General features: G+C 45.9%; 1 protein-coding gene across 1 annotated transcript; it reads right to left on the reverse strand.

The window, feature by feature from the left end:
- Nucleotides 1-29,833: 29,833 nt before the first annotated feature.
- Nucleotides 29,834-32,808, reverse strand: LOC123134945 (pollen-specific leucine-rich repeat extensin-like protein 2). The gene is made up of 4 exons (XM_044554092.1): nucleotides 32,276-32,808; nucleotides 31,290-31,371; nucleotides 30,333-30,531; nucleotides 29,834-30,224 (listed from the first exon to the last, which is right to left on the reverse strand). Exons 1-4 carry the CDS (start codon nucleotides 32,743-32,745, stop codon nucleotides 30,088-30,090), a joined length of 888 nt encoding a protein of 295 aa, XP_044410027.1. The 5' UTR covers nucleotides 32,746-32,808; the 3' UTR covers nucleotides 29,834-30,087.
- Between the last annotated feature and the right edge of the window lie 23,560 nt (nucleotides 32,809-56,368).

Below are 56,368 nucleotides of genomic sequence, written 5' to 3' on the forward strand. Positions count from 1 at the left end.
GCGAGTCAGACAGCCGAGGCTCTGGTCCGTGACAAGGAGTTCGATTCTTTGAAAGGAGCGCGCAGGACTTGGGTCCTTTGAAACATTGAGCGCGAGCAAAACACCCACTGGGCCGGCTGGCAGCAATCCGGCGAAGCCGGTTGGCGAGCAGCCGGCTGTGCGGCTGTTCATTTGATGAATGGCGGGCCGGGTTGATCGACCCGGCAGCCTTTGACTTAGTGTATGAAGCATAAAGGAGTTTTGGCCCATTGTGCTTGCCAGCCGACAACCAAAGTTGGATCTGTGGCTTTAGGGCAAAGTGGGGGGCCGCGGCATCCTAACTTTCTCAAGAATCACCAAGTAAGGCGGCGGGGTGGCGACAGAGCCGGCCAGCCCCCGAGCCTCCGGGTCGAGCGAGTCGGACAGGTGGCCGGGTTCAGTGGTATAGTGATGCAGAAAAATTAATAGGGACACAATAAATTGGTCGACAAAAGGCAGCCCCCGAGTCTCGTTCGGGGACCCCATAGTTTCATGCGTTTACAAAAGGCGACGATACATACACTCGTGCGACTAACTGTAAAACGGGCGGAGGAGTTCTGCGTTCCACGGTCGGGTCGTTTCTTCACCGACAGTGTCCTTCTTGCGCTTCTTTGACTTGCGTGCATCAATGAGGTAGTAGGCGTTGCGATTGCGCAAGGCCCTGCTCACAATGAATGGGCCCTCCCATGAGGGGGACAGCTTGTGCTGGCCTGCCTGCTCTTGGATGAGTCGGAGGACGAGGTTGCCCTCGTGGAATGCGAGTGGCTTGATCTTCTTGCTGTGGTAGTGCCTCGGGCCTTGCTAGTAGATGGCCGAGCTGCTGAGCGCCAGGAGGTGTGCTTCTTCGAGCAGGTCGACGCCATCTTCGCGGGCTTCTCTGGCTTCGGCTTCGGTGTACATCACGAAGCACGGTGAGTCGAACTCAATGTCGGTCGGGATGATGGCTTCGGCTCCGTAGACAAGGAAGAATGGGGTGAATCCGGTCGACCGATTCGGTGTGGTGCGAAGACTCCAGAGAACGGCCGGCAACTCGTCGAGCCAGCTGCCGGGTGAGCGGATGAGTGTCTCGACGAGTCGCGGCTTGATGCCGGACAGGATGAGCCCGTTGGCCCGCTCGACCTGCCCGTTGGACTGTGGATGCGCAACGGAGACCAGGTCGAGACGGATGCCGGAGACGGAGCAGTATTGCTCGAGCGTGCCCTTGGCGAAGTTGGTGCCGTTGTCAGTGATGATTCTGTTCGGCATGCCGTAGCGCACCGCTATGTCCTTGATGAACCGGACGGTTGTTGGCCCGTCCATTTTCTTGATTGGTCTTGCCTCGATCCACTTGGTGAATTTGTCCACTGCCACCAGTAGGTGCGTCATGCCGCCTCGAGTGGTTTTGAAGGGTCCCACCATGTCTAGTCCCCAGACCGCAATGGGCCAGGCGATCGGTATGGTGCAGAGTGCTGACGCCGGCTGGTGGCTACGTTTGCTGAAGCGCTGGCACCCTTCACACTTGAGAACGAGCGACTCGGCGTCTTCGAGGGTCGTGGGCTAGTAGAAACCATGGCAGAATGCCTTGGCCACCAGGGATCGCGATGCGGCATGGTGCCCGCACTCGCCCTGGTGGATGTCGAGGAGGATGTTGATGCCTTGTTCCTGCTCGACGCAGCGCTAGAACACGCCGGTGGAGCTACGCTTGACGAGCTCGCTGTTGATGATGTTGTAGGCGGACGCCCGGCGCTGCACTTGCCGAGCTTCGGTCTCGTCCATGGGGAGAACCCCGTTCTCCAGAAATTCTGATATTGGGAGGGCCCAAGATGGAGTTGTAACCACGGCGAAGATGGCCACTAGGGTGGGTTCCGAGTCGGCAGCCCCCGAGCCAGGTTGAGCAGCCCCTGGGTCAGGGATGGCGACGGCTGGGTCCGGGTCGATGGTGGTCGGGTTGAACTGAGCAGCCCCCGGGCCGGGTTCAGCGGTCCTCGGGCCGGCTTGAGGTGCGGCCGGGTCATCTGGAACATGAATGGACTCGGAGTCCGGCGATGGCTTGACGGACGGCTTGCACAGGTGCTCAAGGGAGACACCGGATGGGATGGCTTGCCGTGATGAGGCAATCTTGGCGAGCGTGTCGGCTGCTTTCTTCTCCGTGCACGGGACATGGAGGAACTCGCAGCCCTCGAAGGATCCGGACAGCTTCTGGACGAGGAATCGGTAGCTTGCCATGTTGGAGTCACGGGCGTCCCGTTCACCGGATCACTGCTGCACCACGAGGTCTAAGTCACCGTAGCACAGGATGCGCCGGATGCCGAACCTTGGAGGCGGAAAAGTGGATCTGGAGTGCATAGCGAAGCTGGTCGGCCTTCGGGGATGACAGTACGATGCCGGCCCCCAAGCCGAGTCGCATCTTGGATCCGTCGAAGTGCATGCGCCAATGCGTCGAGTCGGGAGGCGGCGGCAAGTACTGGGTCTCGGTCCAGTCGACGAGGAAGTCGGCCAGGGCTTGAGACTTGATCATGGTGCGGGGCTCGTAGAGGATGGTGTGGCCGGCTAGCTGGATCGCCCACTTGGTGACCAGGCCAGAGGCATCCCGGCACCCGATTATTTCTCCGATAGGCGCCGTGCTGACGACGGTGACGACGTACTCTTGGAAGTACTGCTTCAGGTTCTTGGCGGTGAGGTACATGCCGTAACATATCTTCTGGTAGTGCGGGTAGTTCTGCTTGGAGATGGAGAGCACCTCGCTCAGGTAGTAGACTGGACGCTGGATGGCCTGGATCTTGCCCTTCTCTGGTCGCTCGACCACCAGCACCGTGCTAACCGCCTGCGAGGTCGCGGCAATGTAGAGCAACAGCGGCTCCTTGTCGGTCGGCGCGGCCAGGACTGGTGCGGTGGAGAGCATGCGCTTGAGGTCTTGGAAGGTCTCGTCTGCCTTGCCGCCATTCGAACGGGCTTGTCTTCTTCATCAGCTGGTATAGGGGTAGCGCCCTCTCGCCCAGCCGGCTTAGAAACCGGCTGACCGAGGCCAAGCACCCGGTGAACTTCTGGACGTCGCACAGCCGAGCCGGCTTGCGCATGCGCTCGATGGCCTTGATTTTCTCCGGGTTCGCCTCAATGCCACGTTCTGAGACGAGGAAGCCGAGTAGCTTTCCAGCCGGGACGCCGAAGACGCATTTTTCCGCGTTAAGCTTGACCTTGTATTCGCGGAGGTTGGAGAATCTTTCCTTCAAATGTTGAGGAGATTGAGGTGCTGCTTGGTCTTCACCATGATGTCGTCCACGTACACGTGGATATTGCAGCCGAGTTGCGGCAGCAGGCATTTTTGCATGAAGCGTTGGAAGGTGGCACCGGCGTTCTTCAAGCCGAACGACATGGTGATGTAGCAATATGCCCCAAAGGGCGTGATGAAGGACGTCTTCAGGGCATCGGCCGGGTCCAGCTTGATCTGGTGGTAGCCGGAGTAAGCGTCCATGAAGGACAGGAGCTCGCACCCGGAGGTCGAGTCGATGACTTGGTCGATCCGTGGGAGAGCGAACGGATCCTTGGGACAGGCCTTGTTGAGGTTGTTGTAATCGATACACATGCGTTAGGTCTTGTTTTTCTTCAGGACGAGGACCGGATTGGCCAGCCAATCAGGGTGAAACACTTCCATCATGAAGCCGGCCGCCAAAAGCTTGGCGACCTCTTCACCAATGGTTCTTCTCTTCTCTTCGGAAAATCGCCATAGGGGTTGACGGACAGGCTTGGCGTCCTTGTGAACATGAATTTTGTGCTCGTCGTACTTCCTCGGGATACCCGGCATGTCCTTGGGGGTCCATGCGAAGATATCCCGATTCTCACAGAGGAAGTCGACGAGCTCGCCTTCCTATTTGTTGTCGAGGCGGGTGCCTATGACAACGTACTTGCTGCAGCTGGGGTCTTCTGGGTTGAGCTTCACTTTCTTGGTCTCCTAGCTCATGATGCCACTGTTGGGGAATGTTGCAGAAAATAAAAAAATTCTACGCTTCACCAAGATCAATCTATGGAGTCATCTAGCAACGAGAGAGAAGATAGCATCTACATACCCTTGTAGATTGCGAGCGGAAGCGTTCAAGAGAACGGGGTTGAGGGAGTCGTACTCGTCGTGATCCAAATCACCGATGATCCTAGTGCCGAACGGACAGCACCTCCGCATTCAACACACGTACGATTGGGGAAGACGTCTCCTCCTTCTTGATCCAGCAAGGGGGAGGGAGAGGTTGATGGAGATCCAGTAGCACAACGGCATGGTGGTGGAAGCAGCGGTGATCTCGGCACGGCTTCGCCAAGCTTCTGCGAGAGGGAGAGGTGGTACGGGGGGAGAGGGAGGCGCCAGGAACTCGGGTGCGGCTGCCCTCCCTCCCCCCTCTTTATATAGGGGACCTCGGGGGGTGGCCGGCCCCCTAGAGATTGGATCTCAAGGGGGGGGGGGGGCAGCGGCCAAGGGGGTGGCTTGCCCCCCAAGCCAAGTGGGGCGCCCCCACCCCTAGGGTTCCCAACCCTAGGCGCAGGGGGAGGCCCAAGGGGGGCGCACCAGCCCACCAGGGGCTGGTTCCCCTCCCACTTCAGCCCATGGGGACCCCCGGGATAGGTGGCCCCACCCGATGGACCCCCGGGACCCTTCCGATGGTCCCGGTACAATACCGGTGACCCCCAAACTTTCCCGATGGCCGAAACTGGACTTCCTATATATTATTCTTCACCTCCGGACCATTCCGGAACTCCTCGTGACCTCCGGGATCTCATCCGGGACTCCGAACAACTTTCGGGTTACCGCATACTAATATGTCTACAACCCTAGCGTCACCGAACCTTAAGTGTGTAGACCCTATGGGTTCGGGAGGCATGCATACATGACCGAGACGACTCTCCAGTCAATAACCAACAGCGGGATCTGGATACCCATGTTGGTTCCCACATGCTCCTCGATGATCTCATCGGATCAACCACGATGTCGAGGATTCAAGTAATCTCGTATACAATTCCCTTTGTCAATCGGTACGTTACTTGCCCGAGATTCAATCGTCGATATCCCAATACCTCGTTCAATCTCGTTACCGGCAAGTCACTTTACTCATACAGTAATGCATGATCCCGTGTCCAAAGACTTGGTCAGATTGAGCTCATTATGATGATGCATTATCGAGTGGGCCCAGAGATACCTCTTCGTCATACGGAGTGACAAATCCCAGTCTCGATCCGTGTCAACCCAACAGATACTTTTGGGGATACCCGTAGTATACCTTTATAGTCACCCAGTTACGTTGTGATGTTCGGTACACCCAAAGCACTCCTACGGCATCCGGGAGTTACACGATCTCATGGTCTAAGGAAATGATACTTGACACTGGAAAAGCTCTAGCAAACGAACTACACGACCTTGTGCTATGCTTAGGATTGGGTCTTGTCCATCACATCATTCTCCTAATGATGTGATCCCATTATCAATGACATCCAATGTCCATAGTCAGGAAACCATGACTATCTATTAATCAACGAGCTAGTCAACTAGAGGCTCACTAGGGACATGTTGTGGTCTATGTATTCACACGTGTATTACGATTTCCGGATAACACAATTATAGCATGAATAATATACAATTATCATGAACAAGGAAATATAATAATAAGCATTTTATTATTGCCTCTAGGGAATATTTCCAACAGTCTCCCACTTGCACTAGAGTCAATAATCTAGTTACATTGTGATGAATCGAACACCCATAGAGTTCTGGTGTTGATCATGTTTTGCTTGCGGAAGAGATTTAGTCAACGGATCTGCGACATTCAGATCCGTATGCACTTTGAAAATATCTACGTCTCCATCTTGAACATTTTCACGGATGGAGTTGAAGCGACGCTTGATGTGCCTGGTCTTCTTGTGAAACCTGGGCTCCTTGGCAAGGGCAATAGCTCCACTGTTGTCACAGAAGAGAGTGATCGGCCCCGACGCATTGGGTATGACTCCTAGGTCGGTGATGAACTCCTTCATCAAGATTGCTTCATGCGCTGCCTCCGAGGCTGCCATGTACTCCGCTTCACATGTAGATCCTGCCACGACGCTTTGCTTGCAACTTCACGAGATTACTGCCCCTCCATTCAAAATATACACATATCCGGTTTGTGACTTAGAGTCATCCAGATATGTGTCGAAGCTAGCATCGACGTAACCCTTTACGACGAGCTCTTCGTCACCTCCATATACGAGAAACATATCCTTAGTCCTTTTAAGGTACTTCAATATATTCTTGACCGCTGTCTAGTGTTCCATGACGGGATTACTTTGGTACCTTCCTATTAAACTTACGGCAAGGTTTACATCAGGTCTGGTACACAACATGGCATACATAATAGATCCTATGGCTGAAGCATAGGGGATGACACTCATCTCTTCTTTATCTTTTGCCGTGGTCGGGCATTGAGCTGAGCTCAATCTCACAAGAAGGGGTTCTTGCTTGTGTTGCAAGGTGTGAAATTGAGCTCAGCTCAATGCCCGACCACGGCAGAAGATAGAGAAAAGATGAGTGTCATCCCCTATGCCTCAGCTATAGGATCTATTATGTATGCCATGCTGTGTACCAGACCTGATGTAAACCTTGTCGTAAGTTTGGTAGGAAGATACCAAAGTAATCCCGGCAAGGAACACTGGACAGCGGTCAAGAATATCCTGAAGTACCTGAAAAGGACAAAGGACATGTTTCTCATTTATGAAGGTGACGAAGACCTCGCCGTAAAGGGTTACGTCGACGCTAGCTTCGACACAGATCTGGATGACTCTAAGTCACAAACTGGATACGTGTATATGTTGAATGGTGGAGCAGTAAGCAGGTACAGCTGGAAGCAGAGCGTCGTGGCGGGATCTACATGTGAAGCGGAGTACATGCCAGCCTCGGAGGCAGCGCATGAAGCAATCTAGATGAAGGAGTTCATCACCGACCTAGGAGTCATACCCAATGCGTCGGGGCCGATCACTCTCTTCTGTGACAACACTGGAGCTATTGCCCTTGCCAAGGAGCCCAGGTTTCACAAGAAGACCAGGCACAGCAAGCGTCGCTTCAACTCCATCCGTGAACATGTTCAAGATGGATACATAGATATTTGCAAAGTACATACAGATCTGAATGTCGCAGATCCGTTGACTAAACCTCTCTCGCGAGCAAAACATGATCAACACCAGAACTCTATGGGTGTTCGATTCATCACAATGTAACTAGATTATTGACTCTAGTGCAAGTGGGAGATTGTTGGAAATATGCCCTAGAGGCAATAATAAAAGGATTATTATTCCTTGTTCATGATAATTGTCTTTATTCATGCTATAATTGTATTATCCGGAAATCGTAATACACGTGTGAATACATAGACCATAATATGTCCCTAGTAAGCCTCTAGTTGACTAGCTCGTTGATCAACAGATAGTCATGGTTTCCTGACTATGGACATTGGATGTCGTTGATAACGGGATCACATCATTAGGAGAATGATGTGATGGACAAGACCCAATCCAAAGCATAGCACAAGATCGTGTAGTTCGTTTTGCTAGAGCTTTTCCAATGTCAAGTATCTCTTCCTTAGACCATGAGATCGTGTAACTCCCGGATACTGTAGGAGTGCTTTGGGTGTACAAAACGTCACAACGTAACTGGGTGACTATAAAGGTGCACTACAGGTATCTCCTAAAGTGTCTGTTGGGTTGACACGGATCGAGACTGGGATTTGTCACTCCATATGACGGAGAGGTATCTCTGGGCCCACTCGGTAATGCATCATCATAATGAGCTCAAAGTGACCAAGTGTTTGGTCACGGGATCATGCATTACGGTACGAGTAAATTGACTTGCCGGTAACGAGACTGAACGAGGTATTGGGATACCGACGATCAAGTCTCGGGCATGTAACGTACCGATTGACAAAGGGAATTGTATACGGGGTTGCTTGAATCCTCGACATCGTGGTTCATCCGATGAGATCATCGAGGAGTATGTGGGAGCCAACATGGGTATCCAGATCCCGCTGTTGGTTATTGACCGGAGAGCCGTCTCGGTCATGTCTACATGTCTCCCGAACCCGTAGGGTCTACACACTTAAGGTTCGGTGACGCTAGGGTTGTATGAATATGAGTATGCAGCAAACCGAATGTTGTTCGGAGTCCCAGATGAGATCCCGGACTTCACGGGGAGTTCCGGAATGGTCCGGAGGTAAAGAAAACTATATAGGAAGTGCTGTTTCGACCATCGGGAAAGTTTCGGGGTCACCCGGTATTGTACCGGGACCACCGGAAGGGTCCCGGGGGTCCACCGGGTGGGGCCACCTATCCCGGAGGGCCCCATGGGCTGAAGTGGGAGGGGAACCAGCCCCTGGTGGGCTGGTGCGCCCCCCCTTGGGCCCCCCTGCGCCTAGGGTTGGAAACCCTAGGTGGGGGGGTGCACCACTTGCCTTGGGGGGCACTCCACCCCCCCTGGCCGCCGCCCCCTTGGGAGATTGCATCTCCCAGGGCCGGCGCCCCCCCCCCCTGGGGGCCTATATATAGGAGGGCAGGGGGGAGGGTAGCCGCACCCTGTGTCTTGGCGCCTCCCTCCCCCTGCTACACCTTGTCCTCCTCTCGCAGCAGCTTGGCGAAGCCCTGCCGGAGTTCTGCTGCATCCACCACCACGCTGTTGTGCTGCTGGATCATCATCAACCTATCCTTCCCCCTTGCTGGATCAAGACAGAGGAGACGTCACGCTGACCGTACGTGTGTTGAACGCGGAGGTGCCGTTCGTTCGGCGCTAGGATCTCCGATGATAGGATCACGACGAGAACGACTACTTCAACCCTGTTCTTTTGAACGCTTCCGCTCGCGATCTACAAAGTGGTATGTAGATGCATCTCTCCTTTCACTCGTTGCTTAGATGAACTCATAGATGGATCTTGGTGAAACCATAGGAAATTTTTTATTTTCTGTAACGTTCCCCAACAGTGGCATCATGAGCTAGGTCTATGCGTAGTTCTCTATTGCACGAGTAGAACACAATTTTGTTGTGGGCGTAGATCTTGTCAACTGGCTTGCTGCTACTAGTCTTTTCTTGCTTCAGTGGTATTGTGGGATGAAGCGGCCGGGACCGACCTTACACGTACGCTTACATGAGACAGGTTCCACCGACTGACATGCACTAGTTGCATAAGGTGGCTAGCGGGTGTTTGTCTCTCCTACTTTAGTTGGAGCGGATTCGACGAAAAGGGTCCTTATGAAGGGTAAATAGAAGTTGACAAAATCACGTTGTGGTTATTCGTAGGTAAGAAAACGTTCTTGCTAGAACCGAATTGCAGCCACGTAAAAGATGCAACAACAATTAGAGGATGTCTAACTTGTTTTTGCAGCAATTGTCATGTGATGTGATATGGCCAGAAGTTGTGATGAATGATGAATGATATATTGTGATGTATGAGATCATGTTCTTGTAATAGGAATCACAACTTGCATGTCAATGAGTATGACAACCGGCAGGAGCCATAGGAGTTGTCTTTATTTTTGTATGACCTGCGTGTCATTGAAGAACGCCATGTAAATTACTTTACTTTATTGCTAAACGCGTTAGCCATAGAAGTAGAAGTAGTCGTTGGCGTGACAACTTCATGAAGACACAATGATGGAGATCATGATGATGGAGATCATGGTGTCATGCCAGTGACGAAGATGATCATGGAGCCCCGAAGATGGAGATCAAAGGAGCTATATGATATTGGCCATATCATGTCACTACTATATAATTGCATGTGATGTTTATTATGTTTATGCATCTTGTTTACTTAGAACGGCAGTAGTAAATAAGATGATCCCTTATAATAATTTCAAGAAAGTGTTCCCCCTAACTGTGCACCATTGCTAAAGTTCGTCGTTTCGAAGCACCACGTGATGATCGGGTGTGATAGATCCTTACGTTCACATACAACGGGTGTAAGACAGATTTACACATGCAGAACTCTTAGGGTTAACTTGACGAGCCTAGCATGTACAGACATGGCCTCGGAACACAAGAGACCGAAAGGTCGAACATGAGTCATATGGAAGATATGATCAACATGGAGATGTTCACCGATGATGACTAGTCCGTCTCACGTGATGATCGGACACGGCCTAGTCGACTCGGATCGTGTAACACTTAGATGACTAGAGGGATGTCAATCTGAGTGGGAGTTCATTAAATAATTTGATTAGATGAACTTAATTATCATGAAATTAGTCTAAAACTTTTGCAAAATATGCCTTGTAGATCAAATGGCCAACGCTCATGTCAACATGAACTTCAACGCGTTCCTAGAGAAAACCAAGCTGAAAGATGATGGCAGCAACTATTCGGACTGGGTCCGGAACCTGAGGATCATCCTCATAGCAGCCAAGAAAGCATATGTCCTAGATGAACCGCTAGGTGAAGCACCCATCCCAGAGAACCAAGACGTTATGAATGTTTGGCAGTCACGTGCTGATGATTACTCCCTCGTTCAGTGCGGCATGCTTTACAGCTTAGAACCGGGGCTCCAAAAGCGTTTTGAGAAACACGGAGCATATGAGATGTTCGAGGAGCTGAAAATGGTTTTCCAAGATCATGCCCGGGTCGAGAGACATGAAGTCTCCGACAAGTTCTATAGTTGTAAGATGGAGGAAAACAGTTCTGTCAGTGAGCACATACTCAAAATGTCTGGGTTGCACAACCGCCTGGAGATCAACCTCCCGGACGAGGCGGTCATTGACATAACCCTTCAGTCGCTCCCACCAAGCTACAAGAGCTTTGTGTTGAACTACAATATGCAGGGGATGGTGAAGACCATTCCTGAAGTATTTTCAATGTTGAAGTCAGCAGAGGTTGAAATCAAGAAAGAACATCAAGTGTTGATGGTCAATAAGACCACTAAGTTCAAGAAGGGCAAGGGTAAGAAGAACTTCAAGAAGGACGGCAAAGATGTTGCCGCGCCCGATAAGCCAGTTGCCGGGAAGAAGTCAAAGAATGGACCCAAGCCTGAGACTGAGTGCTTTTATTGCAAGGGGAAGGGTCACTGGAAGCGGAACTGCCCCAAATACTTAGCGGACAAGAAGGCCGGCAACACTAAAGGTATATTTTATATACATGTAATTGATGTGTACCTTACCAGTACTCGTAGTAACTCCTGGGTATTTGATACCGGTGTCGTTGCTCATATTTGTAACTCACAGCAGGAGCTGCGGAATAAGCGGAGACTGGCGAAGGACGAGGTGACGATGCGCGTCGGGAATGGTTCCAAGGTCGATGTGATCGCCGTCGGCACGCTACCTCTACATTTACCCACGGGATTAGTTATGAACCTCAATAACTGTTATTTAGTGCCAAGTTTGAGCATGAACATTGTATCTGGATCTCGTTTAATACAAGATGGCTACTCATTTAAATCCGAGAATAATGGTTGTTCTATTTATATGAGAGATATGTTTTATGGTCATGCCCCAATGGTCAATGGTTTATTCTTAACGAATCTCGAACGTAATGTTACACATATTTATAGCGTGAATACCAAAAGATGTAAAGTTGATAATGGTAGTCCCACATACTTGTGGCACTGCCGCCTTGGTCACATTGGTGTCAAGCGCATGAAGAAGCTCCATGCTGATGGACTTTTAGAGTCTCTCGATTATGAATCATTTGACACATGCGAACCATGCCTCATGGGCAAAATGACCAAGACTCCGTTCTCCGGAACAATGGAGCGAGCAACCAACTTATTGGAAATCATACATACCGATGTGTGCGGTCCAATGAGCGTTGAGGCTCGCGGAGGATATTGTTATGTTCTCACTTATGACTTGAGTAGATATGGGTATGTCTACTTAATGAAACACAAATCTGAAACCTTTGAAAAGTTCAAGGAATTTCAGAATGAGGTAGAGAATCAACGTGACCGAAAGATAAAGTTCCTACGATCAGATCGTGGAGGAGAATACTTAAGTCACGAATTTGGTACACACTTAAGGAAATGTGGAATCGTTTCACAACTCACGCCGCCTGGAACACCTCAGCGTAACGGTGTGTCCGAACATCGTAATCGCACTCTATTGGATATGGTGCGATCTATGATGTCTCTTACCGATTTACTGCTATCATTTTGGGGATACGCTCTAGAGACAGCTACATTCACTTTAAATAGGGCACCGTCTAAATCTGTTGAGACGACACCGTATGAATTATGGTTTGGGAAGAAACCTAAGCTGTCGTTTCTAAAAGTTTGGGGATGCGATGCTTATGTCAAGAAATTACAACCTGAAAAGCTCGAACCCAAGTCGGAAAAATGTGTCTTCATAGGATACCCTAAGTAAACCATTGGGTATACCTTCTACTTAAGATCTGAGGGCAAGACTTTTGTTGCCAAGAACGGATCCTTTCTGGAAAAAGAGTTTCTCTCGAAAGAAGTAAGTGGGAGGAAAGTAGAACTCGATGAAGTACTACCTCTTCAACCGGAAAGTAGTGCAGCTCAGGAAAATGTTCCTGTGGTGCCTACACCGACTAGAGAGGAAATTAATGATGATGATCAAGGTACTTCGGATCAAGTTACTACTGAACTTCGTAGGTCCACAAGGACACGTTCCACACCAGAATGGTATGGCAACCCTGTCCTGGAAATCATGTTGTTAGACAACGGTGAACCTTCGAACTATGAAGAAGCGATGGCGGGCCCAGATTCCAACAAATGGCTTGAAGCCATGCAATCCGAGATAGAATCCATGTATGAAAACAAAGTATGGACTTTGACTGACTTGCCCGATGATCGGCGAGCGATAGAAAACAAATGGATCTTTAAGAAGAAGACCGACGCGGATGGTAATGTCACCATCTAAGCTCGACTTGTCGCTAAGGGTTATCGGCAAGTTCAAGGGATTGACTACGATGAGACTTTCTCTCCCGTAGCAAAGCTTAAGTCTGTCCGAATCATGTTAGCAATTGCCGCATACTATGATTATGAGATATGGCAGATGGACGTCAAAACAGCTTTCCTTAACAGTTATCTTAAGGAAGAGCTGTATATGATGCAGCCGGAAGGTTTTGTCGATCCTAAGAATGCTAACAAAGTATGCAAGCTCCAGCGATCCATTTATGGGCTGGTGCAAGCATCTCGGAGTTGGAACATTCGTTTTGATGAGATGATCAAAGCATTTGGGTTTATGCAGACTTATGGAGAAGCCTGCGTTTACAAGAAAGTGAGTGGGAGCTCTGTAGCATTTCTCGTATTATATGTAGATGACATACTTTTGATGGGAAATGATATAGAACTTTTGGACAGCATTAAGGCCTACTTGAATAAGTGTTTTTCAATGAAGGACCTTGGAGAAGCTGCTTACATATTAGGCATCAAGATCTATAGGATAGATCGAGACGCCTCATAGGTCTTTCACAAAGCACATACCTTGATAAGATTTTGAAGAAGTTCAAAATGGATCAGTCTAAGAAAGGGTTCTTGCCTGTATTGCAAGGTGTGAGATTGAGCTCAGCTAAGTGCCCGACCACGGCAAAAGATAAAGAAGAGATGAGTGTCATCCCCTATGCTTCAGCCATAGGATCTATTATGTATGCCATGCTGTGTACCAGACCTGATGTAAACCTTGTCGTAAGTTTGGTAGGAAGATACCAAAGTAATCCCGGCAAGGAACACTGGACAGCAGTCAAGAATATCCTGAAGTACCTGAAAAGGACAAAGGACATGTTTCTCGTTTATGGAGGTGACGAAGAGCTCGCCATAAAGGGTTACATCGACGCTAGCTTCGACACAGATCTGGATGACTCTAAGTCACAAACCGGATACGTGTATATGTTGAATGGTGGAGCAGTAAGCTGGTGCAGCTGCAAGCAGAGCATCGTAGCGGGATCTACATGTGAAGCAGAGTACATGGCAGCCTCGGAGGCAGCGCATGAAGCAATCTGGGTGAAGGAGTTCATCACCGACCTAGGAGTCATACCCAATGCGTTGGGGCCGATCAAACTCTTCTGTGACAACACTGGAGCTATTGCCCTTGCCAAGGAGCCCAGGTTTCACAAGAAGACCAGGCACATCAAGCGTCGCTTCAACTCCATCCGTGAACATGTTCAAGATGGAGACATGGATATTTGCAAAGTACATACGGATCTGAATGTCGCAGATCCGTTGACTAAACCTCTCTCACGAGCAAAAAATGATAAACACCAGAACTCTATGGGTGTTCGATTCATCACAATGTAACTAGATTATTGACTCTAGTGCAAGTGGGAGATTGTTGGAAATATGCCCTAGAGGCAATAATAAAAGGATTATTATTCCTTGTTCATGATAATTGTCTTTATTCATGCTATAATTGTATTATCCGGAAAACGTAATACATGTGTGAATACATAGACCATAATATGTCCCTAGTAAGCCTCTAGTTGACTAGCTCGTTGATCAATAGATAGTCATGGTTTCCTGACTATGGACATTGGATGTCGTTGATAACGGGATCACATCATTAGGAGAATGATGTGATGGACAAGACCCAATCCTAAGCATAGCACAAGATCGTGTAGTTCGTTTTGCTAGAGCTTTTCCAATGTCAAGTATCTCTTCCTTAGACCATGAGATCGTGTAACTCCCGGATACCGTAGGAGTGCTTTGGGTGTACCAAACGTCACAACGTAACTGGGTGACTATAAAGGTGCACTACAGGTATCTCCGAAAGTGTCTGTTGGGTTGACATGGATCGAGACTGGGATTTGTCACTCCGTATGACGGAGAGGTATCTCTGGGCCCACTCGGTAATGCATCATCATAATGATATCAAAGACACCAAGTGTTTGGTCACCGGATCATGCATTATAGTACGAGTAAAGTGACTTGCGGGTAACGAGACTCAACGAGGTATTGGGATACCGACAATCGAGTCTCGGGCATGTAACGTACTGATTGACAAAGGGAATTGTATACGGGGTTGCTTGAATCCTCGACATCGTGGTTCATCCGATGAGATCATTGAGGAGTATGTGGGAGCCAACATGGGTATCCAGATCCCGCTGTTGGTTATTGACCGGAGAGCCGTCTCGGTCATGTCTACATGTCTCCCGAACCCGTAGGGTCTACACACTTAAGGTTCGGTGACGCTAGGGTTGTATGAATATGAGTATGCAGCAAACCGAATGTTGTTCGGAGTCCCGGATGAGATCCCGGACGTCACGAGGAGTTCCGGAATGGTCCGTGGGTAAAGAAAACTATATAGGAAGTGTTGTTTCGGCCATCGGGAAAGTTCCGGCGTCACCCGGTATTGTACCGGGACCACCGAAAGGGTCCCGGGGGTCCACCGGGTGGGGCCACCTATCCCGGAGGGCCCCGTGGGCTGAATTGGGAGGGGAACCAGCCCCTAGTGGGCTGGTGCGCCCCCCCCCTTGGGCCCCCCTGCGCCTAGGGTTGGAAACCCTAGGTGGGGGCGCACCACTTGCCTTGGGGGGCACTCCACCCCCCCCTGGCCGCCGCCCCCTTGGGAGATTGCATCTCCCAGGGCCGGCGCCCCCCTGGGGGCCTATATAATGGAGGGAAGGGGGGAGGGCAGCCGCACCCTGTGTCTTGGTGCCTCCCTCCCCCTGCTACACCTTGTCCTCCTCCCGCAGCAACTTGGCGAAGCCCTGCCGGAGTTCTGCTGCATCCACCACCACGCCATCGTGCTGCTGGATCATCATCAACCTCTCCTTCCCCCTTGCTGTATCAAGACGGAGGAGAGGTCACGCTGACCGTACGTGTGTTGAACGCGGAGGTGCCGTCCGTTCGGCGCTAGGATCTCCGGTGATAGGATCACGACGAGAACGACTACTTCAACCCCGTTCTTTTGAACGCTTCCGCTCGCGATCTACAAAGTGGTATGTAGATGCATCTCTCCTTTCACTCGTTGCTTAGATGAACTCATAGATGGATCTTGGTGAAACCGTAGGAAAATTTTTATTTTCTGCAACGTTCCCCAACACTTGATGCGTAATATGTAAGCAGCTTCTCCAATGTCCTTCATTGAAAAACACTTATTCAAGTAGGCCTTAATGTTGTCCAAAGTTCTATATCATTTCCCATCAAAAGTATGTCATCCACATATAATATGAGAAATGCTACAGATCTCCCACTCACTTTCTTGTAAACGCAGGCTTCTCCATAAGTCTGCATAAACCCAAACGCTTTGATCATCTCATCAAAGCGAATGTTCCAACTCCGAGATGCTTGCACCAGCCCATAAATGGATCGCTGGAGTTTGCATACCTTGTTAGCATTCTCAGGGTAGACAAAACCTTCCGGCTGCATCATATACAGTTCTTCCTTAAGATAACCATAAAGGAATGCCGCTTTGACGTCCATTTGCCATATCTCATAATCATAGTATGCGGCAATTGCTAACATGATTCAGACGGACTTCAGCTTTGCTACGGGAGAGAAAGTCTCATCGTAGTCAACCCCTTGAACTTGTCGATAACCCTTAGCGACAAGTCGAGCTTTATAGATGGTAACATTATCATTCGCGTCCGTCTTCTTCTTAAAGATCCATTTGTTTTCTATCGCTCGGCAATCATCGGGCAAGTCTGTCAAAGTCCATACTTTGTTTTCATACATGGATCGTATCTCGGATTGCATGGCTTCAAGCCATTTGTTGGAATCTGGGCCCACCATCCCTTCTTCATAGTTCGAAGGTTCTCCGTTGTCTAACAACATGATTTCCAGGACAGGGTTGCCATACCACTCTGGTGTGGAACGTGTCCTCGTGGACCTACGAAGTTCAGTAGTAACTTAATCCGAAGTTCCTTGATCATCATCATTTGTTTCCTCTCCAGTTGGTGCAGGCACCACAGGAACATCTTCCTGAGCTGCGCTACTTTCCGGTTCAAGAGGTAGAACTTCATCAAGTTCCACTTTCCTCCCACTTACTTCTTTCGAGAGAAACTCTTTCTCCAGAAAGGACCCGTTCTCGTGGAAGCTCATATGGAAGAACTGGGCGCCGCCAAGAGTGAAGTTTTTTCACTGGTTGGCCAGCCAAGACCGGTGCTGGATGGCCGACCGCTTGGCTTGACGCGGTCTCCAGCATCAGCCAAGATGCCCACTCTGTGGCCAGGCTCCCGAGACGATGCGCCACCTCCTCTTGGAGTGCCCCTTCGCCAGGCAGACTTGGCACGAAATCCTATCCTGGCTACGGATGACCACTGCAGGGCCAAGCCACGAAGATTCATTGATGGACTGGTGGCTACAGGCAAGGCAAAACACGCCAACACTGATGCGTAAGGGCCTAGCCTCCATTGCTCTGTTGACACCATGGATGATCTGGAAACAGCGCAACGAATGCATATTTGAGGGCGCCCAGCCCCTGGTTCAGGTCCTGGTCTCGAAGATCAAAGAGGAAGCCAAGCAGTGGGCAAGAGCGGGCGCCCATGGCCTACGCGTCATTCTGCCGCCCACCTGGGACGTGCACTAGTATCGCTGACCAAGGCTGTAAGCTGTAACTTGTAACTAACCTCCTAGGAGGATTGTATCAAAACTCCACCTTTTCAATGCAATGAAATGCAAAAGCCCTTTGCATTTTCTCGAAAAAAAGAAAGGACCCGTTCTTGGCAACAAAGATCTTGCCTTCGGATCTGAGGTAGAAGGTATACCCAATGGTTTCCTTAGGGTATCCTATGAAGACGCATTTTTCCGACTTGGGTTTGAGCTTTTCAGGTTGAAGTTTCTTGACATAAGCATCGCATCCCCAAACTTTTAGAAACGACAGCTTAGGTTTCTTCCCAAACCATAATTCATACAGTGTCATCTCAACGTATTTATACGGTGCCCTATTTAAAGTGAATGTAGCTATCTCTAGAGTGTATCCCCGAAATGATAGCAGTAAATCCGTAAGAGACATCATAGATCGCACCATATCCAATAAAGTGCGATTACGACGTTCGGACACACCGTTACACTAAGGTGTTCCAGGCGGCGTGAGTTGTGAAACGATTCCACATTCCCTTAAGTGCGTACCAAATTCGTGACTTAAAAATTCTCCTCCATGATCTGATCGTAAGAACTTTATCTTTTGGTCACGTTGATTCTCTACCTCATTCCGAAATTCCTTGAACATTTCAAAGGTCTCAGACTTGTGTTTCATCAAGTAGACATACCCATATCTACTCAAGTTGTCAGTGAGAGTGAGAACATAACGATATCCTCCGCGAGCCTCAACGCTCATTGGACCTCACACATCAGTATGTATGATTTCCAATAAGTTGGTTGCTCGCTCCATTGTTCCGGAGAACAGAGTCTTGGTCATTTTGCTCATGAGGCATGGTTCCCATGTGTCAAATGATTCATAATCGAGAGACTCTAAAAGTCCATCAGCATGGAGCTTCTTCATGCGCTTGACACCAATGTGACCAAGGCGGCAGTGCCACAAGTATGTGGGACTATCGTTATCAAATTTACATCTTTTGGTATTCACACTATGAATATGTGTAACATCACGTTCGAGATTCATTAAGAATAAACCATTGACCATCGGGGCATGACCATAAAACATATCTCTCATATAAATAGAACAACCATTATTCTCGGATTTAAATGAGTAGCCATATCATATTAAACGAGATCCAGATACAATGTTCATGCTCAAAGCTGGCACTAAAAAACAATTATTGAGGTTTAAAACTAATCCCGTAGGTAAATGTAGAGCTAGCGTGCCGACGGCGATCACATCGACCTTGGAACCATTCCCGACACGCATCGTCACCTCGTCCTTCGCCAGTCTCCACTTATTCTACAGCTCCTGCTTTGAGTTACAAATATGAGCAACCGCACCGGTATCAAATACCCAGGAGCTACTACGAGTACTGGTAAGGTACACATCAATTACATGTATATCACATATACCTTTAGTGTTGTCGGCCTTCTTGTCCGCTAAGTATTTGGGGCAGTTCCGCTTCCAGTGTCTGCTTCCCTTGCAATAAAAGCACTCAGTCTTAGGTTTGGGTCCATTCTTTGTCTTCTTCCCGGCAACTGGCTTACCAGGCGCGGCAACTCTCTTGCCGTCCTTCTTGAAGTTCTTCTTACCCTTGCCTTTCTTGAACTTACTGGTTTTATTGACCATCAACACTTGATGTTCCTTTTTGATTTCCACCTCCGCTGATTTCAGCATTGAAAATACTTCAGGAATAGTTTTCACCATCCCCTGCATATTGAAGTTCATCACAAAGCTCTTGTAGCTAGGTGGGAGCGACTGAAGGATTCTGTCAATGACCGCCTCGTCCAGGAGGTTAATGTCCAGCTGGGACAGGCGGCTGTGCAACCCACACATTTTGAGTATGTGCTCACTGACAGAACTATTTTCCTCCATCTTACAACTGTAGAACTTGTCGGAGACTTCATATCTCTCGACCCGGGCATGAGCTTGGAAAACCATTTTCAGCTCTTCGAACATCTCATATGCTCCGTGTTGCTCAAAACGCTTTTGGAGCCCCAGTTCTAAGTTGTAAAGCATGCCGCACTGAACGAGGGAGTAATCATCAGCACGTGACTGCCAAGCGTTCATAATGTCTTGGTTCTCTGGGATGGGTGCATCACCTAGCGGTGCTTCTAGGACATATGCTTTCTTGGCAGCTATAAGGATGATCCTCAGGTTCCGGACCCAGTCCGTATAGTTGCTGCCATCATCTTTCAGCTTGGTTTTCTCTAGGAACGCGTTGAAGTTGAGGTTGACATGAGCGTTGGCCATTTGATCTACAAGACATTTTGCAAAGGTTTTTAGACTAAGTTCATGATAATTAAGTTCATCTAATCAAATTATTTAATGAACTCTCACTCATATTAGACATCCCTCTAGTCATCTAAGTGATACATGATCCGACTCAACTAGACCGTGTCCGATCATCACGTGAGACGGACTAGTCATCATCAGTAAACATATCCATGTTGATCGTATCTTCCATACGACTCATGTTCGACCTTTCGGTCTCTTGTGTTCCGAGGCCATGTCTGTACATGCTAGGCTCGTCAAGTCAACCTAAGTGTTTTTGCGTGTGTAAATCTGTCTTACACTGTATGTGAACGTTAGGATCTATCACACCCGATCATCACATGATGCTTCGAAACAGCGAACTTTCGCAACGGCGCACAGTTAGGAGGAACACTTTCTTGAAATTATTATGAGGGATCATCTTATTTACTACCGTCGTTCTAAGCAAATAAGATGCAAAAACATGATAAACATCACATGCAATCAAATAGTGACATGATATGGCCATTATCATATTGCTCCTTTGATCTCCATCTTCGGGGCGCCATGATCATCTTCGTCACCGGAAAGACACCATGATCTCCATCATCATGATCTCCACCATCGTGTCTCCATGAAGTTGTTCGCCAACTATTACTTCTACTACTATGGCTAATGGTTTAGCAATAAAGTAAAGTAATTACATGGCGTTTATTCATTGACACGCAGGTCATACAATAATTAAGACAACTCCTATGGCTCCTGCCGGTTGTCATACTCATCGACATGCAAGTCGTGATTCCTATTACAAGAACATGATCTCATACATCACAGATATATCATTCATCACAACTTTTGGCCATATCACATCACAAAAGCATATGCTGAAAAACAAGTTAGACGTCCTCTAATTGTTGTTGCATGTTTTTACGTGGCTGCAATAGGGTTCTAGCAAGAACGTTTCTTACCTACCTAAAAGCCACAACGTGATATGCCAATTTCTATTTAGCCTTCATAAGGACCCTTTTCATCGAATCCGCTCCAACTAAAGTGGGAGAGACAGACACCCGCTAGCCACCTTATGCAACTAGTGCATGTCAGTCGGTGGAACCTGTCTCACGTAAGCGTACGTGTAAGGTCGGTCCGGGCCGCTTCATCCCACGATACCACCAAAGCAAGATAATACTAGTAGTGGAAAGAAAATTGACAACATCTACACCCACAACAAATTTGTGTTCTACTCGTGCAAAGAAAACTACACATAGATCTAGCTCATGATGCCACTGCTGGGGAACGTTGCAGAAAATAATAAAAATTCTACGCTTCACCAAGATCAATCTATGGAGTCATCTAGCAACGAGAGAGAAGATAGCATCTACATACCCTTGTAGATCGCGAGTGGAAGCGTTCAAGAGAACGGGGTTGGGGGAGTCGTACTCGTCGTGATCCAAATCACCGATGATCCTGGTGTCGAACGGACAGCACCTCCGCGTTCAACACACATACGGTTGGGGAAGACGTCTCCTCCTTCTTGATCCAGCAAGGGGGAGGGAGAGGTTGATGGAGATCCTGTAACACAACGGCGTGGTGGTGGAAGCAGCGATGATCTCGGCAAGGCTTCGCCAAGCTTCTGCGAGAGGGAGAGGTGGTACGGGGGAGAGGGAGGCGCCAGGGACTAGGGTGCGGCTGCCCTCCCTCCCCCCTCTTTATATAGGGGCCCTGGGGGCGTGGCCGTCCCCCTAGAGATTGGATCTCAAGGGGGGGCGGCAGCCAAGGGGGGTGGCTTGCCCCCCAAGCCAAGTGGGGCGCCCCCACCCCTAGGGTTCCCAACCCTAGGCGCAGGGGGAGGCCCAAGGGGGGTGCACCAGCCCACCAGGGGCTGGTTCCCCTCCCACTTCAGCCCATGGGGCCCTCCGGGATAGGTGGCCCCACCCGGTGGACCCCCGGGACCCTTCCGGTGGTCCCGGTACAATACCGGTGACCCCCGAAACTTTCCCGATGGCCGAAACTGGACTTCCTATATATTATTCTTCACCTCCGAACCATTCTGGAACTCCTCGTGATGTCCGGGATCTCATACGGGACTCCGAACAACTTTCGTGTTACCGCATACTAATATCTCTACAACCCTAGCGTCACCGAACCTTAAGTGTGTAGACCCTACGGGTTCGGGAGACATGCAGACATGACCGAGATGACTCTCCGGTCAATAACCAACAGCGGGATCTGGATACCCATGTTGGTTCCCACATGCTCCTCGATGATCTCATCGGATGAACCATGATGTCGAGGATTCAAGTAATCCCGTATACAATTCCCTTTGTCAATCGGTACATTACTTGCCCGAGATTCGATCGTCGGTATCCCAATACCTCATTCAATCTCGTTACCGGCAAGTCACTTTACTCATATCGTAATGCATGATCCTGTGTCCAAACACTTGGTCACATTGAGCTCATTATGATGATGCATTACCGAGTGAGCCCAGAGATACCTCTCCGTCATACGGAGTGACAAATCCCATTCTCGATCCGTGTCAACCCAACAGATACTTTCGGGGATACCGGTAGTATACCTTTATAGTCACCCAGTTACATTGTGACGTTCGGTACACCCAAAGCACTCCTACGGCATCCGGGAGTTACATGATCTGATGGTCTAAGGAAATGATACTTGACATTGGAAAAGCTCTAGCAAACGAACTACATGACCTTGTGCTATGCTTAGGATTGGGTCTTGTCCATCACATCATTCTCCTAATTATGTGATCCAGTTATCAATGACATCCAATGTCCATAGTCAGGAAACCATGACTATCTGTTGATCAACGAGCTAGTCAACTAGAGGCTCACTAGGGACATGTTGTGGTCTATGTATTCACACGTGTATTATGATTTCCGGATAACACAATTATAGCATGAATAACAGACAATTATCATGAACAAGGAAATATAATAATAATAATTTTATTATTGCCTCTAGGTCATATTTCCAACAACTGCTGTCGCCGAACAGGACATCGAGCCGGACCCGGCCAATGGGAGAGCAGGAGAGGCTGGGCACGATGCCGTGGAAGATCGTCCGGGTCAGCTCCAGGTCCTCGGCCTTGAGGCCGAGCTTGGTCATCGTGTCGCCGTAGAGGATGTTGATGTTGTTGCCGCCGTCGATGAGGACTCGGGAGAACTTGAATGTGTGTAGCGCGATGATGGTGGGGTTGAGGACGAGGGCATAACCACCCGGACTCGGCATGACTGCCGGGTGATCCTCCCGGGTCCAGGTGATCGGGCGGTCCGACCAGTGCATGAACTCCGGCTTGGCCGGGACGACGGTGTTCACCTCCTGCTGAAAGAGGCACTCGCTGCGCTTGTCGTTGCCGAGGCTGGTGAAGATGACATAGGTCGCATTCTGGTCCGGGTAGGCATCGTTCCGCATCGCGCCGCCAGCGGGAGGCGGCGGTGGAGGCGGAGGCAGTTGTCCCGTGCCTGGAGCTGGAGCCGGAGCCGGAGGAGGCGGGACGTCTCCCCTCATGATGCGCTTGGTGATGGCGCACTGCCGAAGCATGTGCGTGGAGGGTCTTGCACCGCTGTGGTGCTTGCATGGGGCGTCGAGCATCTCTTCGAAACTCATGGCGGGTTGCCACGCCATCTTGTCGGTCTGCCGGCGCTTCGCCACCGGGTCCACCGCGGGCTCGGCGGCCGCGATGAGCCGGTTGTCGTGACGCTGCGCCGGCTGGTTGTCCTTGCGCTTGTTGTTATGGTGATGCTGCTGCCGGCTGCTTTCGCCGGCCGGCTTCTAGGGAGGAACCGGCTTCACCTTGCCGGCTTCATCCAGCGCCACCTGGATCTTCATGGCGGAGTCGACGTTGGCGTACTTGTCCGCCGTCACCATGAGTGCGGCCATGGTGGCTAGCTCGGAGCGTAAGAGCTTGTGCTTGAGGAGGGAGTCATCTCGGCACCCGCTAACGAAGTACTAGATCGTCTGGACTTCATGGACGCCCTCGCAGCTATTTCGGAGCTCGGTCCAACGTGCGAGGTACTCGCGACCGGTCTCCGTTGGCCCCTGCACGCACATGGCAAGCTCGCTAGGGCGACCGGGTCGCTTGTAGGTCCCCGTGAAGTTGTGGACAAAGGCCTCCTCGAATTCGACCCACGCGTTGATGCTGCCCATCGGCAGACTGTTCAACCACGTGCGGGCCGACACCTGGAGCATGAGCGATGCGTAGCACACGGCGATACGACAATTGGCACCGGTGATGCCAATGGCCGTGGTATAGTGATACGTCCCCAACGTATCTATAATTTTTGATTGTTCCATGCTATTATATTACCCCTTTTGGATGTTTATGGGCTTTATTTTACACATTTATATCATTTTTGGGACTAACCTACTAACCGGAGGCCCAGCCCATATTGCTTTTTTTGCCTATTTCAGTATTTCGAAGAAAAGGAATATCAAACGGAGTCCAAACGGAATGAAACCTTCGGGAACGTTAATTTTGGAACAAATCTGATCCGGAGAGCTTGGAGTGCCAGTCAAGAAGCCTCCGAGGGCCCCACGAGATAGGAGCCCCCCCCCCTTGTAGGGCGCGCCCCCTATCTCGTGGGCCCCTCGGGCGGCCACCGACGTACTTCTTCCTCCTATATATACCTACGGACCCCGAAAACATCAAGGAGCACCACGAAACACAATTTCCACCGCCGTAACCTTCTATATCCGCGAGATCCCATCTTGGAGCCTTCGCCGGCACTCTGCCGGAGGGGGAATCGACCATGGAGGGTTTCTACATCAACACCATAGCCCCTCCGATGAGTTGTGAGTAGTTTACCATAGACCTACGGGTCCATAGTTATTAGCTAGATGGCTTCTTCTCTCTTTTTGGATCTCAATACAATGTTCTCCCCCTCTCTTGTGGAGATCTATTCGATGTAATCTCTTTTTGCAGTGTGTTTGTCGAGATCCGATGAATTGTGGGTTTATGATCAAGTTTATGTATGAATAATATTGGAATCTTCTCTGAATTCTTTTATGTATGATTGAGTTATCTTTGCAAGTCTCTTCGAATTATCAGTTTGGTTTGGCCTACTGGATTGATCTTTCCTGCCATGGGAGAAGTGCTTAGCTTTAGGTTCAATCTTGCGGTGTTCTTACCCAGTGACAGAAAGGGTTGCAAGACACGTATTGTATTGTTGCCATCGAGGATAACAAGATGGGGTTTATATCATATTGCATGTGTTTATCCCTCTACATCATGTCATCTTGCTTAAAGCGTTACTCTGTTCTTATGAACTTAATACTCTAGATGCAGGCAGGAGTCGGTCGATGTGTGGAGTAATAGTAGTAGATGCAAGCAGGAGTCGATCTACTTGTTATGGACGTGATGCCTATATACATGATCATGCCTAGATAATCTCATAACTATGCGCTTTTCTATCAATTGCTCGACAGTAATTTGTTCACCCACCGTAATATTTATGCTATCTCGAGAGAAGCCTCTAGTGAAACCTATGGCCCCCGGGTCTATCTCTTATCATCTTTGCTTTCAATCTATCTTTATTTGCATCTTTACTTTTTGCATCTATATTACAAAATACCAAAAATATATTATTATCTCTCTATTAGATCTCACTTTGCAAGAGGCCGTGAAGGGATTGACAACCCCTTTATCGCGTTGGTTGCGAGTTCTCAGTTTGTTTGTGTAGGTGCGTGGGACTTTTGAGGAGCCTCCTACTGGATTGATACCTTGGTTCTCAAAACTGAGGGAAATACTTACCCTACACTTGTTGCATCACCCTCTCCTCTTCGGGGAAAACCAACGCAAGCTCAAGACGTAGCATATAGTCGGTGAGCCAGTCTTCTGGCTTCACGGTCCCATTGTACTTGGGGGTGTCGCGGGGGAGCATGAACCCTTTGGGGAAAGGCTCCTCCCGGATGCGTGGGCCGAAACACGTCGGCCCGATAGCGCCGCTCTCCTCCACCTCCAGGGAGCAAGCAAGCTGATCGAGGTGGTGGCGAGCGTCGGCGTCGTTGATGGCACGTGGGCCGAGTCAACTGGCAGCCAGGCCCTGAGGGGCCGGGTCGGTTGGAGCCGGACGCCGGCCATGCTGGCCGGGTCTGCGCTGGGTCTCCGTGTGCAGAAGTTCGCCGGGTCCGCCAAGGCGGGCGGAGCCAGATCTCGCTAGCTTGGCGAGCTGGTTGAGGCGATCCTGCTGGGTGTTGGCGGCGTGGAGGAGCTCACGCATCCGCCGATGCACTCTTTCAGCTCCTCACCCGTGATCTGGTCCAGGTCGACCGCAGCTGCCTCCATAGTGCGCATGTTCTTCACTGGGGTCTCGTAGACGGTTCGGACGGCGCCGAGGGCCCAGCCGATCGCTCCTCCCCGGGTACGCACATCAGCGCCTCGGCTTGGCTCGGCTGCAGCGGGCGCGAATCTGTGGGCGGCGTCATGCTCCATCTGGGCGGCCTCCAGGCGACGCTTGGTGGCAGCGAGCGTCTCAAACAGGTCCAGCATCTGCTGGCGCCTTTCCTCGAGCCGAGATCGGGCCTCGGCGACGTTGGTGGCATCGACGTCGATGCCGATGGGGATGCGGAGGCTCTGCATCACAGCGCGTAGCGGATCAGACGGCTCGGTCCGTTCCGCAGCGGCCCTGGCTTCCACGGCCTTCCTCGTCTTGCTCGACAAGGAGGAGGCGCCATCGCCGGTGACGTAAACCTCCACATGGACGTCCATCGCCCCGGCGGCATTGCCGCCACCGAGGGAGAGGGGAGAGTCAGACTAGCTGAGCACCTCGCTGGGGTACTCGTCGGCTGCGAATGCATCGAAGATGCGCAGCGCGGCGAAGGAGGTGGCAAGCGCGCCGACAACGTCGTCCGCCAGCGCGATGGACTCGTCGGTGTAGGAGAAGGGCCCCGTCTGAAGCATGCTCCCGGCCAGCTCCTCGAGCTGCCCCGCGGTGGGCACCAACTATCGTGGTGGGCGCATGGCAGATGCCAAGGGATGGCTAAAGAGAGGAGGAGGCTCGAGGGCGCTGGTGGGCTCCAGAGGCGAGGTTGGCATGAGCGGGCGCGGGACGCCGAACATACCCAGGTTCGGGGCTCTCCAGAGAGATAATACCCCTAGTCCTGCCGAGTGTAGTTGGATGATCGATAGTACAATGTTGCTCCTGGAGCTGTATGGAGGAGGAAGGAAGCTAGCCAAGGCTTGGGCTGCTCCTTCTCTTCGGTGTTATGGTTTGGTGGCTAGTCCTATGCTTGCTTGTTTCTCCCTTGTATCTGTTTCTCACATGCTACCTTGTACATCTACCATGCCCCTGTAGGTGTGGGTTCCTGGGGGGTTTTATAGATCAACCCACCCAGGGTTACAATGGTAATACGCCGAGTCGGTGGGTCCGTATTGTTGGTGTCCGGGATACCGGGCTGGGTCCTGCTTGAGGGCTTGTGGTTCGCTGGGTTCCCCTAGGTGCGGGCCCCGCATGCCTAGGGGGACTATGCGCCGTCTTGTCGATCGTCAGGGCGTGGCCGAGTCGAGTCGCGTACAGTGCTCTCCGTTAGGTTGCCACTTGCTGTCGTCAGCGGTGAGGGCGGGAGCACTGTTGCCACGCCAGCCCCGGTCAGCGGGTAGGTAAGGGGCACTATTGCCACGCTCCGGCTGACCATAGGCATGGGTGGAAGCACTGTTGTCTTGGTCATCGGTGATTGAGGTCTCGTCCCATCATACGGTCTGGATGGGACGGGAGCTTGACCCGTGGCTAGATTGCGACGCACGCCACGGGTGGGGTCGGTTTGTTGGGGAATCCTTGGTCGTGCCGGGTTCGGCTGCCTTGCGCCAGTTGCCAAGTCCGGGTCGATGTACCTTGCCGGGTCGGAGAGTTTGGCCGGGTTGCGGGCCTTGCCGGGTCGAGCGACCCGGCCGGGGGCGTGCCAGTTTGAGGGGCGATGCGGGCCCACTATTTTTGAAGAGGATCCGGGTTCCGTTGCCTGCCCGGGGTTCATCCCCCCCCCCGACAGTATTGCTCTTATAGGCCCCCACATCTCTTTCTTTTTCAACATTTTGTGGATCAGCCCGAGCAAACTGCTTCCCATGGGATGAGTTTTTTTTACCTAACTCAACCTGGGTCACATTGCTCATTCTTTCAGGATCTCTGACCAATATCTTCTCAATGTCATGAAAGAAACAAAAAAAGTGCATGCCTAGGACAGCCTCAGCCACACCAGGTAGTTCGTCCACATTGCGACATCCCAGCTGGACCCGCACATACTCAGGTTTGTGCAGAGTGGCCATGTCAATTTCAAGTGGAACACCAACCACAGATGAGACATATGCCAAGTTTCTTTCATTTCTCCGTTCCAGAGGAACATTAGCCACTCTCACCCAAGCAACCTCCATCACCCCTTTCGCCCCTACATTGGCAGACCAGGGAACAATCTTGACCACTACTCCACAAGATTTGAGAGTCAATTTATCATTATAGCAAGCTTTTTTCACATCTCTCTGATTAGGGAACCGCATGACATAAGTATTAGGGCCTATAGGGTGGGCTGTGCAGTGCCATTTTGTCCCAATATAATCAGAAAATGCATCTTCCAACTCCTTAACACTCGCCTCTCCCTCAATGACAGTAATCACAACACTAGTGGCTCTTTCCTTGAGCTGCTTAGCAATGCAAGAATATGGGATACAGAAAAAACCCTGGGCCCTTGGCCTGAAAAGCACACATAGGGGCTACACACTCCCAAGGCAGAAAAGTAGTGCAGATTGAAGCCAGATGCCCCATCTTACTGCATCTCTCACAAAAGGCTTGCAAGCAACTAGCAGGAGTATGACTAGTAGCTTTGCAGATCAGACACGGATCATAGGTTTTGGTTGGGAGCGCCTGGTAGATGATTCAGCCCGCTGGACGATGTCAGGGATCTGCTTCTTCTTGGATGTGTTGTCGATGTCGATTCTAGGGGGATTAGGGTTTGGGTGCTTCTCCATCGACATCCCACCCGATCTTGCCCGCTTGGCCTGCTCCGCTGCATCGTCCCAGTGCATGGTGTCGTCCGAGGCCGATGCCGCCTGCTTGTTCGTGGAGAAGTCGTCGCTGTCCGCCTCCCTGGACCACGAGAAGCGGCCCCGACCGCGGCCCCGATCGAAACGACCGGCACCGCGCCCGAATCGCCCAGATTCAAAGCCTTCCCGCCGATTCCCGTGGAAGAAAGGGCCGCCGCGGTCCTCCATCATCACCGGAGTGCTCGGCTTGGAGGTCACCACCACCACAAAGGATCTGCAATCCCCCCAACTTTCCCCTCCCACCATAGAAAAGAGGAAGGGATTCTGGATCTAGGGTTTCGCGGCGCCTCGCAGAAATGCGAGAAAGCGGCATCTAGGTCACGGGTGGGAACGGGGTGGGCTTTTGAACCTGTCGCGCGGCTCCTCTCCCCGCCATGGCAACCGGGATCCTCGTCCACGTGTCGCGCATCCATGGCGGGTGCCTCGGTCGCGTCCGGATGTGACCCAAGGATGCCCTAGCCCTGCCACCACGTCCCCGCGGTGTACCGCCCGCATCATCAGTCGAACGAGTCTGACGCGGCGCCGCCGCGTGTCCTACCGGAATCCGGTCCCGCACCCTGGCTATGTGACAAGGAAAGGATATTGCCTGGCCGATGTCGATCCTCTCCCCGGCCTGGAGATAGCGTGTGTCGACCGCCACGCCCCTCTCATCGATCAGGACGATCCGAAGCGTGTCGTGTCGAAGCCGGATCTCGCAGTCGATGAAGGAAAGCGTGCGCGCCGACATGAGGTCAGCCACGTAGGAGACTAGCCAGCGTACGTCGCTCGCCATCCCGCCCCCTCCACCTCGATCCGATCAAGTTTTTGGCACCCCGGTACGGTCACGTGATGTGCGTAGCGGCTCCATGATTAGTATGAAAAGCATCGGTGATAGTGGTGCTCCCTGCCATAGGGACAGTTGAGTATAGGTCTTCCCTTGGTTCCATTGATCATGATTCTAGTGGATGAGGTCACAAGTAAGCCACAAATCCACTTTGTCCATCTTGCACTGAAACCCATATGTGTGAGCACAACGGAGGATTATATTCTGGAGTTTCAATCTAAGAGATGATATCAAAATATTTGACGGCAGATCCATGTCAAACACCTTGCTTCACAGCAAAATGCAACAAGCACCTCCTTACTACATGAAACAGATTAATAACATCGGACATACATCAAAGTGGAGTTTTATCCTTCATTACAACCAAAATGATGCATGATTCTACTAGAACAGGTTTGACGCTCATAATGAAACATGATTTTCTGCTTCTTCCGCCTACATTATATTAGCATAGTGATGGACGATTCTACCACACTTCAAACATTCAGAACTTGAATGAAATCTGTAGGCCACCAGGAGCATGTCGAACAGATCGAGGTTGGGCACCGTGGTATCCACCCCCAGCAGGATGCAGGATATTCTCAGAGCACAGGCTACAACCACCAATGTTTTTGGGATTGCCTGCGAGTGTAAAATCATTTATGTAAAGAACACCACACACACACCCGCACAATTCATCAAGATAAAATTTGTGTGAACAAAAACTGAAACTTGGATTATTGAACGTACCTGGGTCAAGCTTAACACATGAAATACAAGATATTTTCCTCGTCCCCACAATTTCCGATTCAGCAAAGAAGTACTTGGGGACGAGATCAACAAAGTTGGTGGCTCCTTTTCGCTTGGCAAGGAAATTTGCATGGAACCAGATACCATTGAAGACAAAGACATGGCTGCTCACTGGTTTAACCATCTCATGCTCATCCCCCTAACAAATTCACAAACATAAGAGGGCAGTCGAAGGGTGCATATATGAATTAATGAGTAGCTAGGCACGTGGTAATGCATTATGAATTGTTAGATTTAGTCTGTGGAATTCACCACCATAAGAGGGCAGTTCAAGGGTGCAATTAAGTGCCATGTAACTGAGAAAGAAGTTAATCGTATCATGAAAAACAAACTGGGAAAGGATAAGAAAAAAGGAGAACTTGGGCAGGTCAAGAGGTGAATCACATTGCACACTGGTTCCATAGTCTTCACTGCACGTTGGAAGCAATTAAAGAGTATGATCACAGCTACAAGGTCTAACTCGCTGGGAAATTGCTGGGGAACTTTTACAGGACACGAAGACAAGAAGGCTACATGGTAACCTTGTGATACCAGTGTCTAGAGAACTTGCAGGCTGTTCAATAACAACACTTTCATGTACATAGGGCCAAACCAGACCTATTGAGCCTCATGCAAAAGATGCAGGCAGCAAAGCATACACAGTGCAGAAGCATTCTAGACCACATGTTAGTTTCTTTATAATCATACACACCCATGTCTTGAGCTTAATTGCATTCTAGACCACTTGCAAGATTGTTTGTTCCAGTTTGACTTATTACCACCGGCGGAAAACGGCACACTGACAAAGTAAAGAAAGCTGAAAAGTTATCCCAATCTGATGAACTAAATGTCGAATGACTACCCCGGCACTAAGTGGCACTATGCAATATTTATACACTTGAGTAGAATAGAGCAAACCTGATTCATGTTGTTGTAGTGTTCCAAAGCCACACGTGCACACGTCGGAGTTTGCCATGTTGGATCATGCTTAATTTCTATCCTGAAAGAGCAGAAGTGTCAACATCATACGCATATCTTGCTTGTGTGTTTTCCATCAAACTAGTACTAATTAACGAGTTAACACTGAATGGTATTATCACATAGAACAGAAGAACTAAACCACCTTTAATAAGTATAAAGTCAAAAGGCGATAACTTACATCGACAAACGATTTTGGATCTCGATGTTAATTATCACTAGTGAGAGGTTACAGCTCATACTTCTCGATGGAGAACTGAATGGCAGGTGATAACTTGCAACGACAGACAATTTTGGACCTAGATACTATACGTCATACTTGTTGATGGAAAAATAAAGTAAATAGCAGGCAGGGAGCACATTAAACTGTGTCATAACCAATGGCCCTCAAAAATGGAGACATGATAAGAAAAGTATTGTAATGCAATTAGGACTTGATGGTGAGATAATAGATAAGAGATAAAGGAAGGCATTACAGGATCGCATGTTGCTTGAATATCCTAGGCACCAAGCAGATTTTACTCCCAGGTACAAATGTCAGAGTTGTTGCATTTTAAAAGAGAATCCCCTAGCAAGCATGGTATGCAGAAACAACTAAACCAACTGTTCAAGAATGCATACAGATAGATAGTAGAGACATAATTTATCACCGGCATATATACAGATCATATTTCTAGTACTTGATTGCATAGTAGTTGAAACTATATCAACTCCCATTTATGCCACTTATTATCACTATAAATGCTAATGTTGGCCTATTCAACAAAGTTGGTGGCAAGGGCAGGGGTCATGTGGTCAGCATAATGGTAAAATCACGGACAATGGCATCGATTCAGTTCACTATATCCATCAATCAAAGAATTAATCCAAAGCATGCAGCACATTAGGGAGTGGAAGTGATTGCGTTGCCGGTGTGGAGAGGTTACCCGTTGTCGTAGCGACTGGGGGCGGGCTTGCGGTTGCTGGTATCCCGGACGACGCGGTTGTGGAGTCTGTACGCGGTGCGATGCCAATTAGGGGGGACGGAGTGCTCGGGCTTGGGCGGAGGAGCAACCATGGTCACATCCGCCGAATCCCGATGGCCGTAAGGGGGCGAAGATGGTCGCGCAACCCTCGCCGCTGGACGCTTGGGCGGAGGGGCCGGGGTCTCGGCGCGGGGTGCTGGAGGAGAAGGAGGAGGAGGCGACGCGACCGCACCCTCCGAGTCCAGGTCCAGGTCCAGGTCCAGGGGGCGGGGTGGTCGCGCAAGCCTCGCAGACTCGCGCTTGCGCAGAGGAACCTGGCCCTCGGCGCGCTTGGCCCGGCGTGCCGGAGGCTCCGCCGCCTTCGCCTCCGGCCTGGACCGCTTGGATCTCCGGGGTTCGCTCGTCGCGCGCTCGTCATGCAGGCCGGTCATCTCGGCGACTCCGGCGGTGGTACGGGATGGAGCGAACAACGACCGAGAGCGGGTCCGGAACGCCTATGCCTCGCTCGTAGCGAGACCGAAGAAGCGCGCCCTCCCCAGCAGGAAGTAACGGGCAGGCCCAACTTTCAGGTTAGTTCCTTTTTTTTCACGTTTCTTCACTCTTTCTTTTTTTGCTTTATACTTTTGTTTATATGTTCGAATATGTTTTAAACACATACATTCCAAACTTAATTTATACTTCAAAAAAATATATAATTAAGATTATTAAGAACATTAATGCAGTACAAAAAACATTTACCGTAACTTAAAAAATGATGGTAGCTTTCGAAACAATGTTTGTGACATTTAAAGAATATTCATACATTTCAGAAACAAGTACATGGAACTTTCACAAAATTTTATACTGTGTAAAAAACGTTCGTGTAATTCAAAAAATATTAAATGTGCATAATTTTTTTCCACATTTATAGGAAACATGTGTGATATGTACGGAAAAAAAATTGGACATAAAAACATATATTTAGAAAAAATGTTAATCGTGTATAATATAAATGTTAAACACGTATCAAAAATGTTTTTCATGTGTACCAAAAATATGCATGTGTATAAAAACAATAGACATCAAAATATATATTTGAAAAACTGTTAATCATATATTTGAAAAATTATAAACATGTATAAAAAAATTTGATATATAAAAAATGTACAATATGTAATAAAATGTAGACCATTGTGGAAAAAAGGAAAAAAATAAAACTGAAGAGAAAATGGAAAAGGGAAACAAGAAAACCGGAGGAAAAACACTGCAAAAATAAAAAATAAACACGAAAAACAAGAAAAACGAAACAGAAAAAGAAAAAGAATAAAAGGAAGAAAAGAAAAAAGGATCGGTGAAAACCGAGAAAGAAAAGATGAATACCGATAGAAAACAAAGAAAAGTAGAAACACTAAAGAAAACCAGTGAAAAAACAAAGATATTTGAATAAATCCGGTGAAAATACAAAGAAAACAGAAGAAAAACAAAAAATGAAAATGAAAAAATACCCGAAAAAACCAGAGCGAACATAACCATCGAGCGGCTGAGCAAGAAAAAAATGTACGGGAAATGGGCCGGCCCAAATATTGTAGCGCAAAGGAGAAAGCTTCATGCAAGCGTATCGTACGACTCGCTATAAGAGATACTCCTATACAATAGTCGTCGCAATCCCCTGAAACACGTTCACTAGAAAGATTTTCAGCGCAACACAAGCTGGCCCAGAGGTTAACTGCCTCAAAACAATCGGATTTCAGTCGCACGTGCATGTAGCCTTGAAGCTTCACGAAGATGATGCCCTCACGCAAGGAGAGCACTTCAACAATGAAAGGATCCATGACCCTTAGATGGGGTTTGCATCATGCGCCCAGGAATGCTGTGGAAGAGCAGGCTACTCCCCCCACGCCGGCGACGCCGGCATCGAGATGTACTGCAGCATCAGTGTTGATCTTTACAAGATTACCTTCAGGGGGCCGCCAACCATAACCCGGCAGAGGTATGACTCACTATAATAAGAGATATAATAGTCGTCGCAGTCCCCACGTTCACTAGAAAGATTTTCAGCGCAACACAAGCTGGCCCAGAGTATAACGAGCGCGTGAGGAAAACAGGTTAGACCCAAATCGCTGATAAAATGCAGAAATTTGGGCAGTAGCAAAATCATAAATTTACCTGGCCCAGTATATTGCCATCTCAAAAATAGCAATATATAAGGATTTCACTACAAATTAAATGTTGGATTTTTTTTGACATGGCAAACCGAATGTCCGAGATGACAAATTATGTTGTCGCGAGTATGTCAATTTCCTTCAACAAAACGGCAAATCCTTGTCATGCTCAGTTTTTGCCAGGAATTGTCATGCTTACTAAATAAATTTGCCATCTTTGCGACAATATAATTTTTCACAAGAAAAACATCCGATTTTGCATGCTTAAAATTCTGATGTCAGATTTTTAGCATTTTCAAAAGTATATTGCCGTGTTACAAGAATTCATATACATGAGTAGAAATATAGAAAAAACGGGGAGGACATTACCATGACACAATTTAAAAAATCCGCCGATGTGTAACACTTACAAAATAACCATGCTACATACAACAAGTAATTTCCATGGTGTGATTTTTAGAATGGAGGCACATACCAGGCCTTAGACTACGTCGCCGACGTCGACGCCGTTGCGCCCGCCGAGCGGAGCGTGCGCGAGAAGGAGGAGCGTCGGCGCCGCGCCAAGGATCTCAAAGACCTCGAGTGGCGGCAGGCCGTCGCCGCCAACCTCGCCGCCAAGGAGAAGTACGAGGAGTGGCGCCGCATCCGCGAGGAGCAGAGGGCGAAGTACATCGACCTCTGCAGCTCCGGCGAGGAGGATTGAGCGTCCTTCCCCTCCACGGCGTCGTCCATTTGCCGCGACCTCGCCGCCGTCAGATCTGACCCCCTCTAGTACTAGTATTAACGTAGTATGTAGTATGAACTATGTTTGTAGTGTGTTGATCATGTAAAATCTATGTAGCATGTGATGAACTACTCACGTTCTCGAGGTGCAATTTCTCCCGCGAAAGTGTTTTTTTTAAATTATGCAGTTTTAGATACGGTTTCTGTTCGGCCGCGCTAGTTTTTGACCCGCAAACGCGATCTTCGTCAAACCGCAAACGCGTTTTGCGGGGTCTACTAGAGTTGCTCTAAACAAAGGTGAATATTGAAGGATCCCGCAAACCATGAGGGACGTCCCTATCACACATCTGCACTTGTGCTGGCACGGCGAAGTTCAGCACACCTTGCGCGTAGGCTGCTGGCGAGAAGCTCCACCCTTCCTCGCTCCCTTGGTCTTGCCAATTGTCGGAAAAACACTCCTTCCATTAAAGCTTTGTTGCGAGTAGCCCATAGGGACCACGCAAGAGCCGCGGAGCCCACCCAGGCCACGTCACGGTCTTGCGCATTTGTGTCCCTCATAAGGAGATACACGTCCGAGAAATTACTTGGGTTCCAGGAGCAACCGGTAGCCGCCCTCGATATGCTCCAGGTAAACCGGCCGATGATGCACTGAAAAGTGATATGGTCACATGAGTCATCCTGATCACACATTTGCCGTTACCAGGGCCATTCCTTTTCTTGGTTATTCGCTTTTTCCTTTTTTCCTTTTTATTCTTTCAAGTACCTTTCAAATTTTCATTAATACACACTGAACATTTTTTAGACGCACGTTGTGAATTTTTCAAATACATGACAATTATTTTCGAATACAAGTTGAACATTTGTCAAATGCACATTGAACTATTTTTCAAATATTTAGTGATCATTTTTTTAATGATGCAAACATTCTTTAGTAGTGTTGAAATTCTTTTTAATGTCATTATTTTATTTGATATGTTATGAAGAACTTTTTCAAAACTATACGAACAAAATTTAACATTGCATGCATATTTTCTAAAATTTCATGAACCAATTTGTAACACTAACACATTTTCTTAAATATCATATAATATGTTTTGAATGGTATGACGTTTTGTAAAAATTACACAAAGAAAATTTTACATTTTAATATATTTTTTAAAATAGAATTTACATATTTTTAAACATGTGAACATTTTTAAAATTTTACAAGCATTTTCAAAAGTTATGCAAACAATTTTCACATTTCATTAGTTTTTTGTGAAAATTCGAGGAACATGTTTTTAAACATGTGAAAATATATTTTTATATGTCATGAACATTTTGTATATAATTCATCATATTTTAGTGTGAGTTGAACATTTTCATCTCTCTCTCTCTCTCTCTCTGCTTCTCTGTCTCTCTGTGTGTGTAGAATATTTCAAAATACAAATAAAGAAAAAAAAATGAACGAGCCAACACGTACATATTATTGAATTTAACACAAAAAAGACTTCCTAGTCGATGCCGCGTTTTAATCTCGCTAAAGGCGAGACCTTGACGCGCACCCGACGCACGCTGTACAGAGCCCTGGTTTAAATATTAAGCCCAACACGGCCTAGTGAGCTAAAGTGAGCTAAAGAAGACTGGGAGCGCTTTGTCTCGAAATCCCGGATTAAACTGATTAAGAGTACTCCTTCCAAAGATCACTCCCATCTCCTCATGCCACTTATCGCAATCTGGGAGTTTTCCTCTTTTTCCTCTTTTATCTCTTAAACCTAGCGTCCAAATTTCGAGCTGTTTTCACCATTGGATTTTCACAGCGATATCTTCAAAACTAGATTCCGTGTTGATAGATTTGACAAACTTTCTTTTTCACCAAAAAAGGACGAAAAAACCTAACTGGGAACACGTTTTTTCCCCTTCCAAGAGAAGCACAGCCATGCCTCTCCTGAAAGCACAACCGTGCCTCTCACGGAACAAAAATTGTGCCTCTCACGGATAAAAAAACAGAAAATGCGTTTTTTTTTCGTTTCCGAGAGGCACGCTCGTACCTTTCACGAACGCACAATCGCGCCTCTCGTGAAAGTCAAACCATGCCTCTCGCGGAAGGAAAAAAAATAGAGAACACTTCTTTTTTTCATTTCCAAGAGGCACGGCCTTGCCTCTCGCGGAAGGAAAATAATAATAGAAAACATGTTTTTTTTTCATTTTGAGAGTCATAGCTGTGCCTCTCGCGAAAGCAAAATTGTGCCTCTATCCGAAGAAAAAAATGTGTTTTCTCATGTAAATTTTTTGATTGTTTTTTCAAAAGCTAAGGAAGACTGGTGGAAAACAAAACAAAAAACTAAAAAAATCGTTTAAAAAGGCGAAAACATGTACAGAAAAATAAAATAAAGATCGGAGGGAGCGCCTAGAGCGCGACACATGGCGGCGACTAAAAGCGCGTCAAGTGGCGTGCTCTCAGCACACCCCCAAATGATTGTTGTGAGGGTTTTGAAGAAGTGTTCGTCAAGTAGTTGCTCTCACTTTGTCTCGCTTCAAGCGAGAAGAAAGAGGCGGTCACCTCTAGCGCTACCTTAGTGGTTCGGCCCAGCGTAGGAGGAGCCTCCGCTTCTTTTTCCTTCCTATTTATTTTTGTTACTTTTACTTATATTTCTGAAATGGAAAATGTTGTATGAGTATTTAAATTTTTGGAAAAGTTCACCACTCATTAACAAATGATCATGCAGTGTTCAAAAAATGTTGCACGACCTTTAAAAACTTTTAGTAGCATTCAATAAAAATATTTGTGACATTTAAAAAGTTCCTGTGCTTCACTAAAATGTTTGTTATATTTAAAAAAATGTTTATACAATGTAGAAAACCATTATTGTATTTAAAAACATTTTATACCATTCAAAATTGTACTTGACATCTAATAAAAAGGTAAAAAGGAAAAATGTTGCAAGTAGAACATGTTTTGTGAAATAGAAAGAAGAAATAAAAAGGAAAAATAAAACCATTAAAGAAACATAGAAAACTGATAGAAAATGATAAAAATGCAGGTCAAACCGGTCATAGAAGCTTCCAAAAACCGCTACCCATATTAGACCGGCTCATGTGGCGATCGCCTACTGCAAGATGGAGGAGAAATATAGCCCCCCGAAGAAGAAGACTCGTCGTTAGTATAATCTGCACACCAGCCATGCCCATGAAGATACTCCTATCTTTTAACTCACTGCTCTGTGAGTTCAAGAATATCCGGCGCCAACTCTATAATGCAAACAACAACATTCATCCAGAACAGAAAGAAGGGCCAGTCAAAGCCCACGGCCGAACACGCCGTAGCTTTACTCTCCGGCAACCCACCGTGAGTAGAGTCCGGTGGAGGCCACTGGAGCAAAAGTAAAAACCCAGTGAACCGTAACTATCGGCGCTTCTCGACCACGCCAACTTGCCAAGTCACTGTCCTGGTCAAAGTGCACGCATTGGATGGGCCGGCGGTCAAGTATACAGAAAGATTATCCGACCAAAAATTTCTTTCTGAGGGAGAGCCAGCTGGTGAAGCTGCAGATATAGTGAACCAAACAAACAAAAATGCTTGCAGCAAAAGGCAAGCAAGGCAACAATCAGCACCTACACGACACTTAATGCTGGACCGAGCATTAGGGCATCTCCAACGGCAATCCGCAAACACGACTGGATTTCATATAAACATGACGGGTTTCATACAAACCAGATGATAACGGTTAAAAAGCTAAAACTATATGCCGCTCATCGGAGCGGCCAAGAGGGTGCTTCAGGTAGAGCGGAAGGGTGTGCTTCCGTGGAGCATTGGCAGGTGCCCAGGATGGTCTAAGGTAAAGGAGAACCGACTGCGTAACCAGCAATGACCTTCCTGGCACCCAAGCGGCGGTGGCCTCCCGTGTTCTATTTCTCCTCGATGATGGCGGCGGACGCGGATGTGCTGGCCGCCACCTCGTCCACATCTTCGCAGCCAGTTTCTTTCTCTGCGGCGCGGCTATGCGCACATCGACGGTCAAACATAAAAGGGTTTGACTTTCCAACAAAGTTAAAAGTACACTTCCTGAAGGACGGAAAGGGTGTTGGTTAGCACTTTTTTGGAGGGGTGTGCAGATTACACGAACTCATCAAGTAGGCCCTCAAAAAGCTTCGGTACAGTTGCACCGCTCCGACTAGCCACCATCGCCGCCTCTCTCACTAGCTAGGTGTCGTCGATCGCTCACCCTACTCCAAATGAATGTGCATTAAGTCGCCTGGTACCCAACCGCAACCATATCCACATGAGACATGCAACCATGTGGGCATATGCCCAATTGCATAAAATTGTGTTTGATGTGACAAGCCACATCGTAAGCAATAATTTTTTGGGAACGCGCAAAAGATTTGTGCATCATTATATTAACGAAGGGCTATGATACGTCGCGTGCGATGTGAATCAGGTCACACACAAGTGTTTTTGACTATAGCTCATCACAAACGGTCGCCTTTTGTCGACCGTATGCGGTGAATGAATCACATATTGTTCTGGTGTAATCTGGTGTAATAGGAGGTGTTAAACGACTTAATATGTATTATAAGTGATTATAAGTATGATTCTATTTGATGAACTTAATGCCATATTCTTTATGTCACATGTAACCGATAACAAACAAAATAATTCCCATAAAAACTAATTAGCGACCAGAGAATCGTCTCAGTGTCACTAGAAAAAGATATTTATCTTAATGAATTAAAATACGTCCTGCATTTTGTGAGAGGCCAAATTTTGGGAACGGAGGGTAAATTTTTGTTTAGAAAAGGTGGATGACCTTATAAAGTAATACATAAATACGTGTGAAGTCACCATCTTGACAACATCTATCACTACTCCTATCCATTGATGAAGGGGTGGAAAAAGTGTAAGCCGAATACCCAGACTTCTCACCTAGCATAACATCTAAAGCCGGAGGCCCCGACCAAACCATATACTGGGTCTGCGGCATAATCCGATCTGACGCACTCATAGGTCGTCGTCGCCGTCTTTCATTAATCCATCTTCAGAGCTGGTACTGATGCACCGACTTTGCCAGGCCTCCGAAAATCATAGCACAAATCAACAGAACTAATAAGAGAGGCATGACAGATAAGCAACAGAGGATTGAGTCGATGACACGTGCATTAATTAGCTTTGCCACATCATATCTGAAGATTCTGTCCACGTTAGTATATGCAAACGTCACCGGACAAATATGCTACGGGAATGTCACAAGCATCACGGATACATCTTCATTATATATATATATATATAGACTATCCAGAGTGTCCGAAAGGGGCCGTGTAAGTTGCTTCTGGGCAACACTTATGCAAACATTTATTTTCAAAAGCTGCCCTGTATACTATACTCCATCCGTCCGGAAATACTTGTCGGAGAAATGAATACAAATGAATGTATCTAGAACTAAAATACATCTAGATTCATCCATTTCTCAGACAAGTATTTCCGGACGGGGGGGGGGGGGGGGGCATTGTTTAATTAACCCTCTATCGTGACCCATATAGTCATACATATATACTTCCTCCGTTTGAAAATACTTGTCAAAAAAATAGATGTATCTAGATGTATTTTAGTTCAAGATACATTCATACTTATTGGTTTCTCCCACAAAAATTCCGAACGGAGGTAGTAGATGCCAGTGCCGTCTCATTCTCCCTGTTCAGTTTTTTCAAGTGGCGCTGGGATTATTAGTTGTCAATTCTGTAGTACTAGAACATCACTATATGCACCAGCTAGCTATCTGTATTGCTTAGTCTACCGTATACTATTTCTTATGAAGAAGTTAGGCAGCACACAGATCGAGCCATGTATAATAGTAGAAAATGACAAAAGGGATTCCCAAAAATGCATTATACAGGCAGGGTCCACCGATATTCCTACACAGCCGATGGTCAACAGGACATGCATGCTTACCCTCAAAAAAAAAACTGATTAATCACAATGATATACCTCTGCACGCTAGTTGTTCACTGGATTGGATACATCACAAATCATGCGTGTCTCCACCCCTCAAAAAAAAAAATATCATGCGTGTCTCCACTTAACATCATTGATTTGCAATTTTTGTTGGTAGCTTACCAAGCGGGCCGCTTGGTGTCTCCAGTTAACATCTGTAGATGCATATCTATGCTACTATATACTCCTATACAACTGTAGTACACTGTTTGTGCGTACATGCGTTCGCATGCACATCACGATCGAATCTGCAAACCCGCATGGATGAATATGTGCATGTTTGGTAGTACAGTCTACTAAACAATGTACTGTAGTATATCGTACGTATCATCTCCATCCCATATCGCAAATCGAATCATTTCGCGATCATGTATTGTATGCAGATCGAGTCAACATTGGGGCCAGTGTTTCATGATGTGCCCTAAGATTCCGTAAAGGATCGGTCGACGCCCGATTCCTGTTTGAGAAAGTTAAAACAAATAAAGGAAAAGGGACATCTCGTGAAGCTGTGGTCCATATATACATCATACACATGTGTTTGTGTATCGGTGGTCCTGTGATTATAAGATCGAAGGAGAAGAAACGAAGGAAGCAATTATGGCGTTATATAGGTTGGTTGTTTGATCAGAAAAGCAAAGGCATGGTCCTGCCCTGCCTACCTTTCTGCGACCACAAAGCTACCACAAAAAGCAGCTCCATCTGCTGTTTGTATCTTCTACCCCTTTTCTTTCTAAATATAAGTCTTTTTTAGATATTTTAATATGAATTACACATGAATCAAAATGGGTGAATCTACACTCTGTAATACGTCTATATTCATCCTTCATACAGAGGTTCATTGCTGATCCAGAAATCATCGATGAGAAGAAACCAAGAGTTGTTGGAGCTAGTACAACTGTGCTAGAGCAATAAGACCAAGGGCGCCTCCGGTTGGATTCTCCAAGATCCATGTGGATGCCGACGGCTCGAGGTATGGCAGAGGAGGATCAGCAACGGTGGTTTGCCGAGATGAGAATGGCAATTATCCACGCAGCTCTTCTCTAGTAATTAATTAACCACATGAGTTTGTGATGCGGCAACGTTGGAAGCAATTGCATATAGGGAGGGGCTCTCTTTGGCTGAGGACCTTCTTCTAAAAACAATCATCGTTGCATGTGACTCGAAACAGGTGGCCAATGATATCAACAGGGGCTCCAATGGTTTGTATGGCTCTACCATCAAGGAGATCAGACTCAGGGCTCTTAGTTCTAATCGTAAATTTTTATTTTAAGGTTGCGATGCTAATGTCGAAGCTCATAGTCTAGCTAGATTTTTGTTTTTTCTAGAACAAGGGCGTATGTGGCTGGTTCATCCCCATGATCCAAATTGCATCCCATATTTTGTGGAGTTTGAGCAATAAATTCGGACTTTTCCTTAAAAAAAGATATTTTTTTGTCTCCCCTAAAAAAAACTAACTTTTTTTTCGGGTGATGCACCTAGCTACTAGCTTAGCGTGTACCGTTCAATCGTGAAGTTTGAGCCTGACGCATGAAACAAAGGGAAAAAATTGCTTGCAACAGAAGGCAAGGCAGGCCCAAAAGAAAAAATGAAGAAGAAGGTGCACTCAAAGTTCAATCGTGTGCACGCAGGAGCGAGTGAGATACGCACGAAGGACATGTACGTGTCGCCTGCTATGTAGTCGGGCCGGATGATGCGTCACTGTGAGCCTGTGACATTGCAAGGGAGCATGCATGCACCTACAAGCTCCGCTCCCGTGGTAAACTCGTAGTACGTGGCTGCATCTGCATCCGGTGCTCTCTTTGTTTTTCTGGTCTGTTTTAGGTTTTGACCACGCCAGCAGTACGTACGTACGTGCATGCACGCGAGATTGTTTTGCAGTCGAAGCTACGCGTAGCTACGTGTCGCGAGCTGCGCATGCTTCACAGACGAAAAAGAAAGGAGCACGGTAAAATATGCCTACGATAGTGCAAGCAAGCATGCATGCATGCACCTACAGCTCAGCTCTAGTCGTTACGTGGCTGACTGCCTATACCGACGCTCTTTGTTTTCTGGGTTTAGTATCATCTGACCGGCCTCCACATCAGATGTCTTCTTGTGGGCATCTCTAATAACAAATCATACCTACCGTCTGTATTCATATAAAAAGTTGCTTTGCATATTTTTTATACGGCTACTATATATAATTTACATGTCCAATTCAGGTACGGTACCCCAGTCTGCATCTGGTCATGACCTCAACTTCTCTCTGTTTTTTTCTTTCTTTCTGTTGCGCGGATAAGTTCTCGACTAATTAGGGCAACGCTTTGACCTCATAGTGAAGAGCTAGCATGGAGGAAATTAGAGCTACTTTTTATATGAATACAATACTATGATGGCCGCCCGCGGAGGAGAGTTCTCTGGTCCTTGTATCATATGATTCCGATATAATATAACTCACTAAGAAATCATATGTGTAAGTTTTAAAATTAGTTAAATCATAAATGTAAAAGATATGTGATCATTAGCCAGATACCAAAATAGCAAATTAAGTTAATTTGCATCAAGCTACCGTAGGATGTAAGGTGACAGGATTTTATAAAGTCGAACTTACATCAAGTGAAATATCACAAAGGGTCGTATCATTTTACCAAAACTCACGCCTATGCGCTCCCATCCGTCCTCTATAGTCTATACGCATACACAGGTAAGATATTTTTTACAACTTTAGGAAAAAAATATCAATATGATTCCAGGATGGTTCAGGTGATACAAAGTCGTAGTCATAATTATGTCACATGAACCACATAGTAAAGAAGAATCGATTAGAGTATTGTCTTAACGAATGAAAAAACATCTTCATTTTGGAAACGGAGGGTATGGAAAGCCTAGCACTAATCAGCAGAGCTTAAGAGAGACAAGGCAGATAAGCAAACATGTGGGGATTGAGCCGATGACACGTGCACTAATTAGCCTTGCCACATCATATCTGAAGATTCTGTTCACGTTAGTATAGGCGGACGTCAACGGACAAATATGATAAGGGGATGTCACCGACCCATCTTCATGATATATACTAGACAATCCAGAGCCCAATAAGTTGCTTCTGGACAACACTTTCTTTAAATTTGATTTAAAAAAGTTGCACTCTACATATATTGTCTACATATATTGCTGGAGTATATCCAGAGAAAAATACATTGTTTGATTAGCCCTCTATCATGACCTCTATACATAGCCATATATAGATGATGCCAGTGCCTGAGCGCCGTCTCATTATTCTTCCTGCTATTTTTTCAAGTGAGGCTGGGATTGTCAATTGTCTAGTACTGGTAGTATATCAACGCATACACCAGATGTATGTATTACTTGGTCCACCTATAGTATTTCTTCTAGAGAGGTTAGGCACTAGCAAAAATACAAAAAGAAATGCATGATATAGGCAGGTTCCACTGATATTCCTGCAGAGCCTATGATCAGCAGGACATCATTCGACCGATTATTCTCAATGATATATACTTCCACACACTAGCTGTTCATTGGATTGGATATATCACAAATGATACGTGTCTCCAGTCAACGACTGTGCTATGTTTTGCAAATGAATTTATATTATGAGACAGAGGAAGTACAACTGTAGTATACACATTCGAATGTGCACACCACGAGGCTACATATATGCATGTTTGTTGGTACAAGCTACTAAACATCTACTGTAGTACACTATGCTATCGTACCATCTGTCCCATATCCCAAATCGATTAATCATTTCACAATCATGTACCGTAGTACACATATGGAGTCAAGAACAGGACCAATGCTTCATGATGTGCCCTAAGATTCCGTAAAGGATCGGTCGGCATCTGATCCCTTCGGAAAAAGCTAAGACAAGTGAAGAAAATGTTAATACAATGTAAACAATGTGTGTGTAAAAAAATGTTTTTTACAATTCAATCAAATGCTTAACATGTATTTGAATTTTTCAAACATTTATCTGAAGAAAAATATGAAAACATGTATTTGATAAATTGTTCGCCATTTATTTGAAATGTGTTCAATGTATTTTCAGAAAAATGTTACGCGTGCATACGAAAGATGTACAACGTGTATTAATTTTTTTTCCCCGCAAAAAAAAAAGAAAAAAATCAAAATAGAGAAAATTGATAAGAAGACTTGGAAACACAGAAAAAAAGAAACAACACAAAAGGTTCTCCCAGTCAAAAAAAACACAAAAGGTTCTAAAGCCAGTCTGAAGAACATGAGGAAAGCTACCGTGTTTGACCAGCCTGTTAGGCCCTGTACAACGGTGGGTGCTTACACAGGTGCCTCACAAAAAAACCCGTTTTTTTCTAAGAATTGATTACACAGGTGCTTAGGACGGGGTGGCAGAAGCAAAGTTTTGCTTCCGGTGCCAGCCGGTGCTTACAACAAATAACAGCTCCTTCAAGTCACGATGCCTCGACTCAGTGCCTCCATCAGCAGGCAAAAAATAGAAAAAGGGCCCAGCTAGCACCCCATACCAAGCATTACGCGTTGAGGACTAAAGAAACTTTTGAGGCGCCATGCAGCACAAGCACCAGCGTTGTACAAGGCCTTAGCGGACCCCCAAAGGCTCTCGCGCTCCACGACGGCCAAGCCCACAATGAAATCTTCAGCTCACTGCACAAAAAGGGAACTACGTGCCACAGTCAAAGGGCACGGTCAAACATGATTGAGCTTTACTCTCGGGCAACACGGCATGGAGCTTACCGTGAAGCACACTGTCCCTCAAGAAAAAACGTGGAGTACATTGGACTGGAGTAAAAACACACACACACGATGATTTCCATTCACCCATATTAACGCATGCATACGGGAAGCGGATTTGTAGCACCCGGGTGCTTCGCACCTCTATACGAACATTAAATTCAAAAAAAGACTGAGAAATTTGAAAAAAATCTGAGATTTTGGGATATCAAACCTGGGTTTCCGATCTACTCCCGTGTGCAATATCATGAAAAAAAAACCTGGAAATGTATTGGTGGCAAAAAAAACAAAAAATTCCTATCTGTAGAAAAAAACTGTTTGGATGGATTTTTGTTCCAACAGTATTTCCTTCACCATGCATACATTTCCTGGTATTTTTTCACGAAATTTCACACGGGAGTAGATTTAGAACCCGGGTTTGATGTCCCCAAATTCCAGAATTTTTTGAATTTTTTTGATATTTTATACGTTTAATATTCGTATATGGGTGTGGAATACCCATGAGCTCCTGTGTATTTTCCATGCATACACATCCTACCTTTATGATTGACCAAGTCACCATAGTCGTCCTCTATAGTTGATGAGAACGTCTCCTCACACTAAATGAACATATTACCAAAAATACTAAAATAAATATAGAAAAATACGAGTGTCAATGCAAAGTCTGGAACTTATTTAACCTTGCTGACTGATTCCTTAGCCTAAAAAGAAGGTATGCTTAGTTTCTTTTTTTTTTTTGAAAAGCTTTTGATCAATTCATCGCTAATCATGTCAATACAACGAACACCAGAAATAATTCAGATCCGAAGATCACTTAGTGACACACGGTGATAGTAACTACAGACAGTTACTTACGCTTCTAGATCACGTTAAACACGCGCTGGATGGGCCGGTGGTCAAGTTTCGAAAAGCCTATCCGATCGGTAACGAAACGTCTGCACCGCATGCATGTACCTAGCTTAACGTGTAGCCTGACAAGCCTAACGCACAGAACAGAAGGATTTTTTTTCCCTTGCAGCAAAAGGCAAGTCAGGGCCAGAAGGGATAAAGAAAAAAGCGCATTTTAAGTTTGTACTCCTGCGTACTCCCTCCGTCCTTTAAAGAGTGTACTTCCAACTTTGTTGGAGGGTCAAACTATCTCAATGTTTGACCGAGTTTGTGCAAAAATATATCAATGTTTATGAAACCAAATAGGTATATGATGAAAATATATTTTATCATGAATCTAATGCTACTAATTTGATGGCATAAATGTTGATGCATTATTGTATAAATACGGTCAAACATACAAATGTTTGACTTTTCAACAAAGTTGAAAGTACACTCTTTAAAAGACGGAGGGAGTAAGTGAGATACGTATGTAGTCGGATGATGCCTCGACACTGAACGAGAAAGAAAAATGGACACCGATAGAGTATGTGACATTGCGAGGAAGAGCATGCATGCACCTACAGCTCCGCTCCCGTGGTAAACTGGTACTTACGTGGCAGCATTGGTGCCCTTTGTATTCTCGTTGTTTTACATTTGACCATGCAAGATTTTGTGGCCGTCAAAACTACGCAGAGCATAGCGCATGCATACACGTGCCGCGAGCAGCGTGGCCAGGATGCATGCTTCACGGACGGAAAGGAAAGGGACACGGTAAAATATACCGATGATACCGCGGGCATGCATGCACCTGATGACCTGAAGCTCTGCTCTAGTCGTTACGTGGCTGACTGGCTGTACCACGCTCTTTTTTTTGGCTTAGTAGTAACATCTAAAGTTTTGTGGGCATCTCTAACAACAAATCTTATCTAGCTTTTGTATATTCATTCATATGAAAGCCAGTCGTACATAATTTTATACGGAGCACAATATTACTACTTTGCATGTCTGATTCAGGTACTGCACGTCCGTCTGCATCTGGTCTTTACCTCAACTTGTTAATTTATTTTGGGAAGGAAGGGCAGGAAAGCTTAGCATAAATAAACACAGCTTAAGACAGACAAGGCAGATTAAGCAACAATGTGGGGATTGAATCGATGACACGTGCATTCGCGCATTAATTAGGGGTGTCCAATCCGAAGATTCTGTCCACGTTAGTGTATGCAGGCGTCACCGGACAAATATGCTACGGGAATTAATGTCATCGACGTAGTATATATGTAGTACTAGACTATCCAGAGTGTACGTAAGTCCAGGGGCCGGATAAGTTGCTTCTGGACAACACATTTGGTACATTTTGGAAGTTGTATATTGCTGGAGTATATCCAGACAAAAATACGTTGTTTAATTAGCCCTCTATCATGGCCTGTGTACATAGCCATGCATATATAGATGATGCCAGTACCGGAGTGCCGTATCATTCTTCCTGTTTTTTTTTCCCTCTAAATAAGTGAAGGCTGGGATTTTCAGTTGTCTAGTACTGGCCGTATACATCAACGCAGGCACACACCAGCTGTACGTATTTCTTCTGGAGAAGTTAGGCACCGGGGAAAATACAAAAAGAAATGCATGATACAGGCTGCAGGGTCCACTGATATTCCTGCATAGCCAATGATCAGCAGGGACATCCTTCAACTGATTATTCTCAATGATATACTACTTCTACACGCTAGCCGCTCAATGGATTGGACATAGTATCACAATGGTACTACTACGTGTCTCCAGCTAACAACTGTACATGCATATCTATGCGACTATATACACAACTGTAGTATACTGTGCGTGCACATATACATTCGGATGCATGCACATCGATCACGAGGCTGCAAACTGGAACATTGTAAACACGTACAGTATGTAGTACGCTCTGCGATCGTATCATCTGTCCCATATCCTAAATCAAACAATCATTTCGCAATCATGTATGCATCGTAGACAGTATACAGATGGGAGTCAAGATCAGGACCAGTGCTAGATGATGTGCCCTAAGATTCCGTAAGGGATGGGTCGCGGTCCGATCCCTTGGGAGAAAAGCTAAGACAAGTGAAGAAAAGGGACGTCTCGTCAAGTTGTGATCCACATACATACACACATGCGTCGATCGACCGTGTGTGTGGTGGTGGTCCTGTGATGATACAATCGAAGGAGAAGAAGAAGCGAAGGAAGCAATTATATATAGCTAGCTAGGTTGGGTGATTGATCGCAAAGGCAAAGCCATGGTCCTGCTCCTGCTCCTGCCTACCTTTTCACGACCACAAAGCTACCACAAAAGGCTCCATCTGCTGTTCCAATCTTCCACAAGAGTGAGCTTTTGACCGCCGCCAAAGCTCAATCAGCTTCTCACAAGCGATATTAGAAGGGCAGTAACAAACCTTTGATATAATTCAATACTCCCTCCGTTTCTAAATATAAGTCTTCTTAGGGATTTTAATAAGGACCACATACGAAGCAAAAAATGAGTGAATTCACACTCTAAAATATGCTATATACGTCCATATGTAGTCCCGATTCAAATCTCTAAAGAGACTTATATTTAGAAATGGAGGGAGTACTTTTTTGTGTCTAGATAATTCAGTAGCTAGGTGCCATTGGTAAGGAATTGCATTCCTTTTGTTGTCTCGATGAAGGGATTATTTCATACACATACTAAAAGAGTAAAGACATGTGGGGTGGTTGATAGGACGGTCTTATCTTATTCCATTTATGTCGTCTACAGAAAAGATGAATTACATGTTATACAATTTTGCGGAAATTCAACCCAGAGCCCAGTGAACAGTACCTCGATTTGAAATAGATAAAAAGTTCAAAAAGATCTATTTTTTATGGTGCAAGATGCTCCTGTGCATGAACTCCGTGCAAAATTTTGTGAAGTTTGGACATTCGAGGAGCTCGTGGCAAAAAAAGACAAAATCAGGCGTGAACAATGCGATTTTCAAAAGTTTCTCAGACATCTGAAATTTGTCATTTTTGCCACGAGCTCCTCGAATGTCCAAACTTCACAAAATTTTGCACGGAGTTCACGCACAGGAGCATCTTCACCACAAAAATATTTGGATTTTTTATATTTTTTTCTATTTGAAATCGCACTACTGTTCATGTCCGGGCTCATCTGAGCTCGGGCACCAAATCGCCGCTCTGCGTCATCTCTCACAATCTTGTTTGCATGCTCCAAATTATGATGGAAATAAAATTAAACTTTAAACCATGTGAGTAAGAGAAGACATATCGTAATGGGGAAGAATGCCTTATATTTCTTACCAAGGCTCAATATGCGGTTGCTAAACTGTCTTGCGCCATATTGTACACATTATAATTTAATGTGAAAATTAGTCACAGAAGTTGGTTAAAGCTGGTCAAACAAGCAGTAAAATCTTCAAAGATGGCGGGTCAAATGGGTTTATGATAATCCACTTCAATGGCAAACACAACCTAAGAGATCATCCTCGTTTTGTTTCTCTTCCAACACGGCAATATCATGCACGTCATTGCTAAGATAATTCTATGGTACCTGGCCTAATGATTTCGAGTTCTATCCACACTATCATGCCCCGTTACAGTAACCTAAAATATGCATGCACGAATACAACTTAATTTATGTCATCTAAACATATCATTACCAAAAGTGTATGTTAGCAAAATTTAGTACTCTACGGTTCCAAAATACTTGAAATTATAAGTTTGTCCCGACTCAAACTTTTTAAAGTTTGACCAAGATTATAGAAAAATATACCAACATCTGCAACACCTAAGTGGCTTCATTAGATTCCTCATACATAGATTTGCATACTGTATATATTTAATGTTGTAAATATTAGCAATTTTTTTGTATAAAGTTGGTCAACTTAACGAAGTTTGGCTTAAGACAAACATAGAATTTCAAGTATTTTGGAACTAAGGGATTAACTGACATAGTTGACATTATTGTATTCTTAGTATGTTGAGGAGAGAATGCAAATCGGAGCAGTATACCAAAAAATAAGAAATTTTGTACTTAACAAAATTCTACTGATGGGGTTTCAAAGGTCTATAATGAGCAACTCTGAATAATAATCTCTATAAGAACATGTGAGTAATATTTATAAGAAATTATATAGTATTTTTTTAGACATATCTAATGTTATAAATCTTAGGGCTCTGGATTGCGGGAACTAGGAAACACATGATTGATATCTCAAATGTTATGGATTTGTAGAGTACCTCAAAACACATGAGCTTGGCAACTGCTCCACTTGGATACAACACATGAAATAAACATAGTAAAATTGTTTTGAGACAAATCCAATGTTATAAATCTTAGAGCTCATCTAGATTGCAGGAACTACGAAACACATGATTGATATCTCACATACGGATTTGTAGAGTACCTCAAAACACATGTCTTTCTGCATTTGGATATGACACATGAAATAAATATATGAATGAGAGAGAGAGAGAGAGAGAGAGAGAGAGAGAGGAGAGCAATTGTAGGTCGGCTCATTTATTAGAAAAGCTAGAAAAGCCATGGTCCTGCCCCGCCTGTCTTTCGACAACCACAAAGCTACCACAAAAGAACAACATATGTCATTCCAATCTCCCACAAGTGAGCATATACATGCGGCTGAAACTCAATCATCTTCTCTATGGAAATTTTAGAGAAGCAATCATTAATCTTTGAGATGTTCACTAGCTAGGTTTTATTGTACATTGGTAAGGAGTAGCATTCCTTGTGTGGCATCAACGAAGGCATATTATTGTTGGTATATCCTTCTCATAGGTGTTATGATGAATTTAAGCCTTTTAGGTAGCTCAAACATGTGCAAAGGTCCACAAATGTTTTCGTTTATGACTTAAAGGCATATTGAACTTTGCACAAGAGAGAGGGAGTTGTTTAGACTCCAATCCATCAACCAAAAGAGAAGTGGATGAAGATTCGGGGGGCATCGTCCATTGGAGAAGAAAATAAAACTTAGATAGAAATTATTCCCCTGCAGCTCCAAATCTTGTTGTTGCTATCCAGCATAATAAATTTTGATGTATGTGATCTTCTAGTGGTATGGGAGACTCAAGTGCTAAAACTTGTTGTATCCAAGCATACAACAATAGTGGAAGAAGATTTGGGTGGCTTTGCCTGGTGCTTTTTTACCATGATTTAGCTTGGTTCCATGTTAAAGTCTGGTGTCTATGTGTTGATGTTCTATGACACAACTGAGAGTGGTCCTGGGGACATATGTCATGTTTCTTATGTTTGGCTTGAGGCTCGCGCAAGTTGTAACATAAATTCTTATCTAGTTAGTACAATATATAAGTTGATGCATATTTTTTTCTTTCATGATGAGTTACGATCATTGAATCACGACACAAGTGGTGCTTAAATTATACTTTCTTCCACTAAAGTTTTTTAAATTACCATATATGTGTGCAAATTTCCAACAAATACACACTAATGGATAAGGATTTCGGGTTCGAGAGCATTGCAATAAAAAAAGCATGAATGCTTAAATAAATTAATTTTCTGCTATCTAAAAGACAAAATTTCACGACCTAAAAGCCACTTTAGTGCCATTCACTAATTCAGATAGAGAAAAAATTGTGTATTTATAGTATGCCGAAGAGATATTTAAGAGAAAAGTCAAGTATACTAGAAAAATAATCCTTCCACACTTAAACTAAGTTTACTGCGGAGGGATGTGTGCTAATGGGGTGTCACGGGAACTTAAAACCAATACTCCCTAAACACAAAACCCTAGCATAGTTGAACTTATTGTGCACTTAGGATGTCAAATAGAAAATTTTATTACAAATAAAATATGTATGCCTACAAATTGGTTTTTTCACATTTACAAAGCTCCACTAAGGGGAGGTTATTGTCGTGTGAAGAAAATGACATTTAGATTTTGCATGGTCTCTAATGAGAAGAGTTAAAAAATAATCCAAGTAGATATGTGAGTAATATTGCATGAATGTTTTTGATAAAACAGTGGTTATGAATTTTAGAACCTATTTGGATAGCAGAAAATAAGAAATGTAAGAATAGGCCTGTAATTTCTTCGTTAGCCAAATGTGAATCTAAATAAGGAAGAGAGCTTGGCATTCATTGGTTAATAAAAGCATCCCAAAAGCGTCTATGTCAAAACAGGACCCTTTTTTGTTTGCGTTTAGAAAGTGTATCTTAAAGAAACCACATATTTTGCCATACTAGATTACTTACACAAAAAAGGACTAGACAAATTTTTTTGTAGATAAATAAACTGTCGGAAAGCAAACACATTGTTGAATTGTCACAAATCATGGATTTTTATAGGAGAGGGGGAGGGGGAGAGGGAGAGCGGGAGGGAGAGAGCGAGAGGGAGAGAGAGAGAGGGTGAGAAGGAATTTAAGAGAAAAGTCAAGTATACTAGCAGAATAACCTTTTCACACTTCAACTAAGTTTACTAAGGAGGGGTGTGTGCTAATGGGGTATCAAGGGAACATAAAAGGTACTCCCTAAACACAAAACCCTAACATAGTTGAACTTATTGTGCACTTAGGATGTCAAATAGAAAATTTTATTACAAATTAAATATGTATGCCTACAAATTGGGGTTTTCACATTTACCAAGCTCCACTAAGGGGAGGTTATTTTCGCGTGAAGAAAGTGACATTTAGATTTTGCATGGTCTCTAATGAGAAAATTTGAAAAATAATCCAAGTAGATATGTGAGTAATATTGTAGGATTTTTTTTGATAAAACAATGGTTCTAAATTTTAGAACTTATTTGGATAGCAGCAAATAAGAAATGTAAGAATAGGCCTGTAATTTCTTCGTTAGCCAAATGTGGAAGCTAAATAAGGAAGAGTGCCTGGCATTCATTGGTTAATAAAAGCATCCCAAAAGCGTCTGTGTCAAAACAGGACCCTTTTTTGTTTGCGTTTAGAAAGTGTATCTTGAAGAAACCACATATTTTGCCATATTATATTACTTACAGCAAAAAAAGGACTAGAATTTTTTTTTGCACATATAAATAAACTGGCGGAAGACAAACACATTGTTGAATTGTCACAAATTATGGATTGTTATAGGAGAGGGAGAGGGAGAGAGGGAGAGGGAGATCGGGGGGGGGGGGGGGGGGGAGAGAGAGAGAGAGAGAGAGAGAGAGAGAGAGAGAGAGAGATTTGAGTTCATGTTGAAATTTCTAACAGAAGTTTTAAGATGAACCCTCTTACCTCCCAAGGCAAGAGGGAAGTTTAATACTAGCCGTTGATTGATTGCGGGCAATTGTGAAAATAGAAATAGGGTAAGTACAACAAAATAAGTGTTCTCACTTCTCAAGAAGCGATTCCCCCTTTGCCAATAAATATAGACTTTCATTTATACTGTGTAAGTTCATTCGAAATAAAATATGGCATACATTCAAAATAAAATTTGCTACTAAAAGCCCACTTTAGCGCCATTCACTAAGATTTTAGGCCAACAAAAAATGTACAATGTAAAATGTATGCCATAATGCAGCCTGAAATACATTTTTCTTAATCTTAGGACATCCCGAGGTTTTAGATTAAAAATCATCTGATATATCATCACGCCACATAAATATTCAAACATTACACCATGTGTTTCTAATGTTAAAAATTATACTTATTTACATATTTATAATCAACATATTTACGTATTAAAAAATCACGTATGATATATTCATACATGTTTCTTACTGCATATTGTGTAAATAATATGATCTAGTAGAATATAGTGTCGACTTGAATAAATAAATAAATAAACAAATTAGTACACGTGGTGCATATTGTGTTGTGACCAAACCATTGAAAAGCAAAGATAACATTAATTGAATTTTATATCTTTCCTCATTAGCCTTTATGTTTTAATGACGCTATAATTTATCTCCTTATTTGTGGCAGTGCAAAGTCCATACGAGCCCCACATAATCATTGGCAATATCTTTACTCCCTCCATTTCTGTATACAAGTCCATTTCATATTTTTATGTATGTCTAACTTTGACCATTAGTCGCGCCAATAAAAAGTGAGTTATATGCCACAAAAAAGTATGTCAATAGATGCACATTTCAAAAAACTTTCCAATGACATATTTTTGATGACATATAACCCATATTTAGTAAAGAAAAAATATAAATCAATGTTTGACATTAAAAACGAAGTGCACTTGTATACAAAAATGAAGAGAGTACCCTCACAAGAGGTAGCAGCAATATTAGCCATTGGACCTCATGGAACCGAACGAGGTAAAGGACACCCGGATGCCTACTTTTTTTGAAACATTTCCGGTTGTTTTGGTAGATGAGGAGGGAATTGTTAGAGCTCGGAGTTCATACCCGATAAAGCAAATCTAGGTTTTTGCTTTCCTTGCGTACTCAGCAATTGTCGAATCCTACTCAGCCGTTCCAACCGGTCGTCTACTTAAGTTCGAGAGAGTTTTCAAAGCACAAAAACGTATCCCTATGTCTGTTTTCAAAGCATCACATTGAAAAAACACTATAAAAAATCGAAAAATTATGAAACTCTGCGACATCAAACATGATCAAATGTTTTAGGCACCTGCAAAATTTCATGAACAAATAATATTCGAGGAGCTCTCGACATAAAAAAGAAAGTCAGTGCTCAAACAGTGCACAAAACATTTAGCTGTATTTTTTTTAGAGCTCAATTTCACTTTTTCTGCGCGAAGAGAGCCACGAACGTTCGACTGCCTGGAATCAATCGCACACAGCGATGGCTTCTGAGGAGTGTCCACTTCCAGCTAGTGCACGCGCATTCAATACAAGCACCAGCATCTCCGGTCAATGATCAGCTTTTCCCTTTCTCCTTGAAAGTTACCGGAAGAATCCGGCGGTCGGTGATCCAACGCAGGCCTTTGCTGGCCGCTAGTGGCATGCACCACCGTCCAAAGACGTATGCCCGGCGTCGGCATGGCCGGCGCAGAGCGGAGAGGGGAACAGGACACGATCGGCCGGACAGAGACGAGAAAGGATCAAGGGGAGGGCCGGGCTGTGCGGTGTGTGCCCCCCTTATCCAGTGATTACTACTCGTACATCCGTGGTGGGTCTCCGCGCAGGTTCAGCACAGTAGCAGGAGGACCGGAGGAGGCAGGAGCCAGCAGGAAGCCACATGCGTATGCATGCAGCACCACCAGTGGCTCATTGTTGGTAGCTAGCTATCGGCCACTACGGATGTACCCCTACCGGGTCGTTAACCAGACTGCTAACCTACTGGATGTACTGTGTCCACATAGTAGTCTCGTACGCCAAGTTAAAATTCTCGGCCTGTTTCACGTGGAAAACTATGCCGCATTCACGTAAGCGTAGCGTACGTGCACACTCTAGTTACAGCTCGCAGTGAGCGGTGATGCATGAATGGGATCGGTAGAATGTACTGTACGTTGAAAATTCCACGGATGATGCATGCATGCATGCATGGAGGCCAGTATTCTGAGCGTATGTTGACCAAGTCTTTCATGCATGTAGGGACTAGGGAAGTCATGGCTGATAATGCTGACCTAGTCTCGTTCATGCATGTAGGGAAGTCATGCTTCATGAGATGATGTGGAAAGAGTGGTGTTATTGTTCGTACGACACCGTT

The sequence above is a fragment of the Triticum aestivum genome, chromosome 6B, assembly GCF_018294505.1.
Source record: "Triticum aestivum cultivar Chinese Spring chromosome 6B, IWGSC CS RefSeq v2.1, whole genome shotgun sequence".
Taxonomy (NCBI): Eukaryota; Viridiplantae; Streptophyta; class Magnoliopsida; order Poales; family Poaceae; genus Triticum; species Triticum aestivum.

What these genes read in the sequence shown, in the direction of transcription:
- LOC123134945 (XM_044554092.1), bottom strand. Translation starts at nt 32,745, where the DNA reads ATGACCGGCCTGCATGACGAGCGCGCGACGAGCGAACCCCGGAGATCC. An exon ending in CCCAGTCGCTACGACAACGG is followed by an intron (nt 31,372 to 32,275) that starts GTAACCTCTCCA and finishes CTGCTCTTTCAG; the next exon opens with GATAGAAATTAAGCATGATC. An exon ending in ATGTGTTAAGCTTGACCCAG is followed by an intron (nt 30,225 to 30,332) that starts GTACGTTCAATA and finishes TTACACTCGCAG; the next exon opens with GCAATCCCAAAAACATTGGT.